Source organism: Pelmatolapia mariae, linkage group LG16_19 (assembly GCF_036321145.2).
Source record: "Pelmatolapia mariae isolate MD_Pm_ZW linkage group LG16_19, Pm_UMD_F_2, whole genome shotgun sequence".
NCBI classification, from domain to species: Eukaryota; Metazoa; Chordata; class Actinopteri; order Cichliformes; family Cichlidae; genus Pelmatolapia; species Pelmatolapia mariae.
In genome coordinates, this window is record NC_086241.1 from 1,133,999 (window position 1) to 1,194,946 (window position 60,948).

The window sequence follows — 60,948 nt, forward strand, 5'->3', positions numbered from 1 at the left end:
ATGCAGGGCCTTGGGGTAGGGGTGTGTCACCAGGGTGCAGAGGAGGCATCCCCCCCCCTCTGTCCCCTTCTGGCTGCCTCTGCCTCAATTTTATCCCACAACTTAGACATTCACATTACTCACACTCTCATTACACATACATATAGGACCTTGGGGGTGGGCACGCAACACGGACTCCAAATTACCATCAGGGTGTACACCTCACCCCTGGCGTCATTGCCCACCTCTCAATTTTAAATACACGTAGACATTGAGGGCTATCAGGAGGGGCTATGCGCTTACCTGCTGCTCTCTGGCAGGTAGCTCCATGCCCTCCTGGGTTTTAAATGCACCTTAGAACACACATGCATCAACACTACATATGAGCGGGTGGAGGGAGGTTTGGAGTCTTCTCACACCCCCGGTCTCTGCGGCCTGCTGGAGCGGGGGGGCAAGGAGGAGGAGTTGGCCGTCCGATTGGGGTCTGGAATGTGGGGCCTCCCTGCTGCTGCGGAGTCGGGGCGGTCTGCTTCTCCCCACCGCAGGGAAAAGGGTAACACCACCTGGGTCTGGGTGCAGTTTCCCCCTCCAGGGGCAAGGGTACCTAGACCCGGTTCTTAGAGTACGCTTGGGGAGTATGATTGTGTGTACAGTGTCTCTTTATGTCTGTCTTCACGTTGGTTGAGTGTGGAGTAATTGCCTATGAGAGCATGAGGGTGGGAATGGATGTTTGTATTTGAGTGTGCCTGTATGTCTGTGTCTATATGTCAGGTTGGGTATCAGACGCCACCTCTCTGGGGACATCTCAGGCCCTCCAAGGTTTGGAGGCCTATCTCCCCCCCACCACTTCCCCTGCCGGTGGCAGACGCCCTCAGACATCGATGCGTTGGTGGTTCTTTGTGTCCGGGGATGGGCATCCAGGTACACTCCGGCTCACTCCTTGGTGGCTGCTTGTCGGGGCCTGGAGCCTGGGGCTTGCTCGGGCCCCTTCGGGGGTGGGGTGCCCTCAGCCTCTCGGCCTGGGGCTCAGTCACTCAGGCACAGCTGGCTGCCGGCGGAGCTCACGGGCACGTCACTGCAACCCCCCCTGGCTTCTGCTCCGCGGCTGCTGAGTGACCCCTCATCTGGGACTCTCCTCAACTCTTTCTGGGATAGTGGCGCGGCTGCCCCTCTGTTGGTCTTCCTTGGTCTCTTGTGTTCTGAGGGTCTCTGGATGTCTGGAGTTTTGATCTCCTCCATACCTGCTTCATGCCCTGGAGGATGGGACTGTGGCCCCCCACACCCTCTAGCAGATCATTACATGAAGGAACCTTTTAAAAACAAGCGCGCTCATGCTCACAGGTGTACACACGGGTGATCACACACACAAACTACACCCTTTTTGGCTCCTACCTCAAAGCACACTGTGCACTGTCGATCTTACGTGCTGCACAATAATGTTTAATATTTAGTATTTAGTGTTATATTCCCATATATCATTGTGATGTTGTTTATTCTATTACTCTCGTTTTCTTCTGCTTGTTTTCTTTTTTCTTTCTCAACAGGTGATCCAGATGATCGATATATGTATTTTTTGTCTACTTATTCTGTTGGTTTTTGTTTTTTGCCCTTTTTCCCCGTCCCTCTTCTCAGCTGTTTTTCTTTCCCCCAGTCAAGTCTGTCCCGTATTCAGCAAGTGAAAATAAAATAAACAATAAAAGGTGAATCAAATAGACCATTACGTCAAGGCTGGGATGGTCCATTTGGTAAAGTAAATCCGTTGGGCATCTTTCTTCGCCTTTCCGATCAGATTTGATCAAATCTGATTTTTTTGTCTGCTTGTTCACACTACAAAGAAAATGTTCACGTTTCTCCAACGTTGTCTTCCCAACAGTTTCACTAACATCTACACTGGATGGCCAGGAAGCGTTCATGATGTCTTCTCGGGCGCTTCTGTGCCTAAGCCTAAGGCTACGTTCACACTGCAGGCAAAAGCACATCAAATCCGACTTTTTTGACTATGCGACCCATATCAGATCATGGTATGACAGTGTGAACGGCACAAATCCGATATTTTCAAATCCGACCTGGGTCACTTTCGTATGTGGTCCTGAATCCGATGCATATCTGATGTTTTAGAAAGCGACTGCTGTTTGAATGGTCATGTCGCATTAAATCCGTCTTTTACGTCACTGACACAAGACAGACGCCAATTATCAGCGCCCGAGAAGACATCGTGAACACTTCCTGGCCATCCAGTGTAGATGTTAGTGAAACTGTTGGGAAGACAACGTTGGAGAAACGTGAACATTTTCTTTGTACTGTATAATCTGCAGATTCTGACCGAAATCTGCAACTATCCTTTGAAGCACCGCTCCTCTCTAACAGCAATAAGGATCATTATTAGGCCATATGTAAATAAGAAAATAACTTTATAACTTAAAGCAAAATTGGGAAACGTAAAGTCCGAAGTCTTTATATTAAGTCCATCAGTCAAACAATACTGTTTGCTCTGGGTCTAAACAGAGCGCGTTGTGTGTGACGTCTTCTTTTGCGCATGCGGCCGCTTTGAGGGTTCACACTAGAGCGCGTTTGCTGTCGCATTTTATTTGTAGTGTGAACAAGCAGACAAAAAAATCGGATTTGATCAAAAAATCGGAATTGAGCATTAAGACCTGCAGTATGAACGTAGCCAAAGTAAGCTCGCTAGTTTCCATCTAAAGATGATGAGCGAGTGAGGGATTTCTAAAACACTGAATGTACGGTTCTGCTATCACTCTGTGACAATGGCACCACCATTTATGTCCAGAGTAGCTCAAATGGTTTCCCTCGTCGGGCAGTTTTGGTGCTTTGAAATATCACAGTTCAAACCTTAAACTCAAATCCAATTATATTAATAAATGCCATTTAACGGGTAAAATAGGAACTCATCCTATACCACAAAAGCAAATAATGAAAAACTACATTTCCAGAACATAAAAATATCTCCATACCTGCAATATATAGAAATACAGAGCTGTGTGTTGTGCGCCTGCTAGGCCAGCTCTCCAGATGAAAGAACACAGTTTTAACAAAATACAGATGCAAGTTCTAGCTACCAGGCTAACCTAGCATGCTAGCATTACAGTCTATCCTCGAGCTAAAACTCATTAAAAACTTCAGTTAGCGAAATCAGCCCTGTACAAGACTTAGAACGAGTCCGTTGCTGAGAGCAACATGACAGCGACTTACCTCCACCGGAGCACACATGCACGTGCCTTCGTCATCACAGTACACAACTACACAAACGCACACAGACTCGCTGGGGTCAGGGTGGTGTCTACAACCCCAAACTCACCAAATCTGTCAGGTTCTGAATTTCAGCTACACGTGGTGGAGTCTGACCACATGAAAGTCTGGCTGACTGAGAGAGTCAACTGTGTCTGGATCACTTTGGTCATGTATGCACCAGTAAAGGCTGCACTCAGTTCGAGGCGGGGCACTGACATTTGCTCCCTATATGCAACTCTGGACCAAAGCAAGTGTGGATCCCACCATAATCATTTGTGGCACGGATCCATAGGGCCTCTGATGCATCACAGAGTACACGGCGGGATGGTCCCAGGGTAGGCCCTGGTAACAGCTGGCCATTCAGTGACCGACCATGGTATTGGAATGAATGGTTAAAGACTATCTTGTTGTTATCATTATGCTGCACCATGTGATGTGGAATAAACCACCGTTCCTCTGTCTGGCCAGTTTCTTCCAATGACATCTCGGCTACGTAGCTGTTTCATTTTGTAGATTCCTAGCAGTAGGAATCTGCCTGACTGGCGGCCCGCACAAGCCTACAAAGACTAGACTTTACAGCTTCCTTCGGGGCATAAAGACTGGTGATGGGTGTCTGCTGCAGTAAATGCGTTGCATAATGTTGCAAACCCTCCATGTCCACTTGGATGGTATCAGCTTATAAAAAGTTATTGGCATGTTGGTCATGTAGTGTCCATCCCAGCTGTATGGAGACTGCAATAGGTCTGCCAGGAGGCCCTTTGTGCATAGGCTGGATGGGCGTGATGAGATGAGGTACATCGTACCAGACTAGGAGTAAAAGTTGGACATGATCCACTAAGGATAGAGGGAGTCCCCTTAAGTGATGATACCGCTGTTGTAGGGAAGGAACAGGATAAGTGAGTTCAGCCAGGCTGAGTGTATTAGCTGCGAAAGCATTAGGGATCCTGTATCGCTATCAAAGGACACTGAAGATCCCGCAAGCTGCTGATATTCTACTATCTGTAGGGACTATCTGGTGAGCCAGTGAGTTTCAAGTGTTGCACCACAGATGGTAGGATGATCGTTCTCACCGACCCATCAGGATAGCATATGCCTTCATTGCATAGTCACCATTGTGAATGAGAACTTTTAAGACCTTTATCATAACCTTCTGGGAGTGGTTAAGGCGGTCAAGGTAGATGCGTGATGGAGGCAAACACCATGAAAACCACACTCTGAGTTTCCTGCACAGAGTCATGAAGGACTGTGAGGTGCAGCTCTTTGCAAAGCTTACAGTGTTGTTTCAAGTTACATGCACCTGCGGTATGACTTCGACCACATCGCCAACATCGGTTAGCATTCTTGATCCATTTAACAACTGTTAAGGTTCAAAGTATTGGAGATGGATACAAGAGGAAAACCAAAATAACAACACTGGTCCGGCCGGGTGAGGTCAAACGAAAATTTTAATGAACACACGTGTGGGAGATGGATACTGTACGCAGACAGCATCGATCTCGAAATGGTGGAGCATTGCTCAGACTCTTATAGCCCCTAGTGGCCCCCACCTAATCATAAAAGCCTAAACATTCACATTCTTTCTCTCACCCGGCGCCTAAGTTATGACCTCGGCTCCTTGTTTTATCTGCTTCCAACAAGGTGGTGGGGGTAAAACTCCTGTGGAATGTGGTCTGTCTCTTCTACTATCAGAACAACAAGGCCCTCTGCACCCAACATTCTCTTCATGATTCAGCAGTATGAAATGTGAAGAAACAGTGTAACACATTCACAGCAGATCGATGGTACAGGATAATACACACCTATCTAACAAATCTAATAATTGTCACATTCTTTTAACTCAGAAGTATAATGCATCATAAAACAATATCATTCATTCACAATAAATCAGCAGTCTAATCTAATACAAACCAGTTTAATAAATCTAATAGTTATCACCTTCTTCTAATTCTGGAGAATAATACAAACTAAAACTACATAATAATTTCACAATCTTTAATTAGGGGTATAACATGGCATAAGATAATATCACAATCCCACACAACCTGCTCTGCTCCTTGAGTTTGTCACAGTTGTTGAGATAATGGGTTTTGTTCTCAAATCGCAAACAATAGGGCTGTGGCTTAGTGCTGGATGTAGGTCGAATGGGTGATGATGATTCATTCCTTTCCTGAAATCTAAGGAGGACTGGTGTTGACCTCAGTTTGGGTGTGGCTGCCTGACTGGAGATTTGCTTTGCCTGTGACTTCATTTGCAGCCACGCGGCTAAATCAGGGAGTGTGCAAGTCTTATCTGTACCTGTCTGCAGGATGCCATGGCTCAAGCAGTGCTCCATAAAACTGTCAAGAGGGGCTGGAGCAGTGGCGGTCCTAGCCTGTTTGGCGCCCTGGGCAGACACTCCCTTTGTATATTTTGTATATATATGTGGAGAGAGAGAGAGTATGCATAGTATGCAAATGGCTAACAAACAGCTATTATAATTCGTCATACAATGAGAACAGGACAAATCAGCAATTGACAATGACTAATTAATATTGTGCTGAACACAGTCCAAAAGATTCAGTAAGCTACATCAGTGTCTACTGTCTACTGTCTACTACTATCATAGCCAAGTTTAAATGTAAACAGAAGTTTTCACTATCTCTACTAATTAATGTTATCTTGTTGTATCTCTGCTGTGGTCAGTGCTATCCTCTATGCTGTTGCATGCTGGGGCAGCAGGTTGAGGGTCACAGATGCCAACAGACTAAATTAACTGATCCACAAGGCCAGTAATGTGAGGATGGAGCTGGACTCTGTCAGGGTGGTGTCTGAGAGGCAGATGTTGTCCAAGATAAGGACAATCATGGATAATACCTCCCACCCACTCCATGACATGCTGGCTACTCACAGGAGCACGTTCAGTGAGAGACTGAGATTACCCATAATGCACCATTGACTGACACAGGAAATCATTCCTGCCTGTGGCCATCTCCCTGTACAACTCCAACACACTGTGAACACGGCAATAGTTACACCCTTTTTACACACACTCTTTTCTATTCTGGAATATTCTTGTCAATTTTCTTGATATTTATTTATAATCACCTCTGTTAATCCTTGACATTTATTTATTTATTTATTTATTTAGTCTGTCCCATTTGGTTCTTTAGCCATCAGAATTGTTGTCTGAAGACCAACAAGGATACCAAATGGATTTATTTTGCCAAATGGATCATCATGGCATTGCCGTATTGGTCCATTTGATCAAACTTTGTTGTTATTATTTATTTTATTTTCAGTAGTTACAGATGAGACAGACATGATTGGGGGATAGGAAAGGGAGAAAGAAAGAGAGGAAGGAAAAGAAAAACAGAAGGGAAGAGGGACAGAGAGAAAGGGCACTTACAAAGACAAAGAAAAAAAATGTCCTGGATCACCTGTTGAGAGAAAAAGAAGAGAAAACAAGCAAAAAAACCCCAAAACAAAGCAACGTACTAAACACAACACCATCACGTTAATCTAGCTAAGTGTAAACAGCAGTAAATACTAAATATTGAATGTTGTTGTGCAGCACGCAGCACAGACAGCGCACAATGTGCTTTGAAGTAGCAGCTAAGAAAGGTGTAGTTTATGTCTACGAACAGTGAACACTAGGGGTGCAACGATACACAAAATTCACGGTTCGGTTCGATACTTTGGTGTCACGGTTCGATATTTTTTCGATACAAAAAAATGTTCATGCTTTTTTTAATTTGTCATTTATTAAAATTATAAATATATATTTTAACTCAAAAGTACAGTTTTTAAATTTAATGTTGCTTAAACGACAAAGTAATAAAAAAATAAATATCTGATGGAGAAATCCCTCATCTTTGGAAAAGAGAGTTTATTACAGAGAAATGGCTCTTTCCAAAATAAAAGCTATACTATACGCTTCTTCTGGGGTATATTCTCAGCAGCATATTAAACATATCAGGACCCCATAAGGAGAATCATGTGCTAACGCCTGTCTAAATGACTCGGGTAAAGTTTGTAGCATGCGTGCTTGTTGTTTTTGTCTGCTTCCACTTGTCTTTGCACTAGGATGATGTCGGAGTAAATGTGCAGTCATATTCATTGTGTTCCCACTAGTGCTGTCAGCGTTAATCTGAAATGACGTTAACGCCACAACACGGCAAATCTCCGTTAACGAGCTACCGCGGATCGCCCCGTGCGTGGGGCTGGACAGCGTCAACACGTTAACGAGCAAACTGCGCTAATGCAGTAGTTCCCACCCATGTAATTGAGCATTGTGTGGCACATCCGACATACTGTTTTACTTTTGTCCATGACGCGCTTACCTTCAGGCTCATACTTCACATGAAGACCAAAATAGTTCCAAAGGCCAGATCTGAATGAGGGTGGGGGAGGTTCAATTTGCCATGTTGCAACGGGCTTAGCTTCTGACTTGCTAGCTTGCGCTGCGCTCAGTGGATCTGCGCTCGACAGTGCAGCCTAGGCGGAGTAGTCGAACGCAGATCCACTGAGCTCTCAACACAGACAACATCGTCAGAAGAAAAGTTGATAAAATAAATTAAAATTTTTGTATTGTTCGATACACATGCCTACCGAACCGAAAGCACTGTATCGAACGGTTCAATATCGATACGAGTATCGTTGCACCCCTAGTGAACACCCGTGTGCACACCTGTGTGGATCAGCGCGCTTGTATACAAAAGGTTTCCCCATGTAACGGTCTGCTAGAGGGTGTGGAGGGCCATAGCCCCGTCCCCCAGGGCATGAAGCAGGCATGGAGGAGATCCAGGCTCCAGACATCCAGAGGCCCCAGAGTGCGAGAGCCCAAGGAGGACCACCGGAGGGGCATCCGTGCCACCCTCCTGGGAAGGGCTGAGGAGATCCCCAGACGAGGGGTCACCCAGTAGCCACGGAGCAGAAGCCAGAGAGGGCTGCACCGGCGTGCCCGCCGGCTCTGCCAGCAGCCAGCTGTGCCAGAGTGAACCGAGTCGCAGGCCCCGAGGCCGGAGGCCCGAGGGCCCCCTTTGCCCCGGAAGAGGCCTGACCGAGCGACAGGCACCAGGCCCCGCCAAGTAGCCACCGGGAGTGAGCTGGTGTATACCTGAGCGCCCAGCCCCGGACACCAAGAACCACCAATGCACCAACCCCTGAGGGCATCAGTTACCGGCAGGGAGTGTGGTGAGGGGAGATAGGCCTCCACACTTTGGAGGGCCTGGGTGTTCCCAGAGAGGTGGAGTCTAAGACCTGACCTGACATCTAGACACAGACAAACAGGCACACACAGACACAAACATGCTTTCCCACCCTCATGCACACATATACAAACACTCAGCACTCACCCAACGTAAGGATAGACATACATGGACATGTACACACAATCACACTCCCCAAACATACTCTATACCCCGGGTCCAGGTACCCTCACCCCCAGAGGGGGAAACGGCACCCAGACCCAAGAGAAGTGACCCTTTCCCCCAGGGTGAAGGCAAGCAGACCGCCCCAGGCTCCGCAGCAGCAGGGAGGCCAATCGGACAGCCGACACCTCCTCCCAGCCCCCCGCCCCGATGGCTAGTAGAGAACGGGGGTGTGTGAAGACCCCATACCTCCCTCCTCCCGCTCATGTGTAGTGTTGCTGCGTGTTGTTCTAAAGTGCATTTAAAACAAGGGAGGGCATGGTGCTGCTGCCAGAGAGCAGCAGGTGTTAGCACGGCCCCTCCCGAGAACCCTCAATGTCTACATGGATTTAAAATTGAGAGGTGGGCACCGGCGCCAGAGGTAGGGTTGAATACACAGACCGTCCACTGGACGCCGTTAACGTGGTCATCCTCAAGGCCCTATATATATGTGTTATGAGAGTGTGAGTAATGTGGATGTCTAAGTTGTTGAATAAAATTGAGGCACAGGTGGCCAGAAGGGGACAGAGGGGGGGGATGTCTCCCCTGCACCCTGGTGACACACCCGCACCCCAAGGCCCTACCTGTGTGGGTGGGTGTGGTGGAGCGGGAAGAGGGAGGCAGCCGGGGATGGGGAGGAAAAGAAGGGAGGGGCAAGATGCCCCTCCTTAGGGCCAGCTCCCCCACTGACCCCAGTAGGCACCCCCGTCCTCTGGTACCCACCAAGGCAAGGGAGCCCAGGCCCATCCAGACCGGGGCCTACGGCAGCAGCACCGCCAATCCTTGACATTTATAACTGAGTGATCTGTATATATTAGTGCTATTTCTTAAATGTGTAAAATCTGTAACATGATGAGTTTAGTCTGTTACTGTTACTATTTTTTACAATTTCTTCTTGGACCAACTGCAATCCACATTATTTCCTTAGGGATTAATAAAGTATTCTGACTCTGATTGTTTCAGGATGACCTGCCATTATCCAATGACACATCTGCTTACCTGTATCTTTTGCTCGTTTCTCCTCCTCTTCTTTTCTCTTTTTTCTAAACTGAGCACCTGATGGCTTTCAACTTTTCTTGTCCATCTTGGTTTTAATTTTGCACTCCAGTATGAACACCCATCCCCCAACCCGAGGATCACCACAACATAACCTAATAGACCTACACCTTAGTTCACAGATTCACTTTGTCGAGGGTTTATTTCTGGGATTTCGCACAACCCAGGATTCAAATCATGAACACATAATGGGCTTGGATTTACATCATTATGAATGAAATGTGCTCTATTTGGAAGAAGCCGGCCCCCTTTCGACAGGTTGTGTGTGAGACTTTAAATCAAAATGTAAATTATAAATTTTAAATTGTTATTGATCCCTTTACCCCTGGTCCTAAAGTGTATATTTATTTTCTTACTCTTCTTATATTTATTGTTTGTTTACTTGCACTGCTGTAACTGGAGCCTCGTCGTCTCGTCTCTCTATATACTGGACTCTATGTAGCGGAGATGACAATAAAGTTTACTTTGACTTCAGCAGCGGGCAGGCGCAACGAGGGCTCTCGCGCTCACTTTTCGCGTAAAGAATTCGAAAAAACATCGGTGCAAATTATAAGTCTGTATCATGATGTCTGGTGTTTTCTTGTTTGTTAGTTTGTTTTTATTTTGTTTTATTTTGCGGGTTGGTTATTAGATGCTGCTCCAGCCAGCCAGAGAATCCCCCCCCCCGCCCTCTCCTCCCTGTGCCACAAGCAGCAGGCAAACGGAGGTGCGCCTGCTGCTAAGAACACCGATCTGTACCAATGCCATCCCCAAAATGCGCTGTCATGATGTCTGGGGGCTCCGTAGGGCAGCATGAGTACGAGCAACTTTTTTTTTTGCCGATACCCGTGATGACGCCCATGTCGCCCATATCAAAACCCGCTGCTAGGCTGGAGGCATTTTACTCAACAGTCGATCCACATGTGACCCACACATTAACTTGTAACTGTTTTGCCCCACGAGTGTCTTTAACATTCCAACCAGCGACTGAACACATAATGCGAAAGCCTCAAAGGCAGTTGCATCTCCCATTTTTAAGGACATGTCCACTGCATGGCGGTAAGCCTGAGTCTCCAGCTGAACCAGCTGCTGTGCTGCTGTAGCTGAAAGGGCAATCAGCCATATGACCACAAGGTGTCAGTGCTAGGCTTCTCAACACACTGAATAACACCTGAAGAGCTTCCTGAGTATGCCCAGTTCTTCTTTTCTTCAGAATGCAGCATGACAGTTTATTATCACCATTATTTTTGCTTTGAGGTAAAATCACGAGCACCAAAGTGTCCCCTCTGATGTTTGCTGTAACAGTTCAGGTCACAGCGAGGTGTGGACACACAGGTTTGTGGACACGGTAACTCGTTCTGGAAGTTATAGCACAGGAGCAGACAGGAAGCAGCCTTTTTATTTCTGTCAATAATAATAATAATAATAATAATAATAATAATAATAATAATAATAATAATAATAATAATGGCAGCTATAAACTGCAGCGTAGAGCTGAGCTGAGTGTTTTGTCCTGCTCAGCACCTGAAACACTCTCCGGTTAAACTGATGATCAGATTTTATGAATGCATGACACCGAGGTTATGACGTCAGCAAAGTAATGCGGTTGAAAGGTTTTTATCACCAGAAAGGAAGCAATGCAGAAGGAGAAAACGTGCACGTGCGCGTGGCTGAGAGTGAGAAGAGGGAAGTCGAGGTTGTCTGTAAGGGAGGACGTGCGCACTCTTCACCGCGCCCATGAGAGGAGCAGCCCGGGCTCCTGTGACAGACTCTGATTCAGGTAAGTCTGTAAGTCTGTGAGGACGCAGCGCTCACAGAGGCTTCCTGGGATCAGATACGCGTTTATTAGCGATGAAAGAAATATTTGGCTCTTACTTAGGTGGGAGAACAGCTCCGGCTGTCACTGGTGTCCTAAGCTTTTACGACTGTACACCGTCGTGCGCGCTGCTGGCGCGCTGCTGGCAACCTTTGAGTCTTCAAACTCAGTTTGCTTTGAATCATCTTTATCGTGCTGACCTGAGCCGGTCCTGCAGCACAGTCTGGAGATTTACAGCTTTGCTTCTTTTTCATTCATTCCGTGTTTGACTTCCTGTTTATTTATTTTAATATTAACAGGGTTTCCGTGGTGTGCGCGCTTGCTCGTCTGCGTGACTTTGTTTTTATGTCGGATCAGCACTTAAAGGCTTTCAGCAGAATCACAGAGCGAGCCGTTACAGATCCGGACACTTTCTTCAGAATCTGCTTCTATAGACACCACAAAAAGAAGTACTTTTCCCCCTTTTTCTTTTCAAGTAAATATATAATTGTCAAAACTGACCTGTAACACCACAGATGTGGCTGTAGTTAATAATAAAAATAAATAAAACAAATGTATTTTAGAGACATATTGTAATACATCTCAGTAATATTGAGGTAACATAACAACATTTTATTTTTTATAGAATTGTCTTGACGTTAAGTTTACCTTTTTTTTTTTTGAATGAACTGAAAGGTTGGCTGTAAAAAGAAAAATAATAAATAGTATAAACCAGCTATATAAATATAATTAAACTGAACTGAATTATTGTTGAGTGCATGTAGCTCAGATTTAATTTGCTGCAGTGAGAAACCAGAAGTTTCTCAATGAAAACACATCACTGCATAGAGCACACACTTGCAAAGTACCACAGACTTTCACTCCGTGATGCTCTATGATGCTCTGTGGGCTCTCCTCACTGTGTGGATCCTTCACAGAAAGCTCAATTCTGTTTGTTCCTTCAACTTTGAGTCACTCAGACTTTCTGTTGGGGGAACAGAAAGCTGCTCTTCAGGATGTTTGACTCTCTAGCTGTTATTGTATCTGCTGTGTTATTTGCTCACAGCATGCAGAGGTGGAACAGCTGCTGTCTGTGAGCCTGACACCATCTAATCCGGTGAGTGTGTGCTAAACACTATTTAAACATAAAGTACTGGGATTATATCACTTTATTACTGTGATCTTGTCACTAATCTGAATACAATGTGGGCTCATTACATTTCCAGTAACACCTGCTGGAGCCCAGCCAGACTTTATGGGGAAGATGAAACAGTGTGTTTACACACAATAACAGATATGTGACCACAGCATGTTTTACCTTTGTTTTACAGGCAGACATGTTAACTGCAGGCCTCGTGGTCGGACTGCTCGGTGGTAAGATATGTTTGGGCTTTACTACTTGTGGAGGATGTGCTGCTACATGATCCTCAAATATCCCCAGAAATATGCATGTTTGGGCTCGATTTGTAATTTGTCCTTTTTATATTTATTTAAGGACTAACAAACCTAAAGTTATTAAAGACCATCTACTCCATTTGTCTTTCTTTCATGAGCATGTGTCCATATTTTAATCATACAGCTAGTGCAGCTCTATGATTTACCATCTCCTGGCTTTAAGTGTACTGCATCCATACTAAATCCAAATAAATGCATTCCAGCCTTATCGGCTTCAAGTGAAAGCTAAATGGAGTTTACAGTACACAGCTGAGGCTCTGTCTGCGTGTTAAGTGCTGATGTATCGACTGAGTGTCCTGTCCAAGTGTCTCCTGCGTTGTGTGAGGCTCTTATTTACTGAACAGACACAAAGCCCCTAAAGCTCTTCAGTCATCATTCTTGGCCTCTGCAGCTCGAGGTGCCCCAGACAACAAATATTTAAACCCTCTGGTAAACAATCATTCTCGACCCGACTAAACTCTCAATAGAAACCAACTAACTACCTGCTAACTCTGCCTAACCTTGTAAATCCTCTTGTTTATGACACTCTGCTGTTGTAAACCTTCAGTTTGTTTCTTTGATTTTAGGGCTGAAGGAGCATTTAGAGCTAATAATACCACAACAACCCAACAGATCCATCTCATCTCACTGGAGATTTTTTAATATTAAATTACGTTTCACTTAGTTTAATTCAATTTATTTATTTAGCAACAAAAACAGCCTCGAGGTGCTTTATATTATAAGGTAAAGACTGGACAATAACACAAAGAATACAGAGAAACCAAAACAACTGATAGTAATTTGGGAAAGTTAATGACTCAAATTAGCCACTAGTGTGAGAGACTAGAAGGAAAAAGGTTTATGAGCCACAAAGAACCAATCAGATTTCTGTTTTTAAAATAAAAAAACTTGAATTTAACCAGAAGTTCGTCCTGTCAGTGCCTGTCTGTTTACAGTTTGGCTGGTTTTCTTAAACTGTGCGTTACATCACTGATGTCATGATTACATCATTACTGATGTGTTTGTGTTTCCAGCCCTCATCTCGGGTCAGCGAGCGGAGCTCCTCGGTGCCACTGTTGGAGGCTCTGTGCTGGTTCCCTGTAAACTCCCAGCTTCACTAAGCCTGGAGTGGTTTTACTGGCAGGAGGACGAGACTGAAAACATTTTGATTCATTGTAAACAAACCTGTGATACAACATCTGAAGTCTACAGGAACAGAGTTACAGTCTTTGCTTCTGAGTTTGGATCGGGGAACATCTCCATTAAACTTCACAGTATTACAGCTGCAGACGACCAGAAGTCGTTCTGGGTCATGGCTTCCTTCAAAGACAGATGTGAGCGCTGCTGCAACTCAACACTGCAGGTTTCAGGTAAGGAAGATATCTCCTTACTTCCAGATCGAATACGTCTCCACGGGCTCCCTGAGACTTTTCATACAGCTCTGACTATCATGTTCTTGTTTCTGGCATGAAGTGTTTGTGCTGATGTGCTCTGACTGTCTGTGTAAACAGTGCTCACCTCTGTCACAGCTCCCTACAGAGATATAAACCTGACCATTGACACAGCAGACACTGCGACCTGCACAGCGCGTGGAGGATACCCTGAATCCAGCGTGTCATGGTCGGGTCAAAACACGACCAGTGGTGAATATGTGGACCTGCATGAATACAAACCAACACACGAGAGGGACGCAAAGGATGGAACCTTCACTGTCAGGAGCTCCGTCAGTGTGAAGGAGCTGGTGTCTGTGACCTGCCGCATCACCAACCCTCGCTCCAACCAAAGCCTCAACAGCACCACAAAGATGGACAGAGATGGTGCTGGTGAGTGCAGCACATCAGCAAACCCCAGTATCTGCCAGAGTGGGAGTGCTGGTGGAGGCGGGGCTATATAATGTTGTAACATTAGCAGTTTCTTAGATATTTTGTTAAACTCAGTGCTTATTTGAGCCTAATCAGAAGTATGAAAGGACGCTGCTGATGTTTCTGTTGTACATCCGTCCCCCGATGGATGGACAACTTCATCTCATCTTCTTATATTTTACTCTGAAGTCGTTCGCACTGTTTCAGTTAGTTTTATAATTTGGGGAACATTTTTAAAATGAAGCAATAAGCCATTAAAAATCATTAAAAGCCAATAAAAATCAGGGACTTTCTGATTCAGCAAACACTTCACTGAGTCGAAATCCTATAAAGGCACAGACGCCTCCAAGACCTTGCTGGATCATCCTGCAGTGAATGTTTGATGAACGTTATGACAGAGATGACACCGATACTGCCATCACTGTCCTGACAGTGTTACATGGCCGTCCTTCAGATTTCAACTTCAATTTTATTTATACAGCGCCAAATCACAACAACAGTCGCCTCAAGGTGCTTTATATTGTAAGGTAGACCCTACAATATTAAATACAGAGAAAAACCCAACAATCATATGACCCCCTATGAGCAAGCACTTTGGCGACAGTGGGAAGGAAAAACTCCCTTTTAACAGGAAGAAACCTCCGGCAGAACCAGGCTCAGGGAGGGGCGGGGCCATCTGCTGTGATTGGTTGGGGTGAGAGAAGGAAGACAGGATAAAGACATGCTGTGGAAGAGAGACAGAGATTAATAACAGATATGATTCAATGCAGAGAGGTCTGTTAACACATAGTGAGTGAAGAAGAAACACCCAGTGCATCATGGGGATCCCCCGGCAGCCTACACCTATTGCAGCATAACTAAGGGAGGATTCAGGGTCACCTGGTCCAGCACTAACTATATGCTTTAGCAAAAAGGAAAGTTTGAAGCCTAATCTTAAAAGTAGAGATAGTGTCTGTCTCCTGAATCCAAACTGGAAGCTGGTTCCACAGAAGAGGGGCCTGAAAACTGAAGGCTCTGCCTCCCATTCTACTTTTAAATACTCTAGGAACAACAAGTAAGCCTGCAGTGTGAGAGTGAAGTGCTCTAATAGGGTGATATGGTACTACAAGGTCATTAAGATAAGATGGGGCCTGATTATTTAAGACCTTGTATGTGAGGAGCAGGATTTTGAATTCTGGATTTAACAGGGAGCCAATGAAGGGAAGCCAATACAGGAGAAATCTGCTCTCTCTTCCTAGTCCCTGTCAGGACTCTTGCTGCAGCATTTTGGATTAACTGAAGGCTTTTCAGGGAGTTTTTAGGACTTCCTGATAATAATGAATTACAGTCGTCCAGCCTGGAAGTAATAAATGCATGAACTAGTTTTTCAGCGTCACTCTGAGACAGGATATTTCTAACTTTAGAGATGTTACACAAATGGAAGAAAGCAGTCTTACATATTTGTTTAATATGTGCGTTGAAGGACATGTCCTGGTCAAAAATGACTCCAAGGTTCCTCACAGTGTTACTGGAGGCCAAGGTAATGCCATCCAGAGTAAGAATCTGGTTAGATGGAGGGCTTTCTTATGAAGCAACAAACTATTTCTCCAGGCTAAATGATGATCCTCTAAATTTGTGACACGCCATTTCCTCTCCAGCTTACGAGTTATCTGCTTTAGGCTACGTGTTTGAGAATTACACCACGGAGTCAGGGACTTCGGATTTGAGGCCTTAGTCTTCACCGGAGCTACAGTATCCAGAGTCGTACGTAGTGAGGAGGTAAAATTATTAACAAGATGATCGACCTCTGTTGGAGTAGCGTTCAGGTAGCTGCTCTGCTCTGTGTTGGTACAGGGCATTGAAGATGATAACAGTGGGTGGATTATATTCTTAAACTTAGTTACAGCGCTTTCAGAAAGACATCTACTGTGATAAAGTCTACTCTCCACTGCTGTGTAATCAATTATTGTAAATGTAAATGTTATCAGGAAATGATCAGACAGCAGAGGGTTTTCAGGAAACACTGTTAAATGTTCAGTTTCTATGCCATATGTTAAAACAAGATCTAGAGTGTGATTAAAGTGGTGGGTGGGTTCTTTTACATTTTGAGAGAAGCCAATTGAGTCTAATAACAGATTAAATGCCATGTTGAGGCTGTCATTTTTAGCATCTACATGGATGTTAAAATCACCCACAATAATTATTTTATCTGAGCTGAGCACTAAATCAGATAAAAAGTCTGAGAAATCAGAGAGAAACTCTGTGTAAGGCCCAGGTGGACGATAGATGATAACAAGTAAGACTGGTTTCTGAGTTTTACAGCTGGGGTGGACAAGGCTAAGCATCAGGCTTTCAAATGAATTAAAAGTCTGTCTGGGTCTTTGGTTGATTAATAGACTGGTGTGAAAAATTGCTGCCACACCGCCCCCTCGGCCTGTGCTTCGAGGTTTCTGGTAGTTAGAATGACTCGGGGGTGTTGATTCATTTAAACTAACATAATCATCCTGCTGCAACCAGGTTTCTGTAAGGCAGAGTAAATCGATTTGTTGATCAATTATTAAGTCATGTACTAACAGAGACTTGGAGGAGAGAGACCTAATATTTAATAATCCACATTTCGCTGTTTTACTCTTTGGTTCAGATGTGGATACTGTATTGTTCTTTCTTTGTGATTTTTGATGTTTAAGTCGTTTTTTGCTGGTTTTTAGTTTGTTTTTTGTCTGTTTGGGAGCTGACACAGTCTCAATGGAGATGGGGTTTTGGGGGGTAACAGGAGGAGAGTTCCTGGTCCCAACTCTGGATAGTCATATTTTGGGGGGTTAATAAATTTGTCCATATTTCTAGAAATGAGAGCTGCTCCATCCAAAGTGGGATGGATGCCGTCTCTCCTAACAAGACCAGGTTTCCTCCAGAAGGTTTGCCAATTATCTATGAAGCCCAAATCGTTTTTTGGACACCACTGTCACTGTTAAAATTTCATTAATAAGAGAAATTATTCATGTAGCCTAACCTGGATTTTAAGGTAACCTGAATAATAATTACAGTTGTTGGTAAAGCAGCCCAGCTCATTTCTGTTGTTCTGTCATATTCTTCACAGGTCCAGACACAAATCCAGGAGTGCACTCATCCATAAGTCTAGTTCCTGGCTTAATAGTACTACTAGTAATAGCAGTAATAGCAGTAGGCACATACATCTGCTACAAGAAACGTAAGTAAAACATTGAGTTGTGTTCTTTTAACATTTACAGTAAACATATGATGTAATGTTGAAAATGAATTGTTCAAACACTGATCAATAAATCAGTGACAGCAATAATCAATCAAAATGATGAACAGTCATAGACCCTGTTAGGCTTTTGGATTCAGGTCTTCAGAGCTGTGATGGAGTATCTTTGCACTTCCGTGTTGTCAGCGTCGTGTCTTCATCGATGACCTCTCCGGGTCACATGCAGACATGTTTGAGCGATCAGCAGGAGCGTGCTGCTGTGATAGTTTCAGCCACCGTTTTGACCCCGCCTACGGAGCACTTAGCTGTTTCATAAAGAGAGCGAACGTTCATCCGTCTGTAAAGTCACACAGGCTGTCCACAAACACACGTTTTAAATGAGACGAACATGTCACACAGCACAGAACAGCAACACAACGTTATTATTAACCTGTAAACTGAGTCGTCTTTACAGTCGTACTGTAGCTATGGCTATATTGTTGTGTGGTCATAGACTCATAGAGAAATCCAGCCATAGCTACATAAGTAACACTGCTGTCACAGTTACACAGTGTATGAAGCAGGAGAAACGTTTTCTCACAGTGCAGAGAGGATTCACTGTTGCGGCGATCTATCAGAGGACATTTAGCTACCCCAGTGTGGGAGAGTAACGACTCCTCGGGGGAAAATCATTTCACTCAGGGCAAACGTCAGGGTAGGAACGTAGATCGACCACTAAATCACTAGCTTTGGTTTCATGCTCAGCTCTCTCTTTACCACAGCAGACCAGTACATGCACCTGCTGCCCATTCATGAAATGATCATAGTAAAGCATCAGTACACGGAGAGGTAGCTGTTGTTTCTGATTAAACTGATTTTTGTATTCTATCCAGGAAGTTTACAAGGAAGTAAAGCAACCTTCAAACTTTGTTAACTGCCAGAAGTCAAAGCTCAGCAAGTCCTAACAGGTCCTGTTACAGAGGTGAAAGGTCAGCAGTCTGTAGAGCTGCAGAGCGAGTGATTGGATGAGCCTGCACTTAAATCACTACAGTTAAATGTTTCTATAGCACCAGCTGTGCTAACGACACTTCACTTATGTGCCTGGTCTGTGATTTCTGGGAAGAGACGCTGTTACTAACAAGACTGTTAGTCAAGACACAACTAACAAAGCCCAGAGGCATAACATATCCAGGATTACAAAATAAAACAGGAAGTGACAGTGACCGTAACTGAATTAGATTCAAGAACCTCTGAGTGTCCACCAGATCATTGGTGAACCAGTCAGGATCTGGCTGTTTTTTCCCACATCCATATTTTACTTTCCAAATGAAGCAATATTTTTCTCACAGCTTCAGTTATTTAGTGTTTCCTGCTCCTAACTTTGTTCCTCTGCTTTTGCTTTTAGGCTGCAAATCTGGAGATGAATCCAACGGACAACTGAATGGAGGTAATTCTGCAGTGAGGTCAAAAAGAGCTATAATGACACGATTGGAGGGTCACAGCTCCACAGTTGATTCTTGACTGAAGAGCTTTGCTTTGTTTCTGCTTTAGGACACCCAGGAGCTGAAAACCATGCAGACCAACAAATGGAGCTCCGAGAAGGTAAGAAGGGGGGAGGCGGTCCTGGTGCTCTCACAGCAGAGGTTCAACATCTGGAACGCCTGGGAAATAGTGACATATTTGGAAATATATGGTGGAGACCATGATAGTGTTACCAACACTGTGCAGACGGCTATATTTCAAAATTAAACTCATCATGGAGAGAAGGAACCCTAACCCTAAAGCAGGTTTCCACCAGAGCTCGATGTGAAAGCTCAAAGGGACTCTAGTAGTCATGCAAAGAGTGATCCTGCAGCATGAAAGTCTCGGAGCTCTCACATCCAAAGACAGCGTGTCACATGTCACATGTCACAGTTCTTTAATGTTTGTCAACGATTGTTTCTTTGATTTTGTTAGAATCTCAAGAGGCAGCAAATGAAGGGAGCGGAGACCACGAGGATCCACAGGATGAAGGTTTGGACTTTGGCTCACTCACAAACACAATGAGATAAGATGATTGACACACTCAGCAGCTACACCCTGATGTGCTGTTTCCACAGATGAGCGGGGAGATGCACATCGAGACAACGAGGACCAAAAGCTTCTAGATGGAGCAGGTAGTGTTTGTGTCTGCTCTGTGTTGCACCGAGTTTGCAGACATTGACAGTCTGTATTAATATGAATAAAACTGTAATTTTAAAGTAGCACTTTGGTCATACCATAACTGTTTGAGTCCACTGTGATGGTGAACAGACACTGAATAGAAAAATGAGAAGTATTTGATGTCCAGATACTTACAGCTCTAACTGTGCTGCACACACTCCGGTGAAGAGGATTAAAACCTGCATTCATCTGTTTCACAGTCGAGAAATCGCTGTTGGATCGTTTCTGAGAAAAATGTTTGGTCTGCTTTTCTTTTAGAAAACCAGGAGCACCGCCCTGCAGGTGGTGCAGAGCAAGGCGGAGGCAGCGTGCACGCAAACACAGACTAAACTGAGGATGGACTCATTGTTCGACTGCACTCACACACGCTGTGAACAAGACGACGGCTGTGCGGCCGACACACCAGAGGCGTCGCCAGAGTCGTTTCCTGAAGAGTTTAAACCTCTGTTTTCGCTTCAAGACGCCAAGAAGGATGAAACGATCAAATGAACTGTGAGCCGGTGAAGCTGCTGTGACTGACTGAGCTCAGCTTTCCTCGAGCAACAAAACAAGGATTTCGTGTCTTTACTGTTTTCCAGCTGAACAGGGTCCGATCAGCTGCACTGTTTTCTTGTTTGTCACTTTATTTAAAGAAAAGATTCTGAACTTTAAGAGTCTACAATCCAGAATTTCATAACTTAATGCTGTTTTAGATGTTAGCTGACATCTGCTGTATGCTGTAAATACAGATTATAGGAGGCTGAATCCATCTTTGCTGTGTGAGAATGAGGAGCAGTGAATTGGTGCTAGAAGATGATTCAGCAGCATTTAAATGGAGTGTTGCTATGAACATGTTCACCACAGTTTTACTCTTTTACTTCATCTTTTATATATTTATTTATACATTTTAATTTGTGTGCATTCGATACACAGCTGGTACTGTAACACACTGACAAACATGAAACGCTGGAAATGTAGGGACAGGGGGGTGAAAGAGGCAAAAGGACAATTTATGCATGATCCATGTGGTCAGATGTTCATATGCTGTGTCACTGATCCTCTGAAGCTAGTAATACTGACCAGGGAGCAGAAAGGAAGCAACGTTTTTGCAGGTAATTTCAGATGCATCAGCTAAACAAACAAACTGCTTCTATGCAGTCAGTGTGTCTGACAGCTAAAGGTCCAACTCACAGAGAAAAGACACTAACTCCACTCAGAGATGGAGAAAGATGAGAACGGAAGAAGAGAGCTTATTTAAAGCTTACATGTCAGTCCTCATGTTTGTGAATCAGTCCAACAGCGAAACGATCAGAACTGTCAGAGTTATTTTCCCAACTGGACCATTACGCCATTTCTTATAATGGTCCACTTGAGTCCACGAGTCAGAATTTATTAAACTTTTTTATTTATTTTTTTTTAAAATTTTGAGTTTGTACAACCACAACGTAGGAGACCAGGGGACGGAAAAGAGAAAGAGGAGAGGCGAGGAGACGAGGCGAGGAGACGAGGCGAGGAGACGAGGCGCTCCCCCGGCTGCCGGTTACGCCAAAGCACTTTCCCCACGCTGAGCCCTTACAACTGATGTTAGGCTCCCCCCACCCCCCAGTGCCACGAAACCCCTGACTGTACTCATTTTTCTGTTTAGTTGTATTATTTTATTATTACATTAATATAGACACGAGGTTCAGTTCCCTTTGCATCAAACCAGCGGAGCTATTTTTCTATTTCTTATGTTACATTTCAGAGCCGGTACTTTTTTACTTTGACTTGAGTAAAGAGGTTGAATCAGTACTTCAGCTTTTACTGGAGTATTCTTTAACACAAATATCTGTACTTCTACTCCAGAGTGTCTGTACTTTTGACACCTCTGGTTATTCCATGTTTGTTGGAATTTCACAGGATTTTGGATAACTGGTGCTACAACATGCGTTGGTTCACTTTGGAGCCTCATTTCATCCTAAAACTAAAGGAGAGTTTAACAGCATATTTAAAGAACGTGTTGAGTTTGTGTTAGCTGCAGACACACAGCCTTTAATGATGCCTTCAGCTGCAAACATCACATGTCAGGGAGACTTCACTGTAAACACAAAGGTCTGTTACTGTCACACCTGCTCTCCAGCGTGTCGACTCTCTCTGCTCTGCACGTGTCCACGACCTAACACACTTACAGTCATCACCACCACAACAGCAACACAACGGCGTTTCCACTGAACCTCGTCTGGAGCCCGAGAGCGTCTCCTCGCTCAGAGAACCTGGTTATGGATTACAGATTACATCATGACCTCGGTTCTTCTGAAGAGTCCATGTGACTGTTGTAAAGAAATGTACAGTAATAAATGTGCATGCGTCCTCTGTATGTATATTTATATTAACTGTGTTAACACAAAGTGACAAATGTCGATCAGATTACTGTAAAGAATCAATGAATCTGCTGCACGAGCACAGACTGGGATTAAAAGTTATTTGAAATAAATATTACTTTCAGTTACTTCTAAATTATACTTCATTTGTGTCGTGGTGGCACACCTGACCAGCACGTGAGGACGATCAGCTCCAATCAGCTCAGGGGAATTTAAACCTGGACATCTGTGGGGCTGAGTGACCCTCGAGGTGACCCCTTTTTTAACTTTTGTTTTTTTTAATTGAGAAAATTTTATTTTTTTATTTAGTTTTATTCTAATCGGTAAACAGATAATTTGTCTACCATTACAGAGGTGAGGGAGGAGACGCGCTGCTTCAGCTTTCATTCTAAACTACTTCTGAGCCGCCACTCGACTGATTACAGACGCTTATTGAACACTGAAATATTTGCTGGGATCATTTTCAATTGGCTCTGAAATATGATTAAAGCTTTTATCTGTTCGGACAAACTTTAGCCTCAAACATCAGATTCAATATTGAGTGCAGAAGTGGTTTATTTAGTATTCTGAAAGTTAGAATGAAATAAGTGGTATATTAATCATCAGGAACATCACTACTGCACAGGCGACATTAATCTTTCTCATTGCTGTGCTGTGAATGTGAGCGCTCAGGTTATTATTAGAAACCATCGACGCAGTCAGAAACACCAGAAAGCAAACACACAGGAAGTGACCTGAAGGCCACTCCAAAGTCTTCATCTTGTTTTTTTTAAAGCCACTCAGAGCCGGACTTGGATCATTGTCCTGCTGCAGATACAAAATGTGCTTCAGCTTGAGGTCATGAAGGTGTTTGCTTGTGTTATCTTGTTGCTGTTGATGAGTGGGAAACACTCTGTTTCTTCAGATTGAACATACACAAGACATGACAACACCACATGACACCTGTGCACACCACAGCACAACAACACAGGAAATGGTTCATGGCTGTCAGAGGCTTCAGATTCTGTTTGGAATAAAGCTCATCGATAAAAATTGTGAACAGTGAAATCTGAAGATCTGAAACTGTAGAGGAGGACGGACGAGAGATTAAACTTCAGTCACATGGCACCTCCAACCTTTGTCTTCTCAGTCATTTCTCTGGAAGGTGAAATACAAGCTAATGTTGTGAGCTTAGAAGTGGCTGTGCTGCTTCCTCTTCTTCACTGTGAGTCAGGATTTGCGTCATGAGGTTACAGAAAGCGGGTACTTCATAACAGAAAAACGAGAACTGTTGCCCTGATTTCTGGTTTTTGACCAGGATATGTCCTTCAGTGCACATACTAAACAAAAATGTAGGACTGTGTTCTTACATTTGTGCAACATCTCTAAAATTAGAAATATCCTGTCTCAGAGTGACGCTGAAAATTTCTCCTGTATTGGATTCCCTTCATTGGCTCCCTGGGAGGGAGAGCCTTCAGTTTTCAGGCCCCTCTTCTGTGGAACCAGCTTCCAGTTTGGATTCAGGAGACAGACACTATCTCTACTTTTAAGATTAGGCTTCAAACTTTCCTTTTTGCTAAAGCATATAGTTAGGGCTGGACCAGGTGACCCTGAATCCTCCCTTAGTTATGCTGCAATAGACGTAGGCTGCCGGGGATTCCCATGATGCACTGGGTGTTTCCTCTTCACTCACCTCTCTGCATTTAAACATTAGTTATTATTAACCTCTGGCTCTCTTCCACAGGGTGTCTTTGTCCTGTCCTGTTTCTTCCTGTTAAAAGGGAGTTTTTCCTTCCTACTGTTGCCCGATCAGTCAGTCTCTCTGGGTGATGATTATGGAAAATGTAGATAATTTACATGAACAGGAAAATCAGCAGCTGGTGGAGGACCAACAACTTGACTGGTTTGTAGTTTATTTGGAAAGTGTATGTTGTCATTTTAGATATGTTGTCATGGTACCGGTGACTGGCTGTGCTTTTACACGGTTTGGCTGAGTTCCACCTCAGCGGAGCCCACATCAACACACCTGTCATGCTCACCTGTCTGTGATCCTGGATAATCAGTCAGCAGTATTGAAGACCACAGCTATTCTTCACCACTTCGTCTGCTAACCTATGTTAGTAATACGCCGCCTTTGCTTCTTGTGGTTTATCTTGTTCGTGTTCAATTAATCCAGTCTGTCACAGGACCTCAGGTCTCCATACCGCAGTGCCCTTCCTGACCTCCTGACCTCTCTCGTGCTGTTTCAGAGACCCACGTTCGAGTTCCACGTCCACACACATTTCTCCCGTGTACTGCGTTTCTCTTGGGTTCTGTAAATGAAGCCTAGTTAAGATTGATTCCTGCTGTCTGTGTCTGAATCTGCGTTTGGGTTCACATTTACGCACTGGCCCCCAGGCCCGCTCCATCCATATACTCTATATACGATGGCCATAGAAGGGGGCACGAGGAGGCACAATTACCCCTGAAATATGAATGCCTGTGCATAGAACCTGTGCACTATTAAGCTATTTAAGTAGGATTATCATTTTTAGTTAAGTAAAAGGACTCAAAATGTTTCACATAATAAAGTAAATCAGTTATTTTCTACACAGAAACGTCTTCCTGTTTGATGATGAATCTCACTGAAGCTGGGGCTAAAACAGCCTTAAACTGAACTGCTGTGATCTTTTCCACCAGTGGGAGAATATCTGCACTTTATCAGCCACAAACACTAAGCTACAGTGTGAACCAGGGGAGCATCCAGCAGAGGGCAAAGGTTAAAGTGCTTTGAATATAACAGGAAGGAAAGATGAAGTCTTGACCTTTGCAGGATTATTTATATTACGTCAGGCTCTAGTTTCAGATGTGAGTAACATGCTCGTGCTCGCTTCAGCTATCAAACCTTCCTGTGATGAGTACTCGCCACAAAGAGCTCTGACGTCTCACACTCACTGATCTTTTACAATAAAACAACAATCAGTGGAAACTATGGACCAATATAATAGCAGGATATCGCCCTCCCTCTCTTTCTTCCCGAGTTAATGCACTCCTTAAAGTATTGTTTATTCCAGCTCTGTTTTCCAGAATGAGCTCAGTTTTATTTCCAGCATTGCAGACACATGTTTACTGCTGCTGCACGGGGGCCTCGTACCCGCATCAACCAGGTTCTGTCAGAAAGGAGCTGCAAGTGTTTCTGAAAAGTTGTGACAGTTGGCTCACATGCTTTAGAGGCCACAGGGAGCGCCGACACACTCAGAGCGATGCAAAGATCAAGAAAAGCATCAGAACGAACAGTGAGGCACCAACACAGCCTCACTGTTCTCACTCTGATTTGCAGCTCTGTTCCAACAACATGTGGCAGGGGTGTGCGCTCTGGCTTTGCTGCAGTGGAGGGGTGGTGCAGGGAGGCTGAGGGTGGAAGGGATTAAATTCTCTGAAATGTCAGATACTAATGTTGTGACCTTAGAAGTGGCCGTGCTGCTTCCTCTTCTTCATTGTGAGAGTCAGGATTTGCGTCATGAGGTTAACAGAAAGCGGGTACTTCATAACAGAAAAAGGAGAACTGACACGGATGTAGAGCTGGATGTTCATCATTGCTGTTTCATCAGATTTGATGGAGCTGCATCTGAGAAGCAGAGGTTCATGGTTTCCACGTCTGTGGCTGACTGATTTCTGTTTTCAGGTGAAAATGTTAAAGAAAAGTGAAGAGCACAAAATTCAAATCATACCTACACACCTGAAAAACACCTTTTTTATAATTATAACACTGCTGATGTGTGTTTAATCCACATGAGTTCCCTCTTTCATGTCAGACCTGATGTGCCCAAATACAGATCCCACATGATTACCTCAGATACAGCTGATGGTTTGGTTTGTTCTTATAAAAACTCGAGGTGCCAATGGCAGCACCCGCTGCTTGTTGAGAATAAAAGCGATACGTGCTTTCACGTCAAAAGTCATCATAAATAAGTCTCCAATAACACCAGAAAAAGTCGCCAGATTTGTCGCTAGTCGCTTTTTAGAAAAAAGTCGCTAAGGGGGTCTGAAAACTCACTAAATATAGCGACAAAGTCGCTAAGTTGGCAACACTGCCTGCACCAGGGCAAACCTCCGCCTGCCCCACTCCTGCTGTACAGGTAAAAATAGAGCAACAGGACCGCTAGTCTTTGATTTTATTTATTTTCTGCTGTGTTTCACTTGCATCTATTTGAAAGACTGAGTGTAAACACAAAAAACTATTTTATTTTATGTGCTGGAATGTGCAGAAAATAGGTTTAAATGTTAAACAAATTCCTTCCAGTCAGAGAATGTTGCATATAATTTAATGTTTGCTTCATGTATAAAGTTAAAAGATTAAAACTAATAAAACAAGTTTTAAAAAGAGACTTTTTTCATTTGATTACATTTTATATGATGGATTATGCAGAAAAAGTAGAATTGGGCTGAAAGATCTATCACTTTATCACCTGTTCAGGTTGTAAATCATTTTTTAAAAAAGTAACTAAGTAACTAATTACTTTTGAAAATAAGTAATCAGTAAAGTAACAAGATTACTTTTTTCAAGTAACTTGACCAACACTGATCCTTCCTGCAACAGACCCATGTGTTCAAACACCAGCTTCAGTTGCTTTTGACCACTTTGTGTCCTTTTCATTACTGAGTGAAGTCAATGTTGGAGTGATAGTTTATGATTGTCATTTGTACTTAGAAACATATAATCAATAATGCTTAGAGACATATAATCGATTGCATATTGATAGAATGTCTGATCCTTATTAGTCTGCAACAACTCTGAATGTTCTGGCGTACCACACATGTCCTAAGGTCATGAGAGAGGTCGTACATTCTCTTTCTGATCTATAGTATGAGAGGACACCTACTCTGTATCTGTTTAAGTATAAGAGCCCTTTGTTTAAGTGGACCGCTGGACTCCTGGCGCCGGCTTTTTAAGGAGGCGTTTACAGGGTCATATTTTGACCCACATACACACACACACATATACACACACACACATACCTACACTACACACAGAAGGGTACCCTTTGTATGTCTGTGTAAGATGTCATATGCTGATGAACCTATGCATATTCATGTAACCACAATAAAGAGCAGTGCTACAGAGTGACTGGGGTTTGAGCGGCAGGAACAGCGCTCGTCTTGGTCGTCTGCCTCGTGCTCGAGATCACACAAAGAGCTCTGGTGTCTGGTGTGTTGTTTTTGCCATTGTAGTGAACTGTCTTGGTTGTTCCAGCAATCGGTTTGTGCCTAGATAAACCCAACAGTCAACAACTTGAAACCCACCAGATGTACTCTGGATATTGTTCAATCTCGTTTGCTGAAAGATGTTTTTGATATTGTGGGTATGAGTTTGCTTTCTGTTGTCATTAGGGTGTGTCGACTTCAAACATGCTGTGGTGGAACCTATTCTTAAAAAGCAAAAATCTGTTTTATCCAACTTCAAACCAAATTGCCTTTTCTTTCTAAAGTCCAGGACAAAGTTGTCCTCCTTCAGCTCCAGACCTTTCTAAATAAAAATGGCATTAGCGAAGTATTTCAGTCTGGTTAAAGCGCACCACAGCACTGAAACTGCTCTTTTAAAAGGTTTTAATGACATTTGAACTTTTACTGACTCGAGAGATTTTGCCATTTTCATACTATCAGACTTCAGTGCCGCCTTTGATACTGTAGATCATGGGATTCTTATCTCTCGGCTCATACACTGTGTCGGAGTCAAAGGGACTGCATTGGAGTGGTTTAAATCTGACCTGTCCAACCAAAGTTTTTCTGTTAGATTGGGGGATACATAATCCTCAAAGACCCCACTGTCTTGTGGGGTCCCCCTGGGGTCCATTCTTGGCCCAGTTCTTTTTTCAGGTTACATGCTCCCTCGGGTTCAGTTTTTTAAAAACCTGGCATCTCATCCATTGTTATGCAGACGACTCACAGATTTACCTGCGACTGAAACGTAAATCTGTGAATCCTCTGAACGTTCTTAACTTTAATGAACAGAAAACAGAGGTGATTGTGTTTGGTCCCTGTGACCACTGCGACTTCGGCCCCTTAGAAATGTATGAAAAACCCTTTGTGAGGAACTTAGAGTCAAAAATCACTCCTAACGTTTGATAAACAGATAAACGCTGTAATCAAGTCCAGTTTCTTTCATACTCGGCTACTTGCTAAAGTGAAGCCATTTCTCTGTTTCAAAGACTTAGAGAGCTATCCATGCCTTCATTTCATCTCGCCCCGACGACTGTAATACTCTTTACTCTGGTGTTAGTCTGTCAACCAGTTAGCCGTCTGCAGCTGGTCCAAAACGCTGAGGCACAGTTACTAACTGGCACATGCAAGCGAGAGCACATATCTCCCATACTGGCATCCTTACACTGGCTGCCAGTTAGTTTTTAAGATTTTATTATTTGTTTTTGCACAGGTTAGCACCCTCATACCTTCCTGATCTTTTAAATTGGTACACTCCTGCAAGATCGCTGAGGTCTGCGGACCAAAGCTGTCCAGAGGTCCAGATTAAATCACAGAGGAGATCGGGTCTAGGCTGGGACTGCTCCTTCACATCAGGACCTCCACATTGGACACTTTCAAACCCGTCTGAAAACCCACTTTTATTCCTTGTACTACTTTTATTTATCTTATTTCTTACTCAAATCTTCAAATTTTATGGTTCTTTTTCTTAACTTTTATCATGTCTTCCTATGTTTTTATCTCTTTTGCTTATGTTAAATGTACAGCACCTTTGTCAACAGTGGTTGTTTTAAATGTGCTAAATAAATACATTTGACTAATATAAATTACTGTATTATTACTGTTCTTTAGATTTCAGGCTGATCAAACAAAAGTTTAAATAAGAAAATAAAGAATTTTGTATTAAAATACTAATTTTTTGATGAAATTTGGCCACACTCTGATGTTTTTATATCTGAAGGACTGAAATATTATCATATCATCAAATTACAATCAATCGACCATCAGCTTGGCAGTTTGACTCACAGCTTTTATTCTTTGCTTGTTTGCTTACAGGTGGAAGGTAGAAATTTAAGGATATTCCTGTGATAAATGTCACAGCCCATGTTTAATGCAGTTAATGTAGCTTATTAGGGCAAACCCCATAAACAGTATTTGCCTCTCATGCCTCGCCATCACACCTTTTTGCACTATGATGTTCTTGTTTAGTTTAGTTTAGGCTTCAGTGTGTTCTCTTTGAGTTCTCCATGTTTCCCTGTTTAGGTTTCTCCCATCTCAGTGTCTGCCCACGATGTTGGTCAGTGTCGTGTCTTCAGTGTGCGAGTTTACATGTCTCCTGTGTTTAAGTGTCCCTCACCCTTTGTGTGTTTCAGTGATGTCTTTGTCTCCCTCCGTGTCCCTCTCACTCGCTCTGTCTCGTCTACTCCTCTTGTTTCCCATCCCATCTGCAGGCGAGTTCTCCCTATCCATCCCTTTCTCTGTATTTGATGCTTAGTTTTGTCCATGTCTCTTCTGCAGTGTCTATTTCCCTATCCCCATGTCAGGTCTGTGTGCCTTAGTCTGCGTGTTTCCTGTTTTACTTTGACAGTCTCGCATCTCATGTTCAGTGTGTTCAGGTTGCTTCCTGCTGTCTTATCATTATGTTTATTTTGTCCCAGCTGTGTTTCCCGTGTGTTTCCTTTTCCCTCGTCACCCTCGTGTGTATTTATGGGTTTAGCTGTCATGCATTTAGTATTAGGTCGTCTGTTACGTTCACGCCATGTTTCCACGCATCCACGGCACAGTGATGGCTAAATGACGCTTTCCAAAGCATTAAAGTTTGTATTGAAAAACGGTTTCTTACTGGAAGCTTTTCAACACAGTTCTCTTTGGTGACATCTGGTGGCCAAAATATGAAGAGCAGCTTGAATCTAGAGGTTATAATGAACTGCTTTGTTCTGATTGTCTGCTCTACAGAGCTGAGCCGACAGCTTCTGTTGATGTCGGGTTATTATGTATAAACATGTATACTTCGTGGGTGAAAAGGGCGATCGTGGCTCAAGAGTTGGGTGTTCGTCTTGTAATCGGAAGGTTGCCGGTTCGAGCCCCGGCTTGGACAGTCTCAGTCGTTGTGTCCTTGGCCAAGACACTTCACCTACCGCCTCCTGGTGATGGCCAGAGGGGCCGATGGCGCGATATGGCAGCCTCGCCTCTGTCAGTCTGCCCCAGGGCAGCTGTGGCTACAACTGTAGCTGCCTCCACCAGTGAATGAATAGTGGTATTGTAAAGCGCTTTGAGGGGTCCTGAAAAGCGCTATATAAATGCAATCCATTATTATGAAAAAATTACTTTACGTCTATTTTAATAATAAATAATTTAGATGAATAAACCTTCCTTGTTTAAACATGTGCCATGGTGTGTTCTCCTTCTGCTTGTGACTTCTTGATGTTTTTTATTAATAAAAAAAAGAAAATTACGCTGATGAACTGGTTTAGGAACAGGCAGACGTCCTGTCTTACTGGCTCCATGTTTCTAATCATGTCGCACACTGGTTCACTGTGTCTCGCACAAAATCACCAAAACACTGCACAAATCACACCAGTGAATCACTTTGTTATAAACCATTGAATCAGGTACTGACGCAGTGACGTGACGATTGATGCTTTGGACATGATTGATCACGTGACTCTGGTGAGACGAACCAAGCCTCGGTGTTTCTGAAGCAGTGTGTTGATTTTTTTTTTACACATGCGGCGGATTTTCATGTTTAGGCTTTTTCAAGTTTATTTTCTAGTTTTTCAAGTTTGGGTTTTGTTTGTTGTTGTATTGATGTGCAGAATTCTGACCACTGCAGTCATGACATTTCCACACTACTAAATATTTCACAGTCAACTGTTAGTGATATTATAACAAACCGAAATTGACTGGGAATGACAGTAGCTCAGCCATGATGTATTTGTGTTGGAGCAGACGGCTGAGTTTATTAAACTCCACCGAGACAGCAGTGACGCAAAACTGAAGGCTAGACCGTCCAATTTCACAGCCTCGCATTTCCGGCCTACCCAGCCTACGGAGGACCTGGCCCACGCAGACCACGAAGGCCGGGTCCTCGGCAGGATGCAGCCTATAAATCTGGACACCCCCCAAATGTTTGGGCAAATGTTTCCCCGGGGGTCTGGATACCATTTAAGGGTCATGGGTTTAGGGAGTGTGGGCAATCTCTGTGCATGGGGTTTTGGTGTTTTTTTAATAATAATTGTTAAGGTGTAAGGGTAAAATGTAAAATTTGTAATCAGATTAAAAATGGTCAAATGTATGTATATATTTATTTATTAAATGTGTATTGTAGAATTTTGGTGTAAGGTCAGAATTGGGAAAACTCCCCTGACAGTAAAATAATAACAGCTGAGAGTTGTCATTAGATACAGCTGAACCTAACCTGACATGGTGAGACAACGGGAAAGCAAAACACAGAAGACTGAACACGGGGCGAGGGACTGTCAAAGTAAAACAGGAACCAAGAGACATCCAAAGGCGCAACCTGCCATTAAATCCTCAGCCCTAGAGATAGTTAATTTTTCACAAAGATCAGTGCTAATGGCTTTAGCAATGCTATCCAAATGTTCCTGTACTGCTCTCCCTGGAGTTGAGCCCCAGTTGGAAACCTTTTTGGAGAAAATCAGGAGGATCAAAAGCCTCCGATCCGGACTGTACAGGAAGGAAACTTTGATAATGGACCCAAGCTTCCAACGTTTTGTGCTCTGATCTGTTAGTTATGTAATTTTTTTGTGATTTTTGTGAGTCATGTTCAGGGCAGAGTTTGTCAGGCATTTGTTCCTTGAAAGATTCAGCAGGAAGGAGTGCTGCTTTTGTTCTGGACTGTGGAATGACGGGTCAGATTTATCCACAGGGCTATCAGGACTGGACTGATAAACGATAAAGGCGCTACGCTGAGTAAATGCCTTTGAGCCATACAGAGTTGGGTTTGGTTACGTCTATATACAGTGGCTTGCAAAAGTATTCAGCCCCCTTGAACTTTTCCACATTTTGTCACATTACAGCCACAAACATGAATCAATGTTATTGGAATTCCACGTGAAAGACCAAAACAAAGTGGTGTACACGTGAGAAGTGGAACGAAAATCATACATGATTCCAAACATTTTTTACAAATAAATAACTGCAAAGTGGGGTGTGCGTAATTATTCAGCCCCCTGAGTCAATACTTTGTAGAACCACCTTTTGCTGCAGTTACAGCTGCCAGTCTTTTAGGGTATGTCTCTACCAGCTTTGCACATCTAGAGACTGAAATCCTTGCCCATTCTTCTTTGCAAAACAGCTCCAGCTCAGTCAGATTAGATGGACAGCATTTGTGAACAGCAGGTTTCAGATCTTGCCACAGATTCTGGATTGGATTTAGATCTGGACTTTGACTGGGCCATTCTAACACATGGATATGTTTTGTTTTAAACCATTCCATTGTTGCCCTGGCTTTATGTTTAGGGTCGTTGTGCTGCTGGAAGGTGAACCTCCGCCCCAGTCTCAAGTCTTTTGCAGACTCCAAGAGGTTTTCTTCCAAGATTGCCCTGTATTTGGCTCCATCCATCTTCCCATCAACTCTGACCAGCTTCCCTGTCCCTGCTGAAGAGAAGCACCCCCAGAGCATGATGCTGCCACCACCATATTTGACAGTGGGGATGGTGTGTTCAGAGTGATGTGCAGTGTTAGTTTTCCGCCACACATAGCGTTTTGCATTTTGGCCTCATCTGACCAGAGCACCTTCTTCCACATGTTTGCTGTGTCCCCCACATGGCTTGTGGCAAACTGCAAACGGGACTTCTTATGGTTTTCTGTTAACAATGGCTTTCTTCTTGCCACTCTTCCATAAAGGCCAACTTTGTGCAGTGCACGACTAATAGTTGTCCTATGGACAGATTCCCCCACCTGAGCTGTAGATCTCTGCAGCTCGTCCAGAGTCACCATGGGCCTCTTGGCTGCATTTCTGATCAGCGCTCTCCTTGTTCGGCCTGTGAGTTTAGGTGGACGGCCTTGTCTTGGTAGGTTTACAGTTGTGCCATACTCCTTACATTTCTGAATGATGGCTTGAACAATGCTCCGTGGGATGTTCAAGGCTTGGAAAATCTTTTTGTAGCCTAAGCCTGCTTTAAATTTCTCAATAACTTTATCCCTGACCTGTCTGGTGTCTAAATCCAATCGTGAATCTGTGGAAAGATCTGAAAACTGCTGTTCACAAACGCTGTCCATCTAATCTGACTGAGCTGGAGCTGTTTTGCAAAGAAGAATGGGCAAGGATTTCAGTCTCTAGATGTGCAAAGCTGGTAGAGACATACCCTAAAAGACTGGCAGCTGTAATTGCAGCAAAAGGTGGTTCTACAAAGTATTGACTCAGGGGGCTGAATAATTACGCACACCCCACTTTGCAGTTATTTATTTGTAAAAAATGTTTGGAATCATGTATGATTTTCGTTCCACTTCTCACGTGTACACCACTTTGTATTTGTCTTTCACGTGGAATTCCAATAACATTGATTCATGTTTGTGGCTGTAATGTGACAAAATGTGGGAAAGTTCAAGGCGGCCGAATACTTTTACAAGCCACTGTAAGCTTGTAAATGTGTCACCCTGTCCTTTGCTCTGTGGATTGCGTCAGGCGGGGGGCGCACCGAGATGGCTGCGTGTTAAGTCCAACTTTACCGAGCTCTCAGCGCCAAAATTTTACAAGAGACATACAGTTTTGTTTTTGTTTTTATCTTTGAAGAACCTTGGTAGAAAATCAGATTTTGATTTATTTGAGTTTTACTCTGTCGGCATTTTGAAGGGAACGTCTTAATAAGGCTGAAACAATACGTGTCCTACTTCTCGAGGAGTTATCGGCCTGCTTAGCTTGAAACAGTCAGAGCAGAGTAATGATTTTCTGTCACCAGTCATTCTGGTCTTATTACGGCAGGTACAGGGAGGGTTTGTGGGACAGTTTAAAGTATTTACACTTGGTTTGCCATTTTTCATTTGTATATGATTTTGATAAGCAGTGCTGAGGCAGAATGCTTGAGTGTAGGTTCCACAGCTTTACTCACTGTTGTTAAAGAAAACTGTTTTTACATTCAGCAAACATTTCTGTTTAATTACATGAATAAGAATAATAATAATAATAATAACAGTAGTAGTAGTTTTTTGTTAAAAATTGTGTTTAAATATAAATTTTGTTGTGAAAGTCCAAAGCCATAAACCTGATTAGTGGCCTGTTAAATGGTTAAAGTCTAGCTTGGCTTTATAGTTGAAAATAAAGTCATTTAGTTTGTTCTTCTACAGAATTCAGCTAAATCCCACAGCTGAATCTTCAGAAACATTTTGTTACATGTTACATCTTCAGAAACCATGTTACATGGTTCCCCATGTAACATATAAACCCTGCCATATGTTTTGTCTGGTCATTGTGCTTATTAGAAACTTTATATATTAGAAGTTAGCTTTTAACAAGCATGTAATGATTACATTTAAATTAGGTCTAGCAGGACAAGCACAGAGATGAGTCCACTGTCAGAGGCCATAAGAAGATCATTTGTAACCTTCACTAAAGCTGTTTCTGTGCTGTGATGAGCTCTGAAACCTGACTGAAACTCTTCAAATAAGCCATTCCTCTGCAGATGATCTGTTAGCTGTTTGACAACTACTCTTTCAAGGATGTTTGATATGAAAGGAAGGTTGGAGATTGGCCTATAATTAGCTAAGACTGCTGGGTCTAGAGATGCTTTTTAAGTAAAGGTTTAACTACAGCCAGCTTGAAGGCCTGTGGTACATAGCTGATTATTAGAGATAGGTTGATCATATTTAAGATTGAAGCATTAATTAATGGCAGGACTTCTTTGAGCAGTTTTGTAGGAATGGGGTCTAAAAGACATGTTGATGGTTTGGAGGAAGTAATTATTGAAGTTAACTCAGAAAGATCAATTGGAGAAAAAGAGTCTAAATGAATATCAAAGGTACTGAAAGTAGCTGTAGATAATATTACATCTGTGGGATGATTATTGGTAATTTTTTCTCTAATGATTAAAATTTTATTTGTGAAGAAGTTCATGAAGTCATTACTAGTTAACGTTAAAGTGTTGGTTGGCTCAACAGAGCTCTGACTGTTTGTCAGCCTGGCTACAGTGCTGAAGAGAAACCTGGGGTTGTTCTTATTTTCTTCAATCAATCAATTCTTCAATCAATCTTGACTTCCGGCGCCCCCCATGTGCGGCAGCCTGTTACAGCAGCTCTGCTCATTCTGAGTTTATTTCTTTCTTATCTTTCTTCTCGTAATTTTTTATAACTAACGTATTAGTAATTAGACTCTGCAACCATGTTCTACTGTTTTGTGCTAGTTCTTGTCGTTTTTCTTAGTTTTTTTCTACTTTTTTCACCCGTGTCTGGGGACCCAGAGCAGGGATCCTTTGTTTACAGTAAGGATCAGCTGTTAGCGCTGCGTCCCGCAGCGACACTGCCAGCGGACAGACCTGACATTCCCAGCGAGCTGAGGAGGAAAAGACGGGGGTGTCGTGCTGGGAAGGAGCGCCGTCGGCCGAGAAGGAGACGTTATCGACCATCTCTTCCTTCTGTAATTATTGGAAATGTACGATCTTTGCCCAATAAAATGGATGAGCTCACGTCGCTAACCTGGTCACAGAGGGAGTACCGGCAATGTAGCATCATGATGCTAACGGAGTCGTGGCTAACACCGCTAACTCCGGACACGAGCGTGACACTACCGGGATTCCAGCTGCTGCGAGTGGACAGGACGAGAGAGAGCGGTAAGAGGAAAGGAGGGGGACTGGCAGTGTTTGTGAATGACAGATGGTGTAACCCTGGGCACATCACTGTGAAAGAACAACTCTGCAGCAGAGACATTGAGCTGTTAGCCGTTAGCATGCGTCCGTACTACCTGCCCCGGGAATTCTCGCATGTTATCGCGATAACAGCGTATGTCCCCCCCTCGGCCAACGCGGATGCAGCCTGTGACACTCTCCACTCAGTGGTCAGCAGACTGCAAACACAATCTCCGAGAGCCCTCCTCATAATATCAGGGGACTTTAATCATGCCTCACTGGACTCCACACTGCCCACCTTCACCCAGTATGTGACCTGCCCAACCAGAGACAATAAAACACTGGACTTACTGTATGCCAATGCTGAAGAGGCATACAGTTCATCACCTCTCCCTCCCCTGGGCAGATCTGATCACAACCTGGTGCACCTTGTCCCTGTGTATGAGCCCTTAGTGCGCAGGGAGCCACCAGCCACCCGCACAGTACAGAGATGGTCGGAGGAGAGCGAGGAGGCTCTTAAGGTTTGTTTTAAGTCGACTGTGTGGGAGGTGATCTGTGACGACCACGGAGAGGACATCGACAGCCTTACTACATGCATTACGGACTATATTAATTTCTGTGTGGATAACACCGTACCTACCAGGACTGTACGGTGTTTCTCCAACAACAAACCTTGGATTACCCCAGAAATTAAAGCCGTCCTCAAGCAGAAGAGGAGGGCCTTCAAATCCAAAGACAAAGAGGAGTTGAAAAGGGTGCAGAGAGAGTTGAGGGGACTGATAAGGAATGGGAAGGACAGCTACAGGCAGAAGATGGAGAACCAGCTTCAGCAAAACAACGTTGGTGAAGTCTGGAGAGGCCTCAGAACCATCTCAGGCCACAAACATCAGAACTCTCTGCCTGGGAGGGATGTGAGGTGGGCAAATGAACTGAATCATTTCTTCAACAGATTTGATTCAGCCATGAGGCAGTCTCCAACATTGGCTGCAGACTCACCCACCCCCACTGCTGCTGTTCCACCTCTGACACCTCAGACACTTCACACCTCCTCTATTCACCCTGCTCACTCCTCCCCACCCCCAACAACAGCATCCAATACACAATCAACACAAGGCTCCAGACTGTCTCTCTCAACCACCCAGGTTAGGAGGGAACTGAGGAGGATTAAAGCCAAGAAGGCAGCGGGTCCAGATGGCATCAGTTCGAGGGTCGTCAGGTCCTGCGCGGACCAACTGTGTGGTGTGATGGAGCACCTCTTCAACCTGAGCCTGAGGCTGGGAAGAGTCCCACAGCTCTGGAAAACCTCCTGTGTTGTACCAGTGCCAAAGACTTCACGCCCCAAGGACCTCAACAGCTACAGGCCGGTGGCTCTGACATCCCACCTGATGAAGACCCTGGAGCGGCTGGTCCTGGCTCAGCTTCGGCGCCTTGTGAGCTCATCACTGGACCCACTTCAGTTTGCCTACCAGCCTGGCATTGGAGCGGATGATGCCGTCATTCACCTCCTACATCGCTCCCTCGCTCACCTGGAGACCGCTGGGAGCACTGTGAGAATCATGTTCTTTGATTTCTCCAGTGCCTTCAACACTATTCTTCCCTCGGTTCTGAAGGACAAGCTGGAGAACTCAGGAGTGGACCATCACCTCACTACCTGGATTTTGGACTACCTCACCGACCGACCACAGTATGTGAGGACTCAGGGCTGTGTGCCGGACAGGGTCGTCTGCAGTACGGGGGCCCCACAGGGAACGGTTCTGGCTCCGTTCCTCTTCACCATCTACACTGCAGACTTCTCCCACAACTCCACCCAGTGCTTCCTGCAGAAGTTCTCTGATGACTCTGCTATAGTCGGCCTCATCACTGATGGGGACGACAAGGAGTACAGAGGACTGACTCAGGACTTTGTGGACTGGTGCCAGCTGAACTACCTCCAGATCAATGCCAGTAAAACCAAGGAGCTGGTGGTAGACTTCCGCAGGCACAAACATCCTCCACTGCAACCACTGAACATCCAAGGTATGGACATTGAGACTGTGGACAGCTACAGTACCTTGGTGTTCATCTGAACAACAAACTGGACTGGACTCATAACTCAGACGCCCTCTACAGGAAAGGGCAGAGCAGACTGTACCTGCTGCGGAGACTCAGGTCGTTTGGAGTGGAGGGCCCACTCCTGAAGACCTTCTATGACTCTGTGGTGGCCTCAGCCATCTTTTATGGTGTGGTCTGCTGGGGTGGCAGCATCTCTGCTGGGGACAGGAAGAGACTGAACAGGCTGATCCGAAGGGCCAGCTCTGTTCTAGGATGCCCTCTGGACCCAGTGGAGGTGGTGAGTGACAGGAGAATGGTGGCTAAGCTGTCATCCCTGCTGGACAACATCTCCCACCCCATGCAGGAGACTCTGACAGCACTGAGCAGCTCCTTCAGTGGCAGGCTGCGGCACCCACGGTGTGGGACGGAGAGATTTCGCAGGTCTTTCCTCCCCACTGCTGTCAGACTCCACAACAAAGACTTTAACTGATCATACACACACATCCACACATGTGCAATAACACAAATGTGCAATAATCTTTCTGGCACCGTTGTATTTTTCACTCTGTTGTATATAGCATTTGTATTCTATTTTTATCCTATTGTATATTTTATTCTATTTTATTCTAGTGTATATAGTATTCTATTTTATTCTATTCTGTACAGTTGTGTACTGTATTTATTCTTATTTTATTTTATTCTAATCTTTGCTTCATAACTTTTGCACTGTCCACTTCCTGCTGTGACAAAACAAATTTCCCACGTGTGGGACTAATAAAGGTTATCTTATCTTATCTTATCTTAATCAGTGACGAATAGTAAGATGTTCTGGCTTTGCGGAGGGCTTTCTTATAAAGCAGCAAACAATTTCTCCAGGCTAAATGATGATCCTCTAAATTTGTGACACGCCATTTCCTCTCCAGCTTACGAGTTATCTGCTTTAGGCTACGTGTTTGAGAATTATACCACGGAGTCAGGTACTTCTGATTTGAGGCCTTAGTTTTCACAGGAGCTACAGTATCCAGAGTCGTACGTAGTGAGGAGGTAAAATTATTAACAAGATGATCGACCTCTGTTGGAGTAGCGTTCAGGTAGCTGCTCTGCTCTGTGTTGGTACAGGGCATTGAAGATGATAACAGTGGGTGGATTATATTCTTAAACTTAGTTACAGCACTTTCAGAAAGACATCTACTGTGATAAAGTCTACTCTCCACTGCTGTGTAATCAATTATTGTAAATGTAAATGTTATCAGGAAATGATCAGACAGCAGAGGGTTTTCAGGAAACACTGTTAAATGTTCAGTTTCTATGTCATATGTTAAAACAAGATCTAGAGTGTGATTAAAGTGGTGGGTGGGTTCTTTTACAGTTTGAGAGAAGCCAATTGAGTCTAATAACAGATTAAATGCCATGTTGAGGCTGTCATTTTTAGCATCTACATGGATGTCTTGTTGCATGCTCAGGAACTGACTTCCCAGCCCATTGTTCATTCAGTGGTGCTACTTTCAGTCATTGTGCTGTTTATAAGGTTGCAAACCTGCAGTCAACTGAGACTGACATCACTTGATGATGAAACGTTTCTCCTGCTGAAACGTCCAGATAAACAGAATCAACCGTTTGGCATCTACACAATTAGAATGACTCGGGGGTGTTGATTCATTAACTAACTAACATAATCATCCTGCTGCAACCAGCTTTCTGTAAGGCAGAGTAAATCGATTTGTTTATCAGTTATTAAGTCATGTACTAACAGAGACTTGGAGGAGAGAGACCTAATAATCCACATTTCACTATTTTACTCTTTGGTGCAGATGTGGATACTGTATTGTTCTTTCTTAGTGATTTTTTATGTTTAAGTCATTTTTTTTTCTATGTTTGGGAGCTGACACAGTCTCTATGGAGATGGGGGTTTGGGGGGATAATTTAAAAAATTATGGCTAATTTGAAAGTTTTTAATTAAATTGGCTATGCAGATAAGCTACACAAAAGCACCACTGTGTGTTGTAACAGGAGCAGGAAGTGAAACTGCAAAGACAGCCAACACCCTCCGGTTCCTCCTGCATGAGAGTGGTCATGGTTGAGATTACAATCTGTTCAGTGAAAGCTCAAACAGCCTGGTACCCTTTGAATCCAGTCTCATTCTTTCTCCTCTTTTCTACTTTGGTTTTCTTCTGTGGGAGGCAGACAGACTGACAGTGGTCCAACTGAAGAAGGTCAACAAATTGGAGCTGGGCTTGTCTGACTGAAGAAAGTAAGCTGGTGCTTTTTCTCCAGTTGCTCAGTTTGAATATTTTACCACCAAACTTTTTTGTTAACAGTGGGTCCAAACATCTTCAGGTTTTCCTCAGCACCGTTCATCTTTAGCATGCACATGTGGCTAAAGTTTGGTCTGTTATTAATGTCTTGCACGAGCCCAGTGATAAAGTAGTTGCTGCATGTCACAAAATTACACCAACGATTCATCGAATAAATTGAATAATTCTAAAAAATTCTAAACAAAATTCTCAACACTAATTCTTTACTTTGATGCTTCATTTAATGTCCGGCTCTGTAGCACGCCGTCATCACCATGTAAATACGGGCGTTTCATCCACATTTGTGACAGAAAACAGACCTGCAATAAATATCTAGGAGCGTGCTTCTGAATAAAAAGTATGACAACATAAAGCCCACACAGCCGTCAGCAGCAGTGAGGATGATGCTGTCATAGTTTAATGTGGAACCAGAGTCTGCATAATAAACACATGGTGAAGAGCAAAGAGGCGAGCCGGTGAGTTCAGGTGGGTGAAAGAAAACAAAACAGCAGCGCTGTTCCTGTGATCACCACTCAAACGTTACTGGTAAAAAGCTAGTGCGAGTCCTTCATCAAAGCACCCGATCAGTAAAGTCTTTGTGAGTGGAGGTCGCGTGTTCCCTCCGTGCCTGCGTGGGTTCTCTCCGGGCACTTCCTCCCACAGTCCAAAGACATGCAGTTAGTGGGGTTAGGGTAACTGGTAATTACCAGAGAGTGGTGGTGAGGGCGTGTCAGTATCAGTGTACATGTTTGCGTGTGTGTTAGTATGCATGTCCTGTGTTCAGCCTGAGAAAGTGTCCTTTCACCTGTTAGGCGAAGATCAACAGTCTGCAGCCTACACAGGTGGCCTTGAGGAATCGTGCAGGAGAGTCAGTTCGTTCTTGTTCTCTGGGAAGAATTGTTGTTATTCTCGTCGGCGTAATTACCAGTAACTGGTAAATAGGTGTGACTGTTTGTCTGTGTCTCTGTGTCACCCTTGTGACAGAATGGCAGCCCTATCGCCCTGTGGTAGCTGGGATAGGCTCCAGCTTTAGACAGTAAAAAAAACAATGAACAGGACCTTCTGTCACTTCAGTTTTTCTTTATTACTCAACCACTCTAGTGTAGCGTGCTGTGGGCAGGTCATTATTAGCAAGAGGTATCCTCTGATTCCTCTGATTACTTTTATTTTCTTCTTTTATTCTCAACCAATTTTTAATCCTCCGTCCTATATTGACACTGTTGGCAATGTTGAGAATAGATTTCTTAATATACATCAGAGTTAAAGAGAATATAGTTTGTGATTGCTTGCAACATTACAATATGGCGGTTAATGGGTATACAAAATAGAAAATAGGCCTGGGATGGGAACAAAGAACTGGGGTACAGGGCAGAAGGACAATCAACCCCCACCCCAGGGCAGGAAGCAAGAGTTACTGAGGGTGAGGGGCAGACAAAGGGCAAACGGACACTACCTAAAAAGGAGATGGGGGTCAGGGTGTCCGCACCATTGGCCACTGTACTAGTGTATTTCCATTGTGGGGGTGTTTACTGTAGGGGGGGAGGAGACCAGAGGTTATAACTGTAACTGTTGTGTGGAGCTCTTTAGATCAGCCTTTAGCACAGGACTGCAGAGGAATGCAGTGTGCTGATCTGCAGATGCATCTGTAAGAATAATGGGTAATAAAAGGATTGTGTGAAACATGGAAACATCTCAGCGTGATCTCTACCAGGACCAAAAGAATCGCAGAGACCGGCGTTGGGTTTCCCAGTATCTGGGTTTAGCTCTCGTTGACCGTCTGTTTTGGCTACGGTCTCCCACGGACTCGTTCACCTGGCTGTTTGGCTTACCGATATCTCCGTTTGCGATGTGGACTGGCAGGATCTGCGTACTCTTCGTGTGGGTTTGGATTTTCCTGTCATTGGTCTACCGTCCTGGCGCTGGGCTTTACCACTATACAGCTGCCGAGATTCTCCAACTCTGTTTCCATCTGGCTGCTCTACCGCCGGCGGTGCTTCATCTCCACCCAGATATCGCATTCCTCCCTCGCCGCAAGTATCCCCATCAGGGCTCTCGCCGAAACTTTCATTATGACCTCCAAAAGTTGATTCTGTTCATCTGGACGTAGCGTTTTGTGGGAGAAACGTTTTGTCACTCATCCAAGTGACTTCTTCAGTCTCAGCTGACTGCAGGTTTCCCCAAATCTTATAAACAGTACATTTGCATAATGACTGAAACCAGTCAATGGGCTTGGAGGGCAGTTCCTTAATCTTAAAGTCTGTATGGTTTACCGAAGATACATAAACAGGGTGCACCTTTAAGACCAATTGTCTGCATGATCAACTCTGTCGCCTATAACATCTCCAAGTTTCTGGCTTCGATCCTCAACCGGCTGCTGGGCAGCTCTGAACACCACATCCAGAACACCCTGGACTTTGTTGAGAAGGTGAGAGATGTCATCATGGAGGCAGATGAAACCATGGTCTCGTACGACGTTACATCTCTCTTCACTTGCATCCCAGTCACGGAAGCGTTGGAGGTAGTCCGTAAGAGATTACAGGATGACCCCAACCTCAGCAACAGGACCACTCTCAGCATCGACCAAGTGTGTTTGAACTGTGTCTTCATTCCACCTACTTCACATACAAGGGTCAGTTCTACAGGCAGAAACATGGGTGTGCCATGGGCTCCCCAGTTTCACCCATCGTGGCCAATTTGTACATGGAAGAAGTGGAAAAGAGGGCTTTGCTATCCTACCCTGGAACACCACCAAGCCATTGGTTCAGATATGTGGATGACTCCTGGGTGAAAATCAAATCTCAGGACGTACTACATTTCACGGATCACATTAACTCGGTGGACCGACACATCAAATTCACCAGGGAGGATATGAAAAGTGGCAGGTTAGCCTTCTTAGACTGTGAGATTTCCATCAGTAATGGGGGACATCTAAAAGCTGACGTGTACCGGAAACCTACACATATGGATCAGTATCTAAGGTTTGACTCTCATCATCCACTGGAGCACAAACTGGGTGTCATCAGGACGCTACAACACAGAGCGAACACCATCCCCACTGACACAGCGGCCAGGGAGGCAGAAGAACATCAAGAAGGCCCTGAGTAAATGTGGTTATCCCAGCTGGACTTTTGTCAAAGCTGGAAAGGCTCCTAAAGAAAGCTCCAGCCGATCCAGGAGAGAAGGACAACTGCTGCCCAAGCGAAAACCTGTAGTGATCCCGTACGTGACAGGATCGGAGCAGTTGAGATGCATTTTTTCTAAACACCGGGTTTCTGTGGCTTTTAAACCCCAAAACATGCTGCGCCAAAAACTGGTCCACCCCAAGGATCGGGTCCCCCGACACAAACAGAGTAACATAGTGTACGCTGTTAAGTGCAGGAGGATTGCCAGGATTTATACATCGGGGAAACCAAACAACCTCTAGCGAAGCGGATGGCACAACACAGAAGAACTACCTCGTCAGGCCAGGACTCTGCAGTCTATTTACACCTACAGGCCAGTGGACACTCTTTCAATGATGAGGATGTACACATCCTGGACAGGGAGGAACGCTGGTTTGAGGGCGGAGTCAAGGAGGCCATTTACGTGAAAAGGGAAAGACCATCTCTGAATGGAGGAGGGGGCCTAAGGGTACATCTGTCACTATCTTACAATGCTGTGATTGCAGCCATTCCCCAACTCTCTGTGAATGGTACTCATGGCCATTGATCAGTGTTCTTTGATTAGTGGGTTTTGGTCAGTGGTTGTTGATCAGTGGTCATGAGAATTTGCATAATTATGATGAAGGAACTGACCTCACAGCCCATTGTTCCTTCAGTGGGCTGGTTTCAGTCATTATGCAAATGTACTGTTTATAAGATTGAAACCTGCAGTCAGCTGAGACTGAAGACGTCAGCTGGATGCAGTGTTGGTCAAGTTACTTGAAAAAAGTAATCAATTACTAATTACTGATTACTTCCCCCAAAAAGTAATCCCGTTACTTTACTGATTACTTATTTTCAAAAGTAATTAATTACTTAGTTACTTAGTTACTTTTTAAAAACACGATTTACAACCTGAATAGGTGATAAAGAAATAGATCTTTCAGCCCAATTCTACTTTTTCTGCATAATCCATCATACAAAATGTAATCAAATGGAAACATCTCTTTTTAAAACGTTAAATCTTTTAACTTTATGCATCAAGCAAAAACTTAATTATATGCAACATTCTCTGACTGGAAGAAATTTGTTTAACATTTCAACACATTCCAGCACATTCCAGCACATAAAATAAAATATTTTTTTGTATTTACACTCAGTCTTTCAAATAGATGCGAGTAAAACACAGCAGAAAATAAATAAAATCAAAGACTCAGCGGTCCTGTTGCTCTATTTTCACCTATAAAGCAGGAGTGGGGCAGGCGGAGGTTTACCCTGGTGCAGGTGTGCCGCGGCAGTCAGTTGAAGAATCCGCGAGTTTCTCTGTGAATTTCCCATTACGTCGTAGCGCACTCGCTGCTTGCTTGGAAGTTTAGGGTTTTTTTCACTGTAAAAAGAAGTTTTCTTCCCACGCACAACGGACGCTAATGTTTTTGTAACTTTTTATGGAATCAAACTCAAAGTAAGGTCAGTACTTCCACGCTTTAAACGCTGCACACTCATACTCTCTCCCGCACTCGATATATTATCCATTGTTGATCTGCACACAGCTGTTGTCACGAACGTCGCACTCGCTTACGTCACTGTTATGAGACATTCTCGCAAAAAAAATCACAGTTTTAGTAACGCAGTAACGCAGCTTTCCTACAGGAAAGTAACGGTAATCTAATTACCGTTTTTGCAATAGTAATCCCTTACATTACTCGTTACTTGAAAAAAGTAATCAGATTACAGTAACGCATTACAAGTAACGCGTTACTGCCCATCTCTGCCTGAATGAGTGACGAAACGTTTCTCCCACTGAAAACATCCAGACGAACAGAATCAACTTTTGGAGATTACTTACCTGGATGATTGAGCATCAAGACGTTTCATCATGACAACTCTAAACCAATACAATCCTTCTGCTCCACCAGCGTCATTCCCCACGGAACTTCGACAGGACTTCTGACCACAGTGTTTTAGCCGGCCTGCCCAGGGCGGCTAACACTTTTGTTCAGTCTGACACCACCGATGTCATTCAAGGCTATCCATCTCTCGCCTTTATACCTCATTGACCTGGTTCAGATCACCATCCCTTCCCCCCGGTTAGCCACCGTGGGGCGCAGGGCTTTCTGCTGCTCTGTCCCCCGTCTTTGGAACTCCCTTCCTTCTGAGATAAGAAACATCACTTCCCTCCCTCTTTTTAAGTCCAGACTCAAAACTCACCTGTTCACATTAGTCTATTCCACATAAATTTTTCCATCCTGCTACTTTAATTTATTTTATTTATTTGCTCAATGTTTTATCCTTATTATTTTGTAAATTGTTATGTTTGTTGTTGTTATTGCTTGTGTACAGTGTCCTTGAGTGTTTTGAAAGGCGCTTTCTTAAATAAAATGTATTATTATAATTATCATTATTATTAGAAGAGATGTAAGATTTGTTTGATATGTAAGTACAAAACTCTTTTTCCAGTATCATATTTCCCAAATCCGTCCAGAGGGACAGATCGGAGTCTTTGGCCCTGGACCTAATGTTTGACATCCCTGATCATAACGTCTGTTTTCAGCAGCATCAAAGCACAGGGCAAAGTTCATAACGCTGATACATTTTTCTTCATTTTAAATGCTTACAGACACAAACTCACTAACTGCATACTTTAACACACAGACACACACACATGCACAAACACACACACAGCAAAATGACCTGATCCAGAAGAAAAGACTGTCAGAACTCTTTTTGCCTCCTATTATTGTCAGAAAGCTCTCAGGAAGGCTGTACAGAAGCATGATGGACCTGACCACAGCCACCCTCCTCTGGGGAACAGGAACCTACCAGCCACTAGCTGCTCCCACTTGAGGAGTGGGTATGGGTGCACAGGTAGGCGGTGTCGAGGCAGGCCTCACCGTAGAGACCGGCCACTCCCACGGGGAGCTGACAGACTTTCTCTTAGCTGCATCCGGTGCTTAGACCGGTCCTGCAGCTGGCCCCACTGGCTGGCCCCGTGGTGGTTCCGCCACGCCACACTCCTGGCTATCAGCACCACTGTAGATGCATGTTGGACCACATTGTCACACATTCAGCATACATGTCTTTATTTGCAGTTGCTGTACACTCCAATGCACTCGGCTGCAGCTTTGCAGCTGCCAGCCACACATCAACAACAACAACTACAACAGGACCCAGTACAGTCCCACAGGAAAGACCAAAGAGCTGTCATGTTATTTTGTCTCTTTCAAATAAAACCAACACTAAAATTAGAGACTGTTTGTTTCTCTGGAAGTGAACAAACTTACAAATTTAGCAGGAGGAAGTGAATTTCTCCCTCACTGTAATATCTGAATTCCCCCTCGCTCTGAGTTCACGAACTCCTTAAAGCATCGTTTTCCATACTGAGCTCAGTATTAATTTCTCTGCTCCATCACCAAGCAACACTGACCAACTGGAGTCCAGTTAACCAGTTAGACCCTGACTTTGGTTCAGTCTGATGACATGGTGCACCCCCCCCCCCCAGAGAATAAGGCACCTTTTCTTTTTTAAATTAAAATGAGAGGACACAAAGTTGACGTGCCAGTCTGTTCACATTGTTTGCATGAAGGAGTGGCTCCAACACTTCCTCTTATAGGGAGCGACTGAAACAGAAGCACAACAGTTTCTACAGTGTGTGATTAACAGACTTACTCCAGCAGGTAGGCAGAGTCCTTCTTGTTCTTTAACAGCTTGTACTACAGACGGTTGGAGGAACAGCAAACTTTTAGTAATCCAGAGTTTTGTCTCTCAGATTTTTATTTATTTACAAAAGAAAGAATTTAAAGTCAGGCAGTAATAGAGCAACAAAAACGTTGGCAGGAAACCCACAGAGGGAGCATTACCACCAACCTGGCATCCCAACACACACACACACACACACACACACACACACACACACACACACACACACACACACACACACACACACACACACACACACACCTAAGCTGCTTTTTCAGTGATTTAGTTATTGAACCTTAAAGCTCTAAAGTATTCTTTGACATTTTCAAGTGAAAAAAATAATCTGTTGGTGAAATCTGAAAAATGTAATTAAGGGTTAATAACAGCCTTATAACAACACCTACACCTGTTTCAGAGCGCTGACAGATTTAATGCAAGACAAATGAAGCAGATCAGAGTCGACATCTGTCTCGTAGCTGGAGATGGTGTCTGACCACAAAATCCCAGCAGTCGTAGTTTATCCGCCCTGAGAGGGCGGAGCGAGCGTGACGTAAGCGCGGTCATGTGCAGTGGCAGAAACGTCGTTCGCGTCAGGTGTGGCCAGGCAGCCGTGTCGAGACAAACCCAGTGAGCTTTCGTTCACGATGGCAAAGAAAAGTTTTTATTTCTTCTTTGGTAGGTGTGATTTTGACTTTATTGCACTTTTACTTTCATAAATCCGTCAGCGTGAAGCAGTGAGGTGATGATTCAGACATTCTGCTTGTGACCTTTCAGTGGCCTGGAGCTAGCTGCTGCTAAGAGGCTATAGCTTAAAAAAACGTGGTTATTGATAATTATTTATTTATTTATTATTAAATAATTAAATTATAACTTTGTTTGTTTGGTTGTTCTGTGTGTCAGTATGAGAGAAAGCTGTGACGTTTCCACAGCACTAAGCTGTGTGTGATAGTGGGAAGTACAGATGCATTAAAGCTTGGCGCTGCTTGTCTCTGCTTCTTAAAGTTACAGTTAACCAATCAAACACACATTCATTATTATTTTTTAACTTCTCATTTATTTTGTGTTCAATCGTGAAAATGAAATAATCATAAAACACGTCACTGATACTGATATACTGCAGTTCTCCGTGTACTTCTGTACTTTATACTATGATTTCTGAATGTTTCCACCACACTGTTAAATGAAAACTATTATTCATGGATGTTACCATGTTAACGGGTTTGTCATGTTGTACATGGGCGTAACTTTGTGCTGAGCATTGGGGGAGGGGGGGGGGGGGTGTTAAGATCTCTGTCTAAATAAATAAATAAATCTGGGTAAATTCCCAGATGATTAAACATGCAACTATTTTGATGATAATAACTGAAATGAGTAAAGAAAATCAACAGCCTACTTATGCAAGATAATTCATAATTTTATTGGGGGGCTTACATTGGATGGGTCTGATTATTGGTGGGGGGGGTCATAACCCCCTAGCCCCCCTGGAAATTACACCCCTGTGTTGTTACACATACATTACTGCACCATTACTAACTGGTGTTGCCTCATAAGCATTTGTGCACACATTATTACCTTCAGTTTCTGGTTTTTATCCAGTTACAAAAATGTCAACAGAACATGCTCATCTGAAATCGCTGTTCATACAGTGTCTTACTGGGTTGTTGCTTTAGAAATTAACGTATTATTTCCACATCGTTAGCGCCTTGTTTCCTCTGTATTGTCCCACTATTACCACGTTTGTTTTTAAAACTTTGTTATAATCTCCATTAATAGTTGGACGGCTGACAGGTTGCATGATTTCAGACTTCCAAAGGAGCGACTATGATGAATGGAGCTTATTGTTTCCCGTTCGTTCTGACTGAACCTTTGTCTGTTTCGTTGCAGCTCTCTGTGGGTTCCCACTGGTGGCAGTTTCCTCTGAAACTAATGGAACCAGAGGAGAGCCGTTACTCTGGCAGTGCACACTCAGCAAACAGTTTGATCCACAGAAAGTTGGCATTTACTGGCAGAACCAAAATAATAATGAAATGCTCCACTATTACAGAAATGGAAAGCAGGATTTGGAACATCAAAGCTTGTCATTTAAAAACAGAACCAAAATCTTTCCTGATCAGTTACAATCTGGAAACTTGTCCCTTATCATCGATCCGCTGATGCATGAAGACAACCTGAAGTCCCTTAAAGTCGTTTTCTACGCAGGAGAAATCAAGGACAAACTCTGCCAAACCATGGTTCATGTAGCAGGTTGGTATCTGCGTCATTTTACGGCACATCAAACTTGTTATCTTATATATGTCATTAATACATATTTACAATATTTACAGCTAATTTTAAGGAGCCAAACATCAAGATCAACCAAAAGAAGATGACAGCAACTTGCACAACACAGGGGGGCTTTCCTGAACCTGAACTGGCATGGATTTCCACCGACCATGAAGGACATGAACGTGCACTGGAACCACCTGATGTTCCGACCCTGCAGATCCACGAGGAGGAAGACGGCACCTACAGCGTCATCAGCACAGCCAACATCACGGGGTCAAAGACGGTGACCTGCAACGTTTACAACCCAACTTCTAACAAGACTGTGGGAGCAACTGCAGACCTGCCTGCAGGTACACATGGATTACATCACCATTAATCAGCATCCAGTCTCCCATGAAAGTGTGTCAATATCTCAAAACGCTGTGATTTCTGTCGCCTCACAGCTCCAAACCCTGAGTCCAAACAGGAGACAGATGAGGTCCCCGGTGAGTGCAGCACATTTACACTTTAAAACAACTTACACACCATGTGTGTTTAAAACGTGCTCTGCAGGAAAAGCAGCACATGTTAGCATATATCACACATACTACAGACTAATATGATTTATAGTATGAATTATGAATGATTGTTATTTATAGGCTAAACTGTAGTCAGTGACATGGAAACAATGAAACGACTTACAGATCAGATACAAGACAGTGAAACTCTAAGAGCTCCAAACCTGCATTGCTGAAATGAGCAGAGCTGCTGATCAGCTGCAGTTTTATTTGTTGTCCATTACTGTAACATCACAGCTAACTTACTTATACACACCAAATAAACTGAAGCTACTATTTATGATTTTACATTTATACTACATTTACGCTACATTCATGATCCATGCAGTCACAATAACTTTATGTTGCATTTGTGGGTGATGCACAATCTGCTTATTTACAGGTGAAGGTCTGCCTGTGGCTGCAACGGCTGGGATTGGAGTATTTATAGTACTCATAGTACTTGTAGTACTCGCAGCCTTTGGCTACAAGAAATGTAAGTAAGCTTCTGAATGTTGTTCTTTTACCGTTTTAGCAGATACAATTATCTGATTTCATGTCGAACAATAATTATGGACAGCTGATATTAATATGTAAACATCAAAATTTTAATTTATTACAAAAAATGTCGCGCACACGTTAAACAGAGTGCTCTTAGTGTCACAGCAGCATCATTAACACTGAACAAAAGTTGGCGAGCGCCCCCTGCTGTCCTGTTTTGTGACTGACACATTTTTCTTTTGTTCTAGATCACCAACAGAGACAACGGAGGCCAAACGGTCCTGAGCCGTCAGCTGCTTATCTTTCCAACGGTGCTTTGCTAGCAGAGAATGGAGGTGTGTGCTAGTGTTGTACAGGAAGGTGGCGCTGCACACGGACTGATCAGTACTGGCAGGACTTTGTCGGGGATACGTGTGTTAAACCAAACACTGCTGCTCTGCTGTATCTCAATGCAGGAACGTTGTCCTTCCATTTCAGGGGCAAACAGCCAAAGAGAAAGCTCAGGAGAAGCACAGCTCTGAGGTCAGCTCTCCTGCCATCGAGGCAGAATGACCACAAATGAAGCCTGCATTAAGATTCAGAGTGAGACCAAGACCAGAGACCAGACTTGCACCAAGACTCTAAAGACCAGCTTCATCTCTCTGGCATTATTTAATTTAGAGCTTCACAGGCTGTACCTCGTTATGCTCAGTATTTGTAATTCCTGCTTGAAACTGAGATTTCTGAGCTTTAACATTTCTCCCTCTGTGAAGATAAACTGAAGGATCTTCTTACTGTACTTAAGTAGAAGGTATCTGGACTTCAGTATTTATTTTTCTGACAACTTTTTACTGCCTACATGTTAACACTACTTTCTACTCCTTGACTTTTCAAAAGACACTCATTACTTTTGGTTCAACAGCATCATTTATAGTGTTTATACTCTGGGTTAAAGCGGGCGTACGTATGTCGTCGGCTTCTAGTTTCTACAGAAGAGGAAAGAGCATCAAGAATGTTTCTCCAACGTTTCTATCGGCTCAACAAACATCAGCAAACACACAAACTGTGTGTGTGCAGTTTGTCTCACAGTGTGTGCTAAAGCTAAAGGTCCAGCTGCTTTTTTCACAGGGAGAGAAAAGACAGAGAGCTAAGTTCACTCAGAGATGGAGGAAGATAAGAAAGACGGACAGGAGAGGAAGAGCTTAGACTTAATGTTTATATCCTTAACCACACATTTCTATGCAGTTACAACCTATAATTATCTGAGCTTAGTCCACAACAACATCGGCACATTTAATGTGAAATATTCTTTTACTCTCTTCACCTTAAAAACTATCCTAAAATATGATGACAGCATCCATCTCATCCTAAAATGACTAAACAGCCGATTCATGAACAAAATAACTGACAGACATTAAAATGTGAAGATTTGTAGTCAGTTTGTCCTCATGTAAACGTGTTCATGCACATTCAAGTGTTTTCTTCAAACAGGACACCTGACCAACAAACATGTAATAGTATTTGTACAGTAACAGTATCCAGAGTACTTTAGGTTCGAATCACTGCTGTGGCTGTTTTGGCTCAGCCAAACAGGTGTGGTTCACATCCATGTGTGTCCACTCATGATAAGGACACACAAGTAGTCCTGCATTCACTTCATCAATGAATCCGAGTGAACGTTTGTCCTGCATTAACTCTGTGGGGTCTTCACCTTACAGTAACACGTGTGTTTGTTAACTGATGCTATATGAATAAAAGTGAACTACAGGTGTTCCTGAAACGTGTCTTTATTAGAACAGGACGGACGGATGAGCACAGCCCTCTCAGCACAGGGCTGACACCACTTTGCCCCTTATAATAAATACAACACAAATATATTAGGACAGGTTACTAAACCAAGCTTACAGGTAAAAGGACATTTACTGAGCTGACCGTGTCAGCTCTTGCTTTTCAAGGACAGCGAGCAGCAAAGTACAGTTAGCAGTGTTTGTTCGGATGAAGACTTTAAACTGTAAACAGCAGCGCAGTGAACAAGGATCTGTGTCCACGAATCCTCAGCAGTCACAACACTTAAACATCATAGGTCAAAATGGTACCATGAACCAGATAAAGTCCTGAGTGCAGCCTTCAGTCTGCATCACGTTCCATCTGTGCTTTAACCTCCTAGGACCTGGCGTCCACATATGTGGACATCACATTTTGGGTTATTTAGACTAAAATACTCAATTTTGCTCTACAAGGGCCTGATATCCACTTAGGAGGACATTATACTGCTACTGTTCTATCAAAATTTTAAACGAATATCCTCATATGTGGCTCTCATTTTTCTTAGAAACAAAAATAAGGTTAAAAAAAAATCTGGTAATTCTTTGTTTTTACATTCCTCAGGTCCCAATGTCACCAAATATCAAAGAGAAATTAAAAATGCATGCTGTGAAAGAGTTCGGGTCTTAGGAGGTTAAAGACACTCAGCGTTTCCTTGGATTTTCACAGTAGTTCAGTTCATACAGGAAGTCGGGAGTTTTGCTCTTTCATCTCAGCCAATAAGACTAGTCGGAATTTATTCTCAGGAAAAAAAGAGGAACTAAAAGAAATTGTAAGAAGTTTGTTTTTTGCTGCTGCTGTTTATATTTAAGCTAAAAAAGAAATCGAATAAATTAAAAAATATATATCATTTATAATTTTCTAATAATACATGTAGAGTTGCATATCCATAACAGCATTCAGTGCAGGTTTAGAGTGTTTCATTTAGTGAAAGCTGTTGATCCACTTCTCAAATAATCTCTAAGGATCTGAAGGAAGACATGCAAATATCTCTGCTCATTATTAGGCTAAAAGCGTGATATAGACAATTTATATTTTAGCAGCATCCCCATAAGGCATATAACAGCCCTGCACACCAGCACAGTGCTTATATTATACTTCAATCAAGATATAGTTATGATTTAACCACATTAGCTCAATGAGGTCACAAAAATATCCCACATACCAGAAATGACATGCTCAGCACTACATAAATTACATTTTCAACAAAAGTTGGACTTCAGTCTGTTAACCACCAAATTAGTCTATCCTGGTCAGCTAGCTAAAAGTCTGTACTTTAGCAGCCTAAATCAGAGGCTAACATTAGCATTTGCTAGCATCAGCCAGGATAGTCTGAGGCTAAAACTAGAGTTTGTGTAACTTTGCCTGAAACCCTTTAAAGTGTACAGTAAAGGCAACCGTGGAGCCAGTGGCGGTCCTAGCCTGTTTGGCGCCCTGGGCGAACACTGCCTCTGGCGCCCCCCCCCCCCCCCCCCCCCCACACACACACACACACACACACACACATACACACATATGAAGAGAGAGAGTATGCATAGTATGCAACTAAACAGACATCATAATTCGTCATACAATGAGAACAGGACAAATCAACAATTGACACTGACTAATTAACATTATATTATTGTATATATTGTCTGGAGTTTAGTCTGCTACTGTTACTATTTTTACCATTTCTACTTGGAGGAACTGTAACCCACATAATTTCCTTAGGGATTAAGAAAGTATTCTGATTCTTAATGTTTTAGGATACATGACCTGCCATTATCCAATGACACATCTGCTTACCTGTATCTTTTGCTCGTTTCTCCTTGTAGGAGCCATAATTAAATGTATTGAATTTTAATGATCACTGGGTTTTCATTTGTTTGGTTGCTATGGTGATGTGTAACGGGAGTCACGTGGGTGCTAGCGGTGACATTAAGAGGGCGTTGTCAGTCTGTCTTTCACTGGTTTGATTTTGACAGAGAGGAGGGCTGGGTAGCCGTAGTTTTTGTTGACCGCAGCACAACGAGTTTCCCCTTGTTGCATTAGAGCTGTGATGTTTTAAGAGTTTGAATCGCGAGCCGATCACGTTTATTAAAGTACTTTTCAAGCACTTTAATAAACAAGCAAGCAATTCCACCTCTCGCATTATAGTTGACAGCGCGTCAGGCAGGCTCAATCCCCGGCCTCTAGCGACTGTGGAAGTCGCTACACTCCTCCTCTTCTTTTCTCTTTTTTTTAAACTTTAAAAACGGGTTGTGTGTGAGACTTTAAATCAACAAAATGTAAATTATAAATTTTAAATTGTTATTGATCCCTTTACCCCTGGTCCTAAAGTGTATATTTATTTTCTTACTCTTCTTATATTTATTGTTCGTTTACTTGCACTGCTGTAACTGGAGCCTCGTCGTCTCGTCTCTCTATATACTGGACTGTATGTAGCGGAGATGACAATAAAGTTTACTTTGACTTCAGCAGCGAGCAGGCGCACCGAGGGCTCTCGCGCTCACTTTTCGCGTATAGAATTTTGAAAAAACATCGGTGCAAATTATAAGTCTGTATCATAATGTCTGCTGTTTTCGTGTTTGTTGGTTTGTTTTTATTTTGTTTTATTTTGCGAGTTGGTTATTAGATGCTGCTCCCGCCGCCCCGCCCTCTCCTCCCTGTGCCGCAAGCAGCAGGCGCACCTCGCAAACGGAGGGCGCCCTTACTCCCAGCAAATGGGCGATAGAAAACCGATCGGTGCCTATGCCATTCCCAATATGCGCTGGGATGATGTCGGGGCAGCATGAGTACAAGCATGTTTTGGGGTTTTTTTTGCCGATGCCCGTGATGCCGCCCCCCACCACGATGCCGCCCCGGGCAACCGCCCGTATCTAAAACCGCTACTGCGTGGAGCATAAGTATTACTATGGAACTTATTATAGTCCTAAAATTATTTCTTCCTCTCTATACATCAGTAGAACCATGAAGTTTTCACTTTTCCCAGTTATCTACATCGCTGACTTTAGCTAGTTAGCTAGCAGTCAGAGCTGTGCAAAGCCCAGAGAGAAGCAGACAACTAACTATCCGGCAGTGTTGCCAACTCCTCCAAGGGTATAGATTTGGTTTTGGCATTGGTGGGGACGGATGATTCAACCACCGAACCCTGCCCTGTTTCTTTTTTTTCCTTTTTTGTCTTTGCTTCTTGATAAAAGGAGAAATATACTTGCCTACATATGCTATTCTACATGCTTTTAAACCATTTAAAATTACAATTCATAGTTTTATATGTGAATTATATAATGTTAAATTACTATTAAACAAATGACTGACTAAGTATTTTAGACTTTAGTTTACTTCAGCCATATTCCATATAAATCAGGTATCATACAAAAATAAAAATAGCTTCAAATAGTCATGACAATAAAAGAAAATGACTTTAAGGACTTAACAACATGACTTCAGTTATATTACACCAACATCTCTGATACATTAGCACTAAGGGAACACTGAATGACCTGGTGGTTTTTGTCCATGAAACTACTCATCTAAGATGACCACAAAGTAAAAGATCTCTCAGCAAAATTATGCAACATTTTACGCACACGATTGCCCCGATCAGATCAGTGAGCTGGGATGTTTTATTCTCAACATGAACTACTGTTACCAGTTGGTGTTGGCACAAAACCTTCGGCCTTCTGTTAGAAAGCGGACGATAAAGAGGAACTTCATCTTTCAGCACAACAATGACCCAAAGCACACATCCAGAACAACAACAGAATGGATTCACCGGAATAAGACTGAGGCTTTGGAAGAGACCAGACAGAGTCCAGACCTGAATTCCATCCAACATCTGTCGGCTGATCTGAAGAGGGCTGTGCACAGGAGAAGTCCTCGCAATCTGTCCGATTTGGAGGGTTTTTGCAAAGAAGAGTGAGCAAATATTTCCACATCAAGATGTGCCATGCTGATAGGTTCCTACCCAAAAGACTGATTAGAGTGATAAAAGGCAAAGGTGCTGCAACAAAGTATTAGTTTAAGGGTGTGCATATTTGTGCAACCAAGTTATTTTAAGTTTTTTATTTTATCCCCCCCTCCCTAAAGGTTTCTGTTTGTTTTTCAGGTGCATTGTACATTATAAGTCACATAAAGGTGGAAGGAGTTTTGGAACTATTTGACTTGCTGTCATTTTTTTTACATGACAAAAACCTGGCATTTGAACATGGATGTGTAGATTTTTTTATAGCCTCAGTACATGCGTTTTATCCTCAGATTAAAATTATTATTCTGTGCTTGATGTGCCTCACCTTTGGCCCTGGCTCTTCCCCTCTGACTGCACTAGGACATATTGCCACCTGATAAAATAACACATTGATTCGTGCCATATAAAAAGTGAGACATGTCAATTCAGATTCTTTGTCAAATATACACTAATGAATCAATTTACATCAGCAGCCTAACAATTGTCATGATAATAAATACTAGTTAATCTATAGCACCAAATCATCAGTCAGTCACCTGTGACCTCGCCTCTTCACCTCTGTCCGAGCTACAACATGGCAGAGCTGCCTCTGTCACCTGATAAATAACAGTGAGACATTCCAAATACATGCAGTCACACATGTGCTTCAAATACAGTCATGAACCATCAAGTCATCATCCAATTCCACCTGTGATCTTGTGTCACCATCACTCTCTGAGCTTTGTGTTGGTTCTTCTGTCACCTGACAAATAGGACATACACGACAATAAGAATAAAATGTGGAGCTTGTAACAACCCTTTTGGGTTATAGCACCACTAGGGGGGGTTGCCCTACTATTGTAGTAGTTGTTGGAGTCTCCTAGTGGGTGTGTGTTGTTAGCGGCAGCTTTCCATGCTGCTCGTGTTCCATTCTCCAAGAAAACACCATACTGTTGTGACAAGCTGGCGCCGGCGATACCAACCTCCGCGCATGTATGCACGGACGAGTACATCCGTGGAGACCTGGCTTATAAGGTGTAATGTTGCTGACAGCGAATAAAGGTCTGTTATTGGATTTAACCGACTGGCTTCGGGTTATTCAGCTAACCCCCACACCACACGCTCGCTGGACCTGCTAGCCGCTCCTTCCTCGCCAGACTGCTGTTACAAGCTGCTTCAGTGTTTCTGTCAACTTGTGCAGATCTTGACTCATCAGTAATGTTTGTAGGGTGAGTGCATTTTTAAAACAATTTGTGCAAACTGCACTACAAGGTGGAATATTTGCAAAATCATGGCTACCTCATGATATATTGTCTCAAAAATGAACCCTATGAATATGTCAGTGCCATTAGGATGAAATTATTGTGTGAAATTATAGACATATAATTTTAACAGCCTCTGTAAACTAATATCCTGGCTTGCTCGAGGCTGCCGTTTTCTCTGACAGTTTCAATCAAAATTAGAAATGCTGCTCTGAGACTGAGAGAACTAATAGTGCTGCCTGTTGTGCAGTTAGTTTCCGAAAACACGTTATTCATGGTTACATACAATTTTAGACTGATGTGGGCCAAAGCCTAGCACAGCCTGCAACGTTATTATGACGGACACATTTTATGAGTGAACTTGGCTTTAAGTGACTTACAGGTTTCTTTGAAAAATACTTTCTTATATCCAGGTTCCTCCTTTGTGCTGCCGTCCTCCTCTCCTCCTTGCAGGTCCTCGTAGCTCAGGCTTACCGCTGCTAAAACTAAACGGAGCTCCCTGAAAGGCACAGCCAATCACATTGGATATATTTGTCACATGACGTAGGAGAGAACGTAATTTAACTCTTTCTGCACCGCTGGGTGAATGAGACATTGACAGATCGTTTTTTTCTTTCTTTCTATCGGGTTTGTTTTTCTATACTCAAAGAGATCAAATTATTGGTGGGGACAATTCAATAATCGCTGGATATTGGTGGGGACATGTCCCTTCCGTCCATGCCAAATCTACGCCCTTGAACTCCTCAGTAAGGAAAATCGCTATTCGCTGTCCTAAAAGTCGCTAGAACTCGCTAAATGACATCATCGCCTAATCTGCATTGGTCATGCCCACGTACTTGTAACAGACGCTGTAGGAGAGAGAAATAACATTGTGGAAGAGACGTAAAGTGAGTAAAAAAAACACCCAAAAGTATTTAGAATATGTTTAGAACTACAAATCAAATTTCTTTTAGCAATTATTGTTTTTTAAATGTCACAATTCCAACCCTGCTCCTTTATCTGAAATAGGTGACCCGAAATAGGCACTCTGGCGGAGTTACTTTGTGTGTGTGTGTCTTTTTAAGTAGTTTTAAACCTTGTGATCCATAAAAAGTAACAGTAAAAGAAGAACATTTTTAACCATTAACAAACAAAATGGACATAGCACGCCTCACCAGACAGCTTCAGTCGAAATCGGATGTACAAGATGGACTTAAGGCTCTGCAAGGACATCCCATTTCTATGTTTTCAATGATGGGAACGATGTGTTTTAGTGCCTTGATTTAATTTAGACAAAGAAAATGTACATTTACTGCTGCGATACAGTTGCACTTTGTAGGCATAAGGGTGAATATCTCCTGCTCTGACATCAGCTAGGGGGGGGGGGACTTCTCCATGAGGACTACCTGCTGCCTGTGAGCGCTTTGGCATGGGCGAGGTGCCCACCTGTTGCCCACCTGTACCTGTGGCAACACCTGTTGCTTGTTGAGAGTAAGAGCGATAGGTGCTTTCACATCAAAAAGTCGTCATAGGTCTCTAATAACACCAGAAAAAGCCACCAGATTTGTCGCTAGTCGCTTTTTAGAAAAAAAGTCACTAAGGGGGTCTGAAAACTCACTAAATATAGCGACAAACTTGCCAAGTTGGCAACACTGCTATCTGGTCTTTAAGTGATGATGAGCCTGCTTCCAGGTCCAAACTACTCTGTGTTTATTAAGGCTGTTGTGTTTTTAACATCTTTTGTATCTTGTTCTATTTAATCTGAACAAGCCCCTAAAAACAGTCAGTGATCACTGTCGGCCTCTCTCGGTTTTAATCACCACTGTTCATTTTAAAGCACAGTTTTTAAACCCTTACGATGTAACTCCAGCCCAGCCCATGCAGCAGTATATTAATAACTAACCTGGTATTGTGGATGGATTATCTCAGTTGTTCTCCTGACTGAAGTTTGGACCGTTTACAGCATCCTGCCATGCGATTGCATTTGTCTCTAACCATCAGGAACCCTCACATTAACTTTTATCGAGTGGAAAAAAGTTAGCGTTCATCCTCCAGCTTCACTGTGCTATATCATGTTTAGGTGGAAGCTAGCAAGCTAACTTCCTGCTAACTTCTAAATCCGTTAAACTTCATAAACTCTGTTTTCATGGATGTTAAACTTAATTGTTACACTGCTCATTTTATTAAAGATGAAAGAATTTAGACAGTTTTTAACTCTCAGTGATTGTTTGACTTTGGGACCAGAAGCGGTGTTTGGATGGGGAAACAGCAAATGACGTCAGACTTAAAGACCGGATAGTATTTATGAAAACTGCTCCAGCCACTGGAAGCCAAACTGAGTATCATAGCGAAAGATAATTAACTAAAATGGAAAGTTTATATCGTGTTAAACCTAAATAACGATTATTTTCAAAGTAAGTCAGCAAAATATTCCTGACTTATCTGGGTACAGTGGGCACCACTTAACAAATAAATTAACAATTCTTTCTAAACAAAATCACTGAGTGTTTTGAAAAACATTATCTTAATAAAAAATCTAAAAGTTTAATATTTACCACAGAAATGTGAAGGCAGCTTCTCCAACTAAATCTAAATGAAGCCTTAAAGTCTAATGGCTGCTCTTGCTCTTACTTTGCCCTCCTTTTGGGGTTCTTGCTCCCACAATGCATTGCAGTAGTTAAGAAGTACAGAAAAATACCTGTAAATGACCAGTGATGGGAATAACGGCGTTACTTTTTTCAGTAACGAGTAATCTAACTAATTACTATTCCTATCGTTACAACGCCGTTACAGTTACTAACAAGGAAACGCGGTCCGTTACTATTTTTCAACAAACAGACGGTTGAAGCTGTGTTCAGCTTACCGCATCTTATATCAGCTGCAGGAAGTAGCTGTAAGTAATCTGGACGCTACAGCTTTAAGCAGCTGCGCGCTCCCGCGGACGGCAATCACGATCACTGTCTAGCACAACACCTGGAGCTAAGGGGGCAAAACAATCGCAGGAGTGCTGCTGTTTGACTGAGGAAGAATAAAGTAGTCGTGGTAAGCCAATCACATGACCACTTAAAGACAAAGCAACAAGGTGATCTATACCAGTTTATAAATTGTGTCGATAGGCCACGTAAAACCAGAGTCATGATAAACAAGATATACGCGGCGTTTTTACCTCAATAGTTTTGCCACGTTAGCGCTAGCAAGCACTCTCTGCTTATGAGCAAAAAAAAAAAAAAAAACAGCGGAAGTTTTAGGAGTGACGGCGAGAGAGAGAGAGCAGAAAAAGAGAGAGAGCGAGTTTTGAGATGTGAGAG

At 43.3% G+C, this 60,948-nt stretch overlaps 2 protein-coding genes and 1 long non-coding RNA gene across 3 annotated transcripts; all 3 read left to right on the plus strand.

Moving 5' to 3' along the window:
• Positions 1-12,508: 12,508 nt before the first annotated feature.
• Positions 12,509-14,001, plus strand: LOC134645105 (uncharacterized). Its single transcript, XR_010096513.1, has 3 exons — positions 12,509-12,562; positions 12,777-12,819; positions 13,914-14,001. It is a non-coding gene; the product is annotated as an uncharacterized LOC134645105 (long non-coding RNA).
• A 190-nt stretch (positions 14,002-14,191) lies between these two features.
• LOC134646361 (uncharacterized) lies at positions 14,192-20,787 on the plus strand. The gene is made up of 8 exons (XM_063500233.1): positions 14,192-14,249; positions 14,391-14,702; positions 17,818-17,928; positions 19,331-19,372; positions 19,477-19,527; positions 19,882-19,938; positions 20,025-20,081; positions 20,386-20,787. The coding sequence occupies exons 1-8, from the start codon at positions 14,192-14,194 to the stop codon at positions 20,454-20,456; spliced, it is 759 nt and encodes a 252-aa protein (XP_063356303.1). The 3' UTR covers positions 20,457-20,787.
• A 28,575-nt stretch (positions 20,788-49,362) lies between these two features.
• On the plus strand, positions 49,363-51,014 carry LOC134646362 (ICOS ligand-like). The gene is made up of 5 exons (XM_063500234.1): positions 49,363-49,610; positions 49,691-49,981; positions 50,075-50,116; positions 50,571-50,663; positions 50,917-51,014. Exons 1-5 carry the CDS (start codon positions 49,394-49,396, stop codon positions 51,012-51,014), a joined length of 741 nt encoding a protein of 246 aa, XP_063356304.1. The 5' UTR covers positions 49,363-49,393.
• The last annotated feature ends 9,934 nt before the right edge of the window (positions 51,015-60,948 follow it).

What these genes read in the sequence shown, in the direction of transcription:
- LOC134646361 (XM_063500233.1), top strand. Translation starts at nt 14,192, where the DNA reads ATGGCTTCCTTCAAAGACAGATGTGAGCGCTGCTGCAACTCAACACTG. An exon ending in ACAAATGGAGCTCCGAGAAG is followed by an intron (nt 19,528 to 19,881) that starts GTAAGAAGGGGG and finishes TGATTTTGTTAG; the next exon opens with AATCTCAAGAGGCAGCAAAT. An exon ending in AAAGCTTCTAGATGGAGCAG is followed by an intron (nt 20,082 to 20,385) that starts GTAGTGTTTGTG and finishes CTTTTCTTTTAG; the next exon opens with AAAACCAGGAGCACCGCCCT.
- LOC134646362 (XM_063500234.1), top strand. Translation starts at nt 49,394, where the DNA reads ATGCTCCACTATTACAGAAATGGAAAGCAGGATTTGGAACATCAAAGC. An exon ending in AACCATGGTTCATGTAGCAG is followed by an intron (nt 49,611 to 49,690) that starts GTTGGTATCTGC and finishes CAATATTTACAG; the next exon opens with CTAATTTTAAGGAGCCAAAC. An exon ending in AGCCTTTGGCTACAAGAAAT is followed by an intron (nt 50,664 to 50,916) that starts GTAAGTAAGCTT and finishes CTTTTGTTCTAG; the next exon opens with ATCACCAACAGAGACAACGG.